The sequence below is a fragment of the Nicotiana sylvestris genome, chromosome 9, assembly GCF_000393655.2.
Source record: "Nicotiana sylvestris chromosome 9, ASM39365v2, whole genome shotgun sequence".
Lineage (NCBI taxonomy): Eukaryota > Viridiplantae > Streptophyta > Magnoliopsida > Solanales > Solanaceae > Nicotiana > Nicotiana sylvestris.
This window is the reverse complement of record NC_091065.1, coordinates 17,118,116-17,190,204: the sequence shown is the minus strand read 5'-3', so window position 1 is coordinate 17,190,204 and position 72,089 is coordinate 17,118,116. Positions and strand designations below refer to the sequence as shown.

Genomic DNA, 72,089 nt, shown 5'->3' with positions numbered 1-72,089 from the left:
ACTTGAGAAGAGCCTCTTGATAGACAGAATAACGCAGAACAAGAAACTTCTCCTTCATGTAGTGAAGAATTTTCATCATTGTTTGCGTTTCCCCAGCTTTGCAGCATTTTTCCACTAAAATGTTGCATGCAGCTTTATCTGGTTGAACCCCTGCATCTTGCATTTTACTGAAAATCTCGAGAACTCTATCAAATTTTCCTGAAAACCAGTTACGGTACATGTACAAATAAGATTCTTAATAGCTAAGCAGTCACAATGTAGCTATCAAAGCATGAATTCGAAGTGACAGTAATCTAATTCAAGATCATAATCACTTATTTTATATATAGCAAAGACAACTTGGAGTTCGAAATTATTATCTTTCTGTCACTCATTCTTTGGCGAATATTCTAATGAGTCAAAATTGTGGAAACTGCAGTTTTGGATATTGACATTATATGGTCTTTAAAATTAAATTCATGCATAGTGTCTCATAAAAGGATATGGTTTTCCAGACTATTTATCCAAATAAAATGGTGTGATATAAGGGAATCTTATGCGCAGACAACAATTTTATGTTAGGAAGTGAAACAATCACATCCACCACAACGATTGACATAGTAGGTAATGCTGAGTTGCACAATGACCGGATGAATGTGTTCACAATTTGAAATCAAAATTTGCAACTTGTTAGAATTATTATCAGCTTCTTTTTTTTCTTTTCTTTTTTTCTTTTTTTTGGTGAGTTGGAATTACAATCAGCTTCCTTTAGATAAGAGGAAAAGTAAAAAAAACACACGAAAAGAAATTTGTCACCATCAGTTAAAATCATCAAACACTTAGATTAGAAATATCAGTCGACCAACATCCCTGCCATGACAATATGTTATATCCTACTAGTTTGAAGCCAGTCAACTCCTTTACCATAGATAAATTAGTTGTTTGCATTACTTTCTAGGAACAGACGAAGGTCTTTTAGAAGCAAATGGGCATTTAGAAAGCCAAAAATGCTTGACAAGAAAATTTTAGCACTCCTTTATATGAAAAAACAGTCTAATTGCACATTCGAACAACGAAAAAGCAAACTCAGCAGTCTGGAAACATATTGTGTTGTCTTGCGATTTTCTCAACAGATGGTGCTTTAATGATGCAATCAGCTCGTTGTTCATTATCAGACATTCTTGAACTAATTGGAATATATATCTTTCATGTGTAAATGTTTATTGGATTTTTATATTATCTCCAAGTCTACTGTGTATTGACAGGGGTTTTAGCCTCTTCAGCTGCAACTAAGATTACACGGCCAACCTACATTCTGGTATCAGCGCTTCTCTTAGACGTCTAGCACTCAAAAACAATGATACCCTAAGCACGACTCTCCTAACAGAAGCTCCCATCCTCCGACCAAGTAGAAAAAAGATATTCAAGAAATACAACAACAACCCATGTACGTAGACCTTACCCCTACCCCGAAGGGATAGAGAGGCTGTTTCCGGGAGATCCTCGGCTCAGAGACATTCAAGAAATACACAGACCAAAAAAAAATTCTTCTTAGAGAAGCTGAGAAAAGAAAGTTTGTCACTGATTGCATACCAACACTGCTCAAACAGCAACATCTTGCAACACATTGCCCAACATATCTGTTCACACTTCACACCACGGGTCCAAACTGGGACCAGTTCCCCACCCCCTCTAACTCAAGGAAGATATCAGAGTAGTTATAGAATATGTTATGTGTGACGTACTCGGGTCAGACTTATCACTTATGTACCCATGGACAGTCCATGTGCATAGGCTATAGAGACTTCAGAACATAGAAAACCAACTATTCCACAACTAATAGAAAGGTTGGATAAACTTAATTCTACACAAGCTTGATAAAACCAAACATAAATGTTGTCTTCCCCAAAAGTGTCTTGCGTAACTTTGTTAACTATTTTTTCTAATCTTCATTTTGCATCTTAGTTTGATAGGGCACGAATTTTGAGAATACATAGAAGACTTTTGAATCTCGTGGTCTTAAACTTAAGGTGTGTATAACATATCAAAGATATCCTTTGAATCTTGTGGCCTAACATCAAGGGTAAAAAGGGAATGTTGGAATTAAAGCTTACTAAAATTTAAAAGTGAATCCTTTTTTAAACAGACAAAAAAGGAAAGTTGGAGACATAAATTGAATTGGAGGGAGTCTAAGCAGTCTGGGAAGCAAGAAAAGGTTTGAGCGGGCTCTTCCTTAAGTACACTACTTGAGCTAATTCAATGTCCCCAAAGATAACAAAAAAGAACAAGCAGATCAATCTAACACTGAAAAGATATTTTTCCTCTATCTTCTCTCTCAGCGCACGATAGAGTGCATGTGCTAATGTACGTTGGCCAGCAATGGGGACGGGCAGACTGAAGAGATATGCAACCACGATCCAGCTGGTCGATTACACGGGGACTAGCAGCAACACTCAAAGTTCGGGAATACAGAGTACTACAATCAAAGATGCAGGGAAAACACCAATGGAACAGTGGCCGACATTGTCAACCACGAAGGAAGGTATGAAAACTCCTCCTTCTAAGGTAATTAGTAGTGAGAAATTAGCTTCTGGAGCTCCGATGAAGAGTGTAAACCCTCTCTAGTAAAATTGAGGCAATGAAAGGAATCCTATAGAGATTACTGGAGAATTGGGTGCAACTGGGGATAAAGGGGCGGCGAGCAAACCTCAAGGGAAATTGCCAAGTGTTGATGTAGAGATAGGTCAAAAGCAATGGGCAAATCTATTTATAGGAAATCGACTTGCAGCAAAGGGAATGGATCTGATTTTTATCGCACCAACTCTCAAAAATGGTGAAGTAGTTGTTGAGCTCTGCAAGGAAGACGTCGAGGAGCAAACTCAAAAGTGGAAGCAAGCTCTAATCATCTATGTTGTTCGAGGAGCTCCAACTATAGGAGCCATGGAACGATTTATTGCTTCAGCTTGGAACTTCGCCACAAAACCAAAAGTGTACTTCCACAATGATGGATACTTTGTGGTAAGATTCAATTCCAATGATGACAGAGATGAAGTGATGTATTCAGGGCCTCACATGTTGAACAATAAGCCTATTATTATGAAAGTGTGGTCTGCTGATTTTGATTTAAACAAAGAAGTTCTACAGACCATCCCAGTGTGGGTCAAGTACCCTAACCTTCCTCTGAATTGTTGGGGAAATAAGTCATTGAGCAGGATCAGTAGTGGCTTGGGGATTCCTTTATATGCTAATACTTGTACTACTCAACTGGATCGGATCTCCTATGCTAGAGTGTTGGTTGAGATGGATGTAACAAAAGAACCGTCTAGATCTATCAAGGTGACTGACCCTAATGGGAGGGAGTTCATGTAGGAGGTAGTGTATGATTGGGTACCTGAATTCTGCCACAAATATTTGCAAGTAGGTCACAAGTGCAAGTCAGGTGACCAGCTAGGACAAAATCCTAAACCTAAGAATCAGACGCAGAAGTAGGAATGGCAGCCTAAACCTGTACTAAAAGTGCAGGAAGCTCAAGCCCCTACAGCTGACAATGGTCAACAGGAGATGGCAATTCCTAGTGCGGGAGAAAATGGCAGCACTAGTCTTGTGAATCCAATTTCAAGACCAACCAGAGGAGATGAGGACCAAGCATGGCAAAAAGTTATAGGGAAATCAGCAGCCAGGAGCAGAGAGAGACAAGGAATTGATACAATCAACATGATCAATGGCTTTAATATCCTAACAGAATCTAGACTGCAGCTTCCAGTACCAAGGCAAATGGAGGGAGGAACGAGTAGGCAGAGAAGTAATACAGGGCAGGATTCTTCACAATCCCTCTTTATACCTGTATGAAGCTGGTCACATGGAATATAAGGGGACTAAACAAGACCCCTAGACAAAAAGAGGTCAAGTTGTTCATTAGAAGTAATAAAGTTAATATGATTGCACTATTAGAGCATAAAATAAAAGAGCAAAAAGCCATTCAAGTAACCAGGTAAATCGCTCCTGGATGGACCAGGTTAGCTAACTATGAGTATAGTAGTAAAGGAAGAATCTGGCTACTGTGGGATACAAATGAGGTAGACTGTAAGGATTTGGGAAGATCATCCCAGTTCATACAAGCTTCAGTAAGTATTAAGAGACTGAATATGAGGTTTACCTTTACAGCTGTGTATGGGTTGCACACTTTAGATGACAGGAGAAGTTTATGGAGTGACCTGACAAGCCTACAGGTTGTACAACAAGGTCCATGGTTGATAATGGGTGACTATAATGCTATTCGATCAGGAGAGGATAGATCAATTAGTAACCTTGTGCAAGAAATGGAGATTAGAGACTTTAAGAATTTCATTGCAGATACTGGACTGGTAGAAATGAAGACCAGTGGGAGAAGCTTTACATGGACTAATGGGCACACCTACAGCAAGATTGATAGAGCTTTGGTTAATGCTGAGTGGATGCTGACTATGCCACACCTAAAAGTATGGGTAATGGATCCATCCTGCACTGATCATTCCCCACTGAGCACAACAAGAGTACAGTGGCTCTGAAGCTAGGAGATGCTGATATAGCACTTCTTAGCAAGTATGAAGAGCAGATACACCCAAAACAAGATTAGAAGATTAATTAGGGGCAATGGGGATCTGGTGCAAACAAAGCAAGGAATTGAAGAGGAAGTGATAGGGTTCTATAGGCAGTTGCTAGGCTCTTCAGCTATAGAACTGCATGCTATCAACCCAATAGTGATGAGGGGTGGCCCATTGGTGAATAGAGAACAACAATTACATCTGGTGGCAGATGTCTCTAAAGATGAAATCTACCATGCTTTGACAGGTATTAGTGACACCAAAGCTCCTGGTTGTGATGGCTTCAATGCATTATTTTTTAAGAGCTTGCCCTGTGAAAGGAGATACAGTTACAAATGCTGTGATGGAGTTCTTCTCTAAGTACAAATGTGTACCAGCCTATAAACTGCGCAACAATTACCCTTGTACCTAAGGTGCGCAACCCTTCCAGAGTCACTGAATATAGGCCAATATCATGTTGTATATTACTATACAAAATTATATCTAAAGTGCTAACAAATAAACTTCAAGGAGTGATGGATGGTCTGGTGGATAAGAATCAGTCAGCCTTTGTGCCTGGTAGATTGATACATGATAATATACTTCTCAGCCATGAGCTAGTGAAAGGTATGCTAGGAAAGGTGTATCCCCTAGATGCATGATGAAAGTGGACATGAAGAAGGCTTATGATTCTGTTGAATGGGGTTATCTGCAACAAGTGTTGACAAACCTGCAGCTCCCAGGGAAGTTTGTGCAATGGATTATGAGGTGTGTGACAACTATCTCATATTCCATCATCATTAATGGACAACCTACAACACCATTCAACGCTAAGAAAGGTTTGAGATAGGGAGACCCCTTGTCTCCTTATCTATTTGTGTTGGCTATGGAGTACTTGACTAGGCTTCTGAAGACACTCAGGAGGGATCCTAACTTCAACTATCATCCTAAGTGTGCCAAAATGAATATTGTCCAACTCAATTTTGCTGATGATTTACTGCTCTTCTGTAGGGGAGACATCATATCTGTGCAACTGTTGTATAAATGCTTTCAGGAATTCCCAAAGGCCTCAGGACTAGTTGCTAATACTGACAAAAGCTCTATTTTCTTTGGAGGAGTAAGTACTTATATTCAACAGGAGATATTGCAAGTCTTAGGCTTCTCAAAAGGGACCTTACAAGTTAGATATCTGGGAGTGCTCCTAAGTACCAAAAGACTATCATTAGTTCAGTGCCAGCCTCTCATTGAGAAGATGTTAGGGAAAATCCAGTCTTGGACTTCAAGGTTTCTATGTTATGCAGGGAGAATACAACTCATCAAAAGCGTCCTATTCTCTATTCAAGTATTCTGGTCCCAGGTATTTCTGTTGCCAAAGAAGCTGATTCAACTAATTGAGACTGTATCAAAGATTCCTATGGACTGGAGGGGTGGAGGTATCAAAGAAAGCGCTATTGGCTTGGGACAAACTGTGCCACCCTAGAGCAGCAGGTGGACTGAACTTACTTGATGTAGGAACATGGAATAGGGCAGCTGTTTGCAAACTCCTATGGAACCTATGCAAGAAAAAGGACAAGACGTGGGTTCAATGGATTCACATTTACTACAAGAAACATAACTCTTTGTGGGGTGCTGAGCCAAAGCAAGCCTCTTGGATTGTTCAAAAGATACTGAAAGCTAAGAACTACTTTGAGAAAGCTGGATATACAGAAGAGGATGTAGTAGGAATGGACAAGTTCTCCATAAAGGCCATGTATATGCAGCATCACAAGTGTGGACAACAATGTTGGAATGGCAAGGGATACACAGACAGGTGATGCCATGGGCAAACGAGGTAGCATGGGCTGAGAGACACTACAAGGGAAGGAGCTCAAAAGCTGAAGTATACAGGTTGACGCCTGCCGGCAGCTTGTACTATATTTGGAAAGAAAGAAATGGCAGAATATTCCAAACAAAGCAAAGGTCAGCAGCAATACTTAGTAGATTAATAACACAAGATGTACATGGTCGAGGGGCTTCCAAGCAGAGATTACAGAGAAGACTAATGGATCTTAACTACTATCCTACTGTTCAATTAGATGTTTAAATAGTAGGTATAGCAGTTAGTAGGAGGGAAGGAAAGACGGGTAGTTGAATCTGGGACTGTTGTCCAGATCAGGCTAGAAACAGAACAATGTGTAAATATTACTGGTAAATAAAAAAAAATTAATTACCCAACAAAAAAAAAAAGAACAAGCAAATCGCTCTCACCAGAACCAGCAAGATGCTCCATGAGGACAGTGTATGTGTGGCAGTTGGGAGAACAACCAGATTGAAGCATCTCCTTGTATATCTTGGCTCCTTCCTTAACTCGATTGTGATCAAATAAAACTTTCATGTATGCAGTGTAGGAAACAACATTAGGAAAACATCCTTTATCTTTCATCTCCTGCCACAATTTAATTGACCCATCAATGTCCCCATGGTTGGAAAGCCAGTGAAGAAGGGATGTATAGGTCACTGCATCTATCTTGATTCCTTTGTCTTGCATCTGCTTATATATATAGTTCATGGACGAAATCCTCCCAGCTTCCCCAAAAATATCCAACATAGTCGTGTAGGTAAAGTGATCATGCTTAAACCCTTTCAACTTAGAGGCCCAATTGAAAAACAACCAGGCCTTCTCCATAGGGGGATGAGTCTTGAGAACTTGATTAACTGTGTAGGAATCCCATTTTATGGAAAGCCCCATCAACTGCTCTTGAGCAGAATCCCAACTTGAAAATCTCAGTATATGTGATATTCTTGTAATTGTATCCCTCATGAAAACTTTAGGGAGATCTACGTCTTGTTTCTGAATTGATCTGGTAGACTTGCTCACAGGTCGATTACCTTGTCGGACAGATCTCCTCTGTTTGGATTGCGCGAAGGAATGTACATGGTTAATAATAATTCTGCTAAACCAAGAACAGCTACTGACAGAGGAGCACAGAAAAGGCTGGAGCTTGTTGAAGAACCGTCGGGTACCAAGAGTAGCAAACATTGTTTGGGTCCAGTTGTGACTTGATGGAGTGAGCTTTGACTCGTGTGACTCCAGACTACATAATACAAAAGCATTCTAACCTGCGACTTGAGGACTTGATTCGAAGGATTCCAACTGCCAAATGATAAAGATAAAACAAATTACTTACAAGAAAGAAAATATTTCTAGTTTCTCTTTTCTCCCACCAATTTGAAGCCTTAATTATAATCTAACAAATTCCTAGAAGAATTCAAATACATGGTGCATTCAATAAGTCTTTTACACGAACTGGTGCATTTGGAGGTTTAAAAAGATAGTCCATCTATACCTCAAGCAATCTCTCCCATTTTATCTTCAATGTCTGCTGGCTGCACCCTCTGTTGAATTTGTTCATTTATAATGTATCTTATATAATTGCACATCCATCTTGATATCCACATATCTATGATAATCATCCTGAATTATGTCGAACTTAGAGGCCCCAGCACTCACTCATGCAAAATATTGCTGGTCTCACAACCTTTTCTATAGACTTGCCTGTCACATTATTTTTAATGAAAAGAACTTGCCTTTCACACTGATAGGTCTCTTCTCCATTTCAACTACCACAAACACGACTATTACTACTACGCCTTAAACTCAAACAGGTAGGGGTCAATTATATGAATTCTTACTATCCATGTGACTCCATTTAAGCTCATCTCAGTCCAATGATCTTCTCCATTACAATTATCGTTTTTAATTCTGTGTTGGCTTCATCTATTATGTCGTTTTCTTGGAATGCCGAGCATGCATATCTAAAATTGCTAAGGCACCACAATTGACAATCCTTTCTAGCTCACTTCACCCTCATTCTTCTTAGTCCTTACAGGACTGAAGTTTGCACCATTTTAACTGGTACGACCTTTAATAATACGACCATAAAGTAGTTATTACAAACAAAGTAATACTCACTGCTCGTAAACAAAAGTAATCAAGCTACAGCATTTTAATTGAATAGTCAAATTCATAAGTTTTTCTTACTCTCGTGAGAAATCAAACTATAAATAAAGTGATGAGTTTAGATTTGTAACGAGACTTGGCTGTGATATCTGAATCAGTATCAAATAAAAATATGTAATTTGCAAATTGAATCGAAATTATTATTAATGTGAAATGTAACTCCTGATTTTTTATTTGATGCAATCATTAGTCATTCTTTTGAGTCGAGGGTCTTTCGGAAACAGCCTCTCTACCTTCATTAGGCAGGGGTAAGGTCTGCGTACACTTCACCTCCCCAGACCCCACTTATGGGATTTCACTGGGGTTGTTATTGCAGTCATTAGTCATTCTAAAACATAATAATTCTTTGAGTTTTCATGTTTTGAAAATCATCGATGTCCGCATTATTAGTTATGCTTTCAAACAGAATTTCTTTCTAGTCAATCCACAAATGTGTTCACAACTCCGAAATGAATTTCCTTCAATTTACAACTCATATAAATTTCTGAAATTCACAACTCAAAAATGAATTCACAACTCAGAAACAAATCTCATTCAACTAAAACTTACAAATTAAACCAACTTAATTTCAACAACTAACAAGTAGAAATAACACGTAAAGCTCAAAAATCACAATTCAAATTCATTCAATTTACTCTCGAGAGAGATATAAAGAACTCACCAACTCCCTAAATAGTTTACCTTGACTACCTTTGAATCGATACACTACCAGATTTAATTATTTCGAAATTCCAATTTTTTCAGCAATTAACAAGGTAACTTTAGAAAAACGAAAAGCAATCAAATCGAATTTATTTGTTTTACCTTTTCTCTTTCGGTCGCCGGCGACGGGACTGAGAAGGCAATGGCCGCGACTTGCTTTCAGCGGCGACGGCAAACCAAGCTCCAGTAGCGCTCAACGCTATCTGAAAGAACTTTCTATATAGCTCAACGGAATACTAACTTCAACACTTCTGCGTTCCAAACCTCAGTTCAACGGTCTCTGACAGAACCCCTGGTTTCCTTTTTATTAAGCAGAGATTCTTAGCTTTTTTTCAAGTAGTAATTATTTATACTTACTATACACAATTGAACGCAATAACTTTTAATATATCTTGATAATGTGAATAATCATTACATTATTAGTGTGCATAAAATGTACTAACTTATTATGTAAATTGAAAGTGTAAATTCGTTTTTAATTATTAGTCCAATTCTTGAATTATAAGAAATTAATTCCTTTTTTAGTCAATCAACTAGCAATAACAATTGAAGTTGCCCCCAATTATGGTTAAACTAGTGAATTTACAAATTTTAGTCAATTTATAAGAGATGTCAAACATATGTATTAAATAACAACAGTATTCCTTTTGAAGCATTCATAAAAGAGAGCATAAAAAATAAGTGTTCTTTTTCTCGTACAACTATTGTCTATAATGCCGATGTTATCCTTTGTTAGTTTTTAACTTTCTCCTCTTTCATTTCTCTTTCTATTTCTTCCATGTTTTCCCATTCCATACATGTATTATTGTCGTACCCCTTAATCTTTTATCGATTTCTAAAAGCAAAAAATTTCACAAATCTTTTATCGATTTCTAAAAGCAAAAATTTCACAAGCTAAGGACTATTTTTTGTATTTTCCTTTCTTTTTATTTTTGTAGTATGACTATTTATTGAGGTTAACATTCAGCCTTATTCGCAGTTGGCCACTGTATTTTTACATGGCCAAATGAGGTATTTTACATGACAAAACTATACAAAGTTATGCTTATACCATTTTTCTAACACAGGGTTTGAGTAGATTTTCCGAATGATAAACACTTAACGCCAAGAAAATTTATTAATAGGAGATGGATAAGAATAGAGGAAAGGCAATTTCTAAATCTTCAGGTCATTAGCTATATTATAAGAAAAATAATGCAAAGGCAAAAGTCGCGAATCAACAAAGATACAACGGAGAGCGAAAGGAGTTTGCATAAGCTAAATAATACTCAAAACAATCACGGACAAATTAAAGTACTAAATCCTTTCTTAGAGTTGTCGCATTCAACTCCATCGATCTTCCTCACACTTTGAACGGATAAGTATCACGAATGAGAGATCGATCCCGCTGTCCACCATCCTAAAAAGAGATTCAAAGACAACAGAAAAATACTAAAGTAATGAACCGACAAAATCACTAAAGAGAGAAGGGCGAAGAAATTGGAGGAGGAAAACCTTAGTAGTGGAAACTCAGGAATTAAAATATTAAAGAAGCTAATAATATATGCTATGAGAATTTTTTTTTTTTATTAAATATTTAAGTAACACAAATATAAGGAATAGAATCATGAGATTCTGAACATAAACATAAATTACAATGCAGGCATCAGAGAGGGAAAAAAACTTCTTACAAAAAGGACTTTAAATAGGAGGGAGGAGAAATAAAACAGTACTTAAAAAAGTAAACTTTTCACATGTGTACGTCTGGGAGTCTATTCTCTTATAAGGTAATTACACCTTATAATATTTTTCCAGTATAAAATATAAATTTTTTGAATAAAGATTATAAAATTTTAATCAACCAAAGGGAATAAATTTTACTTGATCAAATTAAAGCAAATTATAACTCTAAACAGAGGCGGATCTACCATGTGAAACATGGTTCACGTGAACCCGTGGTCCTCGGGTTAAAGTATGGATATGATGTACATAATTTGGAAAAAATAGATATATATACTTGATGGAACCCATGATCAAAAGAGACTAAGTGGTGCACTGGTTTTGGTCTCTTATTTCCAATAGCCTAAGGTTAGGGGATCAAATCCCTTACCAACTTTTTGGTTTAATTTTTTTAAAAAAAATTAATAGTGAACCTATCCTTCAAACATCCTTGATCCGCCTTTGACTCTAAAGACTGTAAGTAGAATTTATGAAATTATATGTCGTTCTGATGAAGCGAAGCAAATGCAATACCCCTAATTGCCAGAGAGTACATATATTTCTTCGCTCTACAAACAAAGCCTAAGCTGAAGATCAGAAAAGAAGAACGCTTGAAAGAAAAACATAAGTAATTTGATGAAGAGATCATCTATGATGAAGTAACTATGATTATACGCTCAAACTATGAAGAGAAACATAGTTAAAGATCATAAGTCATAAAATGAGAAAATGATACACATATAAACAACAAAATATAAAAAAAAATGAAAAAACTCATGGTCACCATAACTTTTTATGTATTTACAACAGTAAAATTTAGAAATTATATCTCCGTCGAAGAATATATGACTGTTTTATTGTGATTACTACTATTAACTGCACACTACTCAATTTTGAACTCAACAGAGGTGATAGGCATATTAATAGTATGTTAGAGGGCAAACAAAAGCAAATAAATATCATAATTAAGATATTTACCAACTACAATAAACACGGTGAGCAAGTGTAAGACCAGTATTTGTGTAGCTTGGGAGATTGAGCAACCAATAAGGACAATGTTCCAACCACCTGCATGAAAAAGAGAATCCAACTTTGATAAAAGATCATCCACACAAGGAACTCCTAGAGAAAAAGCAAAAGATGGACAAGGGAAAGGAAAATAAAATAAAATTAATGGCCAATGCATTCTGAGCAATATCTAGGAATCTGCTCATAAAAAATGAGAACTAAAAAGTTAGGTGTTAAGAAATATGCAATTCTTGTCATAAACACACTTCCAAAATAAATCAATATAGTTTAACTAAATAAGGAATTTTAAGAACAAAATAAAACAACACATGAAGTTAAAAAAGGTAAATATATTTTCCTTTAGGCAATTTAATATATTTTATATTGTAGCAATATCTATCGTGCTGTAAATTATCGATGAATATCAAAAATAAAAGACCATTTTTGACGTATATATAAATAACTTCTCAGCCACAACTCTAGTTAATTTTTCTTCTTCTTGGGATCTAGTAGCCAAAGCCCCATTCAATATCATGGTGTTCAATGCCACACCAAGAATTTGATTAAAAGAAAATTTACGTGTACGTTTTTTCCTTTTTCTTCACTCAACTAAATTTCTCACAGTATATGATTTTATATAAACTATACAGAGTCATTCTTTATATTACCACTATAACTATCCAAATCAGCTACGCACATAAAATGGTCTACATATATAAAATAATAGGTACATGCCTCGACACATAAATAAGACAGGAGAACAATGAAAGTAAATTTAAATGAGTTAAAGATATTATGTCGTCGGTATACTATCACATAATATTTTTACCTAATAAGTTACTGGTAACACGGTAATCCTCCATATTGTAATAACCCGGTAAAATCTTCGTATAACAAAACATATAATGTATGCTCAAAATACTTCTTTAATCCTAGTAAGATACAACTATATAAAGTATTTTCAAGAAAATAATAAAAAATATGAGATGTGCCATGGCATTATCCTAAAATATTCAACAATAAAGACAATAAAATTATATAATATAAATATTACTAATTAAAAAAGCCATAATAAAAAGAAACATAATCTAAAAGTACTAAGTCATGCTAAAATAATAGACTAATAAGGGAGTATTAATTACACGACTAAACGCTAAAGAAAAATAAAAATAGGTTATGCATTTTTATCTAAATTATTGCAAAATAAAAAATAAATATTTAATACATTCTCGTTCGTAATATTGAATTGAATGTCTTTTCTTAGTATTAGTATTGATTTGATTTTGGTTTGGGCTTTTGTTAGCATTATTTAACTTACTAATATTAATGACTATAAAACTTATTGGAGCATTCAAAAGTTCTAAGTCCAACCTTGAAATAAGACCTTAAAAAATAAAATTATGAAAGTTTTTAAGAAATATTTATAAATTGCATCACAATAAGTATATTTATATATTAAATAAATCTAAAATTTCTATATATGTAATGTCGGGTTGGTTTAGTTTCGGTTTGACTTTCTTTAGTTAAAACCAAACCAAACCAATTATGGTCGGGGTTTTTTTTCCAATACCAAACCAAATCAAACCAAACCATAGTCGGGTTTTTTTTTTCGGTTTGACTCGGATTATCGGGTTGGTGCGGTTTGTCGGTTTTCTTTGTACACCCCTATGATAGAGCATGCAAGTTGGACGGATACCATTGTTTTCATGCATAACCATTGTTATATTCATATATATGATGTATGAGGAAAGAAATAAATAGAAGATTCGATATTCTAACATATTTCTGAAGTAGAAGGAAGGTGTAATAGCAAGATTACCCTGCATTTGAGATGGAGTTGACATGATTTGTGTTTGCAAGAAGATGATTTTCTGTTGCCTCTCTACAGTTGAGGTGTTGTTGCAACAACAATGCTGCTTTCTAAGGCATTGTCATATGATAATAGATCCCACAATTTTTGATATTCTTATCATGAGCTTCTTTCACCATGTGAGGACTTCTTTTATCTGTCAAAAATCCATCTATATGGGTATTCATTTTTGGCAAGTGTCAATAGTATAGTCGTACTAAAAAGTTGCGACATTATGATTATTCTTTTTCGTCAAGCATTAAGGAACATTCACAACACCACAAAATATAACTGGCGTAATCAATTTCTCATATTATTAATTGTAAAACGAAAAACTAGATAGCACCTACATAGATAAATAGCAAACAATGATAAAGAATGTACTTTTAACACTTAATTTATAGGGAAGTTACTTCAACCATAGATGGAAAACAGGAAGATGCAATTGATAAAGAGTCTAAATTATTCTCGGCCCTCATCCCCAATTATTCATGATCTTTTGTTCCATAAGCATACCCATTTAAAATATATATATTCAGCAAAAACATTCACTTGTTAAATTGAAAGGGTGTAAATTTTACATGCCGCAAACATTCACTTGTTAACATGGTCTTTTAAGATTTGCTCATTTTTTTTTGTTTTGTTTTGGTTTCGTTAGTTTATCGTAATCTTTTTTTCTTTTTACTAAATCCTTTTTTATTAAATAAAATGAGGGTAATATAAGCAAAAAAGCATAGATGCTAAAGATTTCTTCTGAAAGAGTTACTGATCCACCACTGTTAATTAAATAACTGGGCACTTGTTAGCATCATTTACAGAAGCACTGGGCAATTTTTCTGTGTGGTCATTGTGTCGAACACATCATGGGCGCCAAAATAAGCATATCCTGTTCGTTTTCCCCCCAGAATTAAGTAATTAGAACACATGAAATGAAAATGTATATGAGGAAAGTATAGAGAGATTAAATAAATAGGCTAAATAGTGTATTTCTTCCCTCATTTTGCCTTTGCGATGTGAGTCTTAATGTTCATTCAAAGAATAGAGAGATTAGCAGAGAAAAGAGTAAACCAATAAGTTCAACAACGGTGAAGCAACATAATAAAAATAAAAAGTGAACAATATCAGATTTGAAGAAGAAATTTTGGATCAGAAGTTTCAAGAGAAATGCACCTTTTAGTTTTCGATCGAAGATTTTTTTTTGTTTTTTGGTAAAAAGAAGAAAGTTACCAACTTCAGTGTATGAAATGAATCCCAAATTCAGATTATCGGTGCTGCAATTTTGATAGTATCATAAATGGATTTTCGACAGTTGAATCAACTCTTGATGAATTATAAAGCAAATACACGGAAGGGCACAGTGCGAAGTTTATAAAAATTAGAAGTCAGGAATACATGAAAATTTCATGATAAAAGATGAGAAAATAACCTTTTCTCATGGAAGAGAGAAGAAAGAATCAACATGTGTATTTGATGTCTCTCCATGGTGGGCTTTTCCATTATCAATTTAGAGACTAAACAGCCGTAGAAAGAGACGGTGGTGTTTCTCAAGCGGTGTCAATATGTCATCACTTATTTTTTTCACGGTTGAAGTCAAAGAAAAAATGAGAAAAAATGTAGGAAAAGATAAATGCAAATCCTGCTCGCTAAGATTGCCACGTCACCGGGCTAATGGCCTTCAATTATATATATATATAGAGAGAGATTTCATATATATAGATAGATTATTTCCTTCGTACCAACATGTCATGATCCAAATCCCACTATAGAGGTTGTGATGGCACCTAGTCTCTAAGCCTATCACTAACGATATCAATCAAAATATAACAATTTCAGATTTAACAAAACTGGGAAATGTGACAATACAATCAAATGTGGATACAATAATCAACTTCCCAAAACCCGGTCATAATGAGTTATAAGATCTACATGAAATACATATCAAGTCTCGAAGAGTTCAATACTGTTTGGAATACATAAACAGTAAAAATAAAGTAAAGAGGGTGATTCCGAGGTCTGCGAATGGAACAACATGGATACCTTGAAGTCTCCAATAAGCTCAAGCATGTCTCTCTATCGATCAGCTCGGTCAGAAGTACTTGGATCTGCACAAAGAATGTGTAAAAGTATAGTATGAATACACCACAGTCGTTACCTAGTAAGTATCAAGACTAACCCCGGTAAAGTGGTGACGAGGTTCAAATCATGTGATACTCACTAGTCAAAAACTTGTGCAATATAATAATAACTGGTAACAGATATATATATATATATATATATATATATATATATATATATATATATATATATATATATATATATATATATCAACCATCTTGTAGAGCATATGAGAACAACTCAACGTAGAAAACTCTTCTTAGTCAACAAGTCGTCAAAAAAGTGGGGCATATAATATCATGTCAATTCAACTAACAATTCATTAAAATACAAGACGGAAGCGTTTAAGAAACAAGTAAGAAATCGAAATATCAACCCCCTTTCACACATAAACAAAATCAAGAAAGACACCCCCGAATCATCACATAACATCATCAACAATTTCATCCTTATTTTGCTGCATGCGCATCACAATGAAATGTCTCCCTTATGTTTCTTTATGTGCATAAGCTACCCTTATCTCGCCGCATATGCATCACAATGAAATGCCTTCTTTATGTCGCCGCATGCGCATCTCGCCACTCTTATACTCTACACAATATTAATCAATATGTACAACATGTCCATATATGCCACAATATTACAAAAAACAACAATACCCAAAGTTTCATCAAGATATAAGCTCATAGCTCAACAACAAAATGCACAAGGACATGACAATAACATAAAAATGCGGAGGAGTATTCAATAATAAAGCATGACTATAACTAAGCCAAATGTACGTAGCAATCATGATCATGTAGTCATAAAATAATTAAGCATATTTCATATAGAAAAAAACCCAATTTAAGGCATATTAATAGCCTAAAATCTAATCCAGTTATAATTCACAAATAGCACCCGCGTACATGCTCGTCACCTCATGTGCACGTCACTTTTTACATAACACAAATAGGCAATTAAGGTCAAATCCTAAGAGGTATTCCATCAAGCAAGGTTAGACAAGATACTTACCTCAAACAAGCCAAATCAATACTCTAGATAGCCCTTGCCACTCGAATCCACATCCGAACGGGTCAAATCTAGTCAAAAATAACTCAATAATATCAAACATGACTATAGAAATCGATTCTAATTAATAAATTCGATTTTTATCAAAAATCAAAAAGCCAACCCGGGCTCTCCTTCCGGAACCCGACAAAAGTCACAGATTCCAAACAATTATTTGAATACGAGTCCAACCATACAAGTTTCACCCAAATCCCACTCCAAATCGGGGTTCAAATTCTTATTTTTATTTTAGAAAAGTGTTGCCAAAATCTCAAATTTTCTCACTTAAATTCATCAATCAATGCTATAATTAAGGATGAAATCATAAATAATAATCAAATCTGAGTCAAGAACACTTACCCCAATCCAAATCATGAAAATTTCCTCAAAAATCGCTCAAATCCGAGTTTCCAATCTCAAAATATGATAAATAACTGTAACGCTCGAAATGGAATATTTAAGTCTGCCCAGGGGTCCCTTACACGATCGCGGGACCTACTTCTTAATTGCGAAGCTCAAGGTAAAATTGGACCCCAAGATATCCTTCGCGAACACGGTCTGGCACCCGCGAACACGATGCTTCAATACCACTGGTCTATGCGAACGCGGTTGACCACCCGCGAACGCGAAGGCCAAAAGCTTGACAACTATGCAGCCTTCCCTTTTACGGGAATACGATGCCTAGGTCGCAAACACGAAGGCCACTACCCACCATTCTCCGTGAACGTGTCACGCCTATCGTGAACGCGAAAAAGAAAGGACTGCTAGCCACCAAACATAATTTGCGATCGTGATACCACATCCGCGATCGCAATGAACACCAGTATACCAGATAATCAGCAACTCCAAACATGAGTGAAATGGTCTGAAACATATCTAAGATCCCCGGGACCCCGCCCTATCATACCAATAAATCCCAAAATATAATACTGACCTATTCGAGGCCTCAAATCACACAAATTAACATCAAAACCACGAATCATACCTCAATTCAAGCTTAATGAACTAATCCAAATTTTTGAATTCCGAACTTACACCGAATATACCTAAACAACTCGGAATGATCCCAAATTTTACACACAAGTCACAAATCACCATATAAACCTACTCCAAGGCTCGGAATCCCAAACGAACATCGATAATCACAAAGCCAACTATGCGTCAAACCTATGAACTTCTAAACCTCCAAATTGCCAACTTTCGCCAATTAAAATCAATCTAGGAACCTCCAAATCTAAATTCGGATGTACGCTTAAGTCCAACACCATCCGTACCTAACGGAACTATGAAAACTTCGATCTGAGGTCAAATTCACAAAAGTCAAACTTGATCAATACTTCCAACTTAAGCTTCCAAACTAGGAACTAAGTGTTTCTATTCAATTCAAAACTTCTCCGAAATAATACCAAATATTCCTACAAGTTACATAACAAAAAATACACATACGGGAGCATCAAATAGGAGATTGTGGCTCAAATACACAAAACGTTCGACTGGATTGTTACATTCTCTCCCTCTTAAATAAATGTTCGCTCTCGAACGAGTTTATAAACATATCTGAAGTGCCAAAAAGATGAGGATATTTGTTCCACATATCATGCTCAGTCTCCCAAGACGCTTCCTCGATCAGTTGACCTCTCCATTGGACCTTCATCGATGTAATACTCTTTGATCTCATCTTTCGTACCTGCCTATCCACAATGGCCACCGACTCTTCAACATAAGTCAAATCCTTGTTCAACTGCACCGAGCTGAAATCTAACACATGTGATGAATCCTTATTGTACTTCCGGATCATAAAAACATGGAATATCGGATGAACTCCTGATAAGTTGGGTGGCAAAGCAAGTCTGTAGGACACCCCACCACTCTCTCTAGAACATCAAAATAACAAATATATCGAGGACTCAACTTGCCCTACTTCCCGAACCTCATCATACCCTTCATGAGCGAAACTTTGAGTAGAACCCTCTCACCACCTTGAATGCCATATCATGAGCTTATCTATCAACATAACTCTTTTGTCTGGATTGCGTTGTATGAAGTCGCTCCTAAATCAATTTTACCTTCTCAATCCCAAAATCAGATCAAGACCAAAATAGTAATTTCTCGTTGCAAATTTATCTTTAGTGTTTCGTTGAAATGATTTCTTTTATTTTTATCTAAAATCAACTAATTGTATTTCTTAAAATCATGCTATTTTAACTACTGGTCAGAAGGAAAGGACTAGGGAGTCAAGGCAGGGCAAAGGGGCGCTTAAAAACTATTTGTTGGTTAATGTATGTTATTTATTTTTGGCTATAAGTTGTAATGAAAAAACTATGGGCCGGTGTCTAATATATTTTGGGTGAAATTTAAAAATAGCCAGATTTACAAGTGATAATTAAAAAATAGCCACAATTTCAAAAGTAACCGAAATTTAGCCACTTTCATGTAAAGATAAATCTGAACGAAAATATTGTTCAAAATCCGAAAAATACTCCAGCATAATATACTGGAGTTCCAGTATAATCTACTGGTCCAGCATAATATGTTGGAAGTTCATACACAGGTACTCCAATCTCCAGTATAGTATGCTGGAACTTTCCGTGTGTTGGAGTTCCAACATAATATGCTGGAAGTTCATACACATGTGCACCAATCTCCAGTATATTATGCTGGAACTTTCTGTGTTGCAGCAAAATAGTAACTATTTTTCAATGACTTTACAAATACTGGCTATTTTTCAATGACCAACCAAAAACTGGCTAGCCCGTGCTATTTTAAAATATATTTTTGACCGAACGGCCAACTATGTCAGAAGCCCATTTTTAAACTTTGCCCAGGAAAATGTTGTTATGGGCTTCGCAGTTAACGGTGAAGTTCTTAGATTATTCGGACTTGAGCCTGAAAATCCCAATGTATTGGACATCATTGTTTTAACTACCCAAAGTCCATGATCAAGAAAAACACAGATCAGAAAAGATCACTAACTGCCTCCAGTTTAGGATTGAGGGTATTTGCGGGTTCTCAGGAATCCAGTAGCTTTTAACGAGTCATTGTGTATTTTATATATATGATTGTAAAATCAATTATTAATTTAAAATCACGGTAGAAACCCTTAAATTTTAAATATTGATTCTGCCTCATATAGGTGGAAGTATAATAATTCTCAAAGACATTGCTAGAGAATAATTAACCTGTTGCACTAATCAACTATTTCATAATGGTGAAAAAAAAGAGAATGAAAAGAATATTAGTAAAACGTATTGCTTAAAACAAGACAATGACATGCACATGACTTGCAAATATTCTAGTACTTCGCCAAACACATTCATATATTTATTTCCTTATCTCATTATTTTATGAGATTTCTAAAATATCTTGTTCTAGTTGATTTCTTTGATAAATATGTAAGTAGACTTAAATAATATTACTTTTTTTCTTGAAAAACTTTCCCAATAAATAAACTTGTATTGTCGATATGATCACCAACACTATCCACCTCTGATTTGCAAATGAATTCATCAAAGATATTTCATCTAATATTTTCTTTGATGTTGTAAATTTAAAATTAATATTTCATCTTCTACATTTTGGCATTGTATAAGGTCGAAACCGAGCTCATCTACTGCATGACGGATCGAGGTTGAAATGTGATGGGTTAAAAATCGACTCCAGACTATATAGAACTAAGGTATGAAGTTAGAGCATGCGTCTTCAAGATCATCGAGCCCGTAGCTCTAGAACCGACCCCGACTCCGATCGAGCTCAAGAAAATATTATCGGACCAAATAATGAAAGGCTAAAATATCCGTCACCGGACGGATATCACGGCGGGAATCTCGGCACGTATCAATGAGAGACCGACTAATTAGCAAATCATGAGATTTCTTAGCTTTTGTAGAATTGTATCTAAAGTAGGACTCCCCTGCTATATAAAAGGGGTATGTTTATTTATAATGAATACATTGTAATACGCATCCAAAGGCAATACATTATTATTTCTCTTATTATTTTGCTACTCTGTTCTGACACCGATTAAGGCAATTTCTGGCTCGAGAGTGACCAACCTTCAAGGATAACACTGTTCAACTTGTGTGGTTACATTCATTTTTCTGTCATTGATTTCAATATTAATCTATTTTCTCAATTTGTATCAAATTATATCATGTATCCTTAAAACCGCATATAAGTTCAATTATTATCCGATTTTGAGGGTAAACAGTTTGGCGCCTACCGTGGGGCTAAGGATAATGTGGTTATTTGATACGAATTTTCATAACACACACTATTTTTCACTTGTTCTTTGAAGTGACTTTGATTTCAAACTTAAGCTCAAAATGTCAAACTCACAATTAGCACCTCTACCTATTGACGGTGAGTCTGGTCACCATGGTGAAAACAATAACATAGTGCCCAGTAATGAGGTACCGCCCGTTGATCCCGTCGGAATTCCAATTGCGGACCCGTTGGATGCTAATTCGTATGTGGTTATCGATACTAGCCTCTCTGCTGACCCCAAGAATAGCATTCGTGGTGAAGCCCGGTTAACGACACAGGATACTCAAAACAATGAAAGAGACGGGGTCAATCTACGGATGATCAATGTTGCAGGCTCAACAGGCGGCAATAGCTTAGTTACAAAACAAGAGCCGCGTACCGAGCAAGATTGAACCTGATCCGTCTCGTGAGATCACTCGCAGGGAGAAATCGGTCGCGAAAAGGTCGAATGGGAGCAAGTCGGGTAACAATGTCCCCAAAATCATAAAGATGCTCGAAGAGCTAACAAAACAAATAGAATCAGTGGAAAAGAAAATTGAAACAAACGACAAAAATGTGAAAACCTACAATTCTATGGTCGACCAGATCCCGGGAGCGCCTCCGATATTAAAAGGCTTGGATTCCAAGAAGTTTGTACAGAAACCTTTCCCTCTGAGTGTGGCTCCAAAGCCGATCCCTAAAGTTTTGCATACCCGAGATTCCTAAGTATAACGGAACGACAGACCCAAACGAGCATGTCACTTCATACACATGTGCCATCAAAGGAAACGACTTGGAGGATGATGAAATTGAGTCTGTCTTGCTGAAGAAATTTGGAGAAACCCTGTCAAAGGGAGCCATGATTTGGTATCACAACTTATCCCTAATTCTATTGACTCATTTGCTATGCTTGCAGATTCTTTTGTGAAAGCACACGTTAGAGCTATTAAGGTCGAAACCAGAAAATCGGACTTCTTCAAAGTAAGGCAAAAGGATAATGAGATGCTAAGAGAGTTCGTATCTCGATTTCAAATGGCACAGATGGACCTGCCACTTGTCGTTGATGACTAGGCCGTTCAAGCTTTTACCCAAGGACTCAATGTTTGAAGTTCGGTGGCTTCACAACAATTGAAGCAAAACGTGATAGAATATACGACTGTCGCTTGGGCTGATATGCATAACCAATATCAATCGAAGATCAGAATCAAAAATATCAAATAGGGGCTCCTTCCAGTTATGTTTATCCTATTAGAACCGTCGACAGAGTCAAGAGAGATATTGATCGTGAACCAACGTCGAACAGGAATCGATATCAACCGTACAATGAGGATCGAAGAAGCAATGGGTCTGGATGGAGTTCTATACGAAATGAGAGGAGAAACGACCGAGGTTAGAGCAATTGGGGACTTATGAGCAAGAATGATTTCGACAAGCCTATCAGACCCAAAGAAGCGCCGAGGTTTTCAGAATATAACTTTAACGTAGCTGCTGCTGCTATAGTATCAGTTATCGGACGCATCAAAGATACCAAATGGCCTTGACCTATACAATCCGACTCATCCCATAGGGACCCAAACCAAATGTGCAAATATCATGGCACTCACGGCCATAGAACAGAAAATTGCCGACAATTGAGAGAAGAGGTAGTCCGGTTATTCAACAACGGGCATCTTTGAGAATTCTTGAGTAACCGAGCCAAGAATTATTTCAAAAATAGGGACTCCAATAAAAAAACTGAGCAAGAAGAACCTCAACACGTCATCCACATGATCATCAGATAGGTCAATGTCCCTCAAGGTCATATGTTAAAACGCACCAAAGTATCCATCACGAGGGAGAAGCGGACTCGTGATTACATACCAGAAGGAACTTTGTCTATCAGCAACGATGATGCAGAAAGAATAATGCAGCCCCACAACGATGCACTAGTAATATCTGTATTCATGAATAAATCTAGAGTTAAATATGTGTTAATTTATCCAGGTAGCTCGGACAACATCATTCGATCGAGGGTCGTAGAACAACTCGGCCTACAGGACCAAAATCATGCCTGCAGCTCGGGTGCTAAACGGGTTCAATATGGATTGTGAAACTACTAAGGGAGAAATAACGCTACTAGTGAACGCCGCCGGGACCATCCAGGAAACCAAATTTTATTTGATCGAGGTGGACATGAGGTACAACGCCCTGTTCTGGAGACCATGGATTCATAATATGAGGGTAGTACCCTCGACCTTTCACCAATTGCTAAAATTCCCAATGCCGGGAGGGATTAAAACGATCTACGGGGAACAACCGTCGCCAAGAAAATGTTTGCAGTCGAAGAAGTGATTCCAGTATCAACACTGACAACATCGAAGGAACCGAGTTCGAACACAAATTGGGAAACCAAATAATAATAATCGACACCAGCCACGGCCCAATCGGATAAATAGGGGACGAAGAAGATGATGATTACGTGGTTACCAGATCTTTTATAGTAACCGATGATTCCGATGCTATGAAATCAACGGTAAGCGCTGGAGCAAGTCACTTTGATCAAGCATCTAACAGATCGGAAGGTATACCTGGGCACGAGGTTAACCTCCGAGCTTAGGAAAAAACTCATTCAATTTCTCATAGCTAACATAGATTGTTTTGCTTGGTCCCATCTTGACATGACAGGGATCCCATCGGAGATCACTGCTTACAAGCTGAGCCTGGATCCAAAATTCCATCCGATCAAGCAAAAAAAGAGACCCTAGTCCGAGATCAAACATGCATTCATTAAGGACGAGGTAACTAAACTCCTTAAAATAGAGTCCATTCGGGAAGTCAAATACCCAAAATAGTTAGCAAACATAGTAGTAGTCCCTAAAAAAGGGAACAAACTGAGAATGTGTGTAGATTATAAATATTTAAATAAAGCATGTCCCAAGGACTCTTTCCCTTTGCCTAACATCGATCGCATGATCGATGCTATAGCCGGCCACGAGATCCTTAGTTTTCTCGATGCCTACTCCGGGTACAACCAAATAAGAATGAACCCGGATGATAAGAAAAAGACCTCCTTCATCACTAAGTATGACACATACTGCTATAACGTAATGCCATTTGGATTTACCGGTGCCACTTACCAACGCCTAGTAAACCAGATATTCAAAGAACAAATAGGAAAATCCATAAAAGTTTACATTGACGATATGTTAGTTAAGTCCCTGCGAGCAGAGGACCATTTAAAGCATTTTCAAGAAACCTTCAGTATATTGAAGAAGTACAACATGAAGCTGAATCCGGAAAAATATGCGTTCGGAGTCGGATCAGGTAAATTTCTCGGGTTCATGGTATCCAACTGAGGAATCGAGATCAACCCCGACAAGATCAAAGCTATCGAGGATATCACGATAGTAGACAACGTGAAGGCCGTTCAAATGCTAACCGCGTGTATTGTCGCCCTGGGGAGATTCATCTCGAGGTCCTCCGAAAATAGTCGCCAATTTTTCTCGTTATTGAAGAAGAAATATAACTTCACGTGGACCCCGGAATGCCAACGGGCCTTGGAAGAACTTAAGTGATATCTATCAAGCCTGCCACTTCTTCACACACCGAGGGCATGCGAACAACTATAATTGTATTTGGTAGTATCGAAAATAGCGGTAAATGGAGTCCTAGTTTGTGAAGAACAAGGTACGCAATTTCCAATTCATTATGTTAGCAAAACCTTAGGTGAGGTCGGAACTAGATATCCTCACCTAGAAAAATTGGCGCTCGCTTTACTAAGTGTCTCTAGGAAACTGAAACCATATTTTCAGTGTCATCCTATATGTGTTGTGACAACTTACACATTACGAATTATAATGCATAAACCCGAACTCTCGGGATGATTGGCCAAATGGGCCATAGAAATCAGCGAGTACAATATCGAATATCGACCTAGGACATCCATTAAGTCTCAAATTTTTACAGACTTCGTGGCCGACTTTACACTGACCCTAATACCTGAAGTCGAAAGAGAGTTGTTAGTAGACGAGGACGTCTTTGGGAATCTGGACCCTCTTTACTGATAGTGCCTCGAACACAATGGGGTTCGGACTTGACATCGTACTGAAGCCACCCACTGTAATATAGTTAAACAATCCATTAGAACTGTAAAATTGACTAACAACGGGGCCGAATATAAAGCTACGATTGTAGGTCTTAAACTGGCCAAAAGCTTGGGGGTGGAGGTGATCGAAGCTAAGTGCGACTCCCTCCTTGTGGTGAACCAAGTTAATGGAACGTTCGAAGTTAGAGAAGACAAATGCAAAGGTACCTAGATAAGTTACTGGTAACATTAATCGGTTCAAAGAGTGGACTTTGCAGCACGTACCTCGAGATCAAAATAGTGAGGTCGATGCCCTTGCAAACTTAGGGTCATTGGTCGCAGACAATGAGCTCAAGTCGGGGCAGCCGTACAATTTATGAGATTGGAAGTGGAAGAAGGTCACGCCGAAATAAACTCCACAAGCTTAATTTACGATTGGAGAAATAACTACGTAGAGTATTTAAAGACCGGGAAACTTCCCTCAGATCCAAAATAATCGAGGTCCCTGCGCACAAAGGTAGCCCGATTCAGCTTGTCCGAGGACGGAACCAAATTCAGAAGAATGTTCGATAGCCCTCTAGCAATATGTATGGGATCGGGAGATACCGAGTATGTTCTAAGGGAAGTTCATGCGGGCACCTGCAAAAATCATTCGGGCCGAATCATTGGTTGGAAAGGTAATTAAAGCCGGCTATTACTGGATCGACATGGAAAAAGATGCGAAGTAGTTCGTACGAAAATGTGATGAATGTCAAAGACATGCTCCAATAATTCACCAACCGGGGAACTGCTGCATTCGCTCTTGTCACCATGGCCATTCATGAAGTGGGGAATGGACATTGTTAGCCCTCTTCCATGGGCACCGGGTAAGGCTCAATTTATCTTATTTATGACTGACTATTTTTCTAAGTGGGTTAAAGCGCAGGCGTACGAGAAGGTTAGGGAGAAGAAAGTCATCGACTTCATTTGGGACCACATCATATGTTGGTTCGGAATGCCATCCAAAATTGTATGTGACAATGGGAAATAATTTATCGACAGTAAAGTGACCAAGTTTCTCGACGATCATACGATCAAAAGAATCTTATCGACACCTTATCACCTTAGTGGGAACGGACAAGCCGAATCGACCAACAAGACCATACTCCAAAACCTTAAGAAAAGGTTAACTGACGCCAAAGGAAAATGGAAGGAAATCCTACCTGAAGTCCTATGGGCATATCGTACGACCTCGAAGTCCAGTACCGAGGCCACCCCGTTTTCGTTGGTTTACGGCATCGAAACTATAATACTGGTCAAAGTGAAAAATCTAAGTATTAGATTTTGATGTGCAACAAAGGAATCAAATGACGAGGCCATGAATAATAGCTTGGGACTGTTGGATGAAAGGTGCGAAGCCGCCCTTGTTTGGTTAGCTGCCCAAAAGCAATAGATCGAGAGATATTACCAGAAGGGCCAACCTTTGATACTTCAACATCAGGGACTTAGTACTAAGGAAGGTCACACTGAACACCCGGAATCCGAACGAAGGGAAGTTGGGTCTGAATTGGGAGGGGCCGTACCAAATTCTTGAGGTCACTGGGAAAGGATCCTATGAGCTCAGAACGATGAATGAAGAACAACTACCGAGTAATTGGAATGTAACTCACCTAAAATGATACTACTGCTAAGGTACGACCCCATTCGTATTTTTTATTTATATTTCGAACTAACACTTGCAGGTGACCGATAAGGAGCCATACAAAGTCTTATGTCTGAAAGCATGCGCTGCACTCCTTTTCCCTTGAACCGGATTTTCCGGCAAGGTTTTTAACGAGGTAATATTGGATCATGCTAACTTAGAATGGAAGACCGATCATGAATCGGTGTTAAGGATCGCATCAACAGTATCCGATGCTTCTCTCTATAATCAACCTCGAATATTGGGGGCAATTACCCTCGAATATTGACTTTAGCAAGAAAATTACTTTGTGATGGAAGGGTCTCGATAGGTAGGATTTATTGTAAGGGCCAAACGGTCAAACGAACCGCGTCCGCATAGATTACTCGAGCCTTAGCATAAAACATGTACGCACGTATAACTGTTATACACAAAAATAAAGAGAAGTATCTTCCTTGCAATCATCTTGTCTTTTAAAAATTTCTTATGTACATTTCTTAAGGAATTTCCTGCTTCCAATCCCCTAAAGATAACGAGCCCAAGGTTCAGCTTAACCTAAGATCGAACAATTACTCTCTTACTCGGGGACTGCTGTCCAAAAACAAACTCAAACGGTTCAAGATATTAGACATTGGGGGCATAAGACCTATTAGGCAACCCCCGAATTTTCAAGGCCACAACTATTTCCAATTGGGGATTGTTATCTTAGGCAAGTTCAGATAACTCGGGCAAGCAAGTCCACTGGGCAACTCCCGAACTAAAAAGCTATGGCCATATTAACACGCCTCGGAGACGTCCGAGACTCATAATAAAAACAAGGCCTTCAAAAAGAAAGTTTTCATAACCGGTTCTAAACACTACCCTCGGCGAACTACAACTACTTACTTTGGGAGGAAATTTCCGGTAATACCAAACCCCCAAAATGCCTTAAAACAGATTAAGGTAAAGGCGAGGTTTGTTTGAACCTTCGAACACAACCTAACTATTTTGTTTTAAGGCATTTTTTATCTTTGTGAATACAAAAGCAAAGGGAAAAATTCGAAAGCCGTAAAAGGGAAAGAAAGCCTTATATTCATAAAAATCTCTTTATACAAGGGCCAAACAGCCCGATGAAAATTTATACAAAGGTCGAACGACCTCAACAAGATGCAAAAAACAAAAAACAAAAACATCTAAAGGCCTAAGTGGCCTGATCCTCATCGGAGGCAGCATCTTCACCCTCGGGATCTTCCCCGCCTTCGGATCCGCTTAAGCCTTTGGAGTCATTATCATCCTCGGGATAAGCCAACCTTTTAGCCTCAACTTTGAGCTCCTTAGCATTCTCGATCTTAGCTGATAGGTTGAAACCTCGAGCATGTATTTCCTCAAGGGCCTCCCTTCGAGATTTCCATTTAGCATGCTCGGTGATGTCTTTTGCTCGAACCTGAGCCACCTCAGCATCGGCCGTATAAACGGCCACCACCTCATCAGTATTGGCCTTAACTACTTTTGCCTCCGATTTGGCTGCTTCAAGCTCTGTGGCCAAACTTTCTCGATCAGAGATAGCCCAATTCAGTTGGGACTAGAGCTTCTCGATCTTCTTAGCCTACGCCAAGGACTTCTCCTTTATACCTCGAAGATGGACTTCAGTCGATGCCAATTGGGCTCAAGCGGTCTCCTTTTCTGAGGCTAGGCGATCCATGTTCTTTTTCCAATCTTCGGCCTTATCCTTTACCGCATCTACCTCTTCCCGGAGCTGCCCGATCATATCGACCTTTTGTTGGACCTGCGAGTTTGGACCATTAGTCACCATGTCCAATTCGTTGTCACTAACTTCAAGAATTCTTTTTACCTGCTCAACCAGGTCGGCATGCTCTTTCCGAGCTACCTCCAACTCAGCCCGGAGGCCATTAGCCTCCCCTTCTCTTTGCTCATTGAGAAGTTTGTAAGCATATCTTTTCTCAGTGAGCCCTCGGATCTCGGCCTCGTATTGGTTCAGCTCCTCCTAGTAGCGGAGGAACGTTTCATGGTGGAGTATCAGAGCCTACAAACACAGGGAGAAGAGTTACAATCATCTACAAAATAATGTAAGTACAAACTAGAAATTATTAAAAGGTATCTGGGGTTACCCGATTTAATGCCTGTTGGTCTTCGTTGAACAAACAAGGCAATTCCACCTTGTTCATCTTGGCCTGATCCTTCTCGATCACTAAGTACCGAAGATAACTGGCCACTCCCACAAGGGCAGAAAGAACCCAGGCATCTTTCGGGATGGACATAACTGCTTTCGGTTAGGATTCAAACTCGAGGATGGGAACTGATTGACTAATTTCGGGCTCGAGGAAAGTCTACTCGATGGACTCTTCTTCGGCACCGGTATATCACCTAACCTGGTGACATCCTTCGTAGCGGTAGAGTTTACACCGTCAAAGAAGTTGTTAAAGGTGTTTACTGCCCTTTGAGGCTCTTCGGTGGATCGTTCTTTCAGCGCCTGAGCATCGGCAATCATAGACTCAGTAAATAATAGTGAATCGGAGAGGTCTATTACTCGGGGTATGCCCTTTGGAATGATATCTGCTGTCCGAGAAAAATTGGCCACACTCTCATTATCGACCTCTCCATCTTGAGGCGGAGTGGCCTCGCCTTCTTCTAGTTTGGGAGCTTCGGATAAGGCTCTCTCATTAACCTTTCTAAGTCAAGACGATTCAATTTTAGCACCCGTTGGTTCGGAGGCCTCTCGTATCACGACACCGGACCGCACGCGGGCCACCAACTTGGATTTATCTTCTTCTTCGTACTTGTCCCTTAGACAGTGGACTGAGTCCGAGGGTAGAGCCCTGGTGCTTCCCTTGGGTTTACGCGCCAGCTTCTTCTTTGGTTTTTTCTTTTCTAAATTCGGAGAACTCGGGGCCCTCTTCCTTTTCTTCTCATCACCCTGCCTTAGAGTAGGGGAATCGAGAGGCACATCCTCGTCAGCATATGGAGGCCTCATAGAAACATCCTTGGGGAGACCTACAAAAGAAAATGGAACCAATGAGAACTTAACGACACGAGAAAAAAATCAAATATTATTAAATCGAAAAAGAAAACTTACCATGGGAACGGGCCTCCCACCGACCCTTTGACAGTTCGCGCCACGTGCGTTTGGAATAGGGTTTCTACGACACGAGGTCCTCGACCCACTCCTTGAGTCGAGGAACGACATTCGGTATTCGGGCAATGGTTGCACCACAAAACATCGATAATAAGGAGGGAAAAAGGAAAAACGATAAACAAAATCTCTAAGGTAGAGTTATACATACGTTTCATGTTCCATTTATCGGGAAATGGCATGTTCTCGGCTGAGATTAAATCCGAGGTCTTCACTCGAATGAATAGACCCATCCAGCCTCGGTCCCGATCCTCGTCTATACTCGAGAATGGGGCCCTACTGGCCCAGCAGGCAAGTTTTATTAATACACCTCGATAGAGTCGGGGATTGTACAGGCGCATGAGATGATCGATGGTGAAGGGACACCCCTTAATTTTATTTACAAAAGCATAGGAGAACTACTATCCTCCAGAAAGAAGGATGAATTTGACTGAGGGTCACCTCGTACCTCTTGCAGAAGGCAATAATGACCGGGTCTAAGGGACCCAACGTGAAGGGATAAGTGTAAACACTTAAAAAACCTCTACGTAGGTAGTAATTGCCTCATCAGGCGAAGGCACCACCACATGTTTATCAGCCTAGTTGTAATCCTCTTTGATCTTAGAAAGGAGATCATCACTGATCAAGCATATATATCTCGAGACCGGCTCGCATCGACTGGGAACCGAAGTGGTTTTCTCGACCTTGAAATCAGCACCGGTCGAGTACCCACCAGGAATAAACTCTTCAGGGTGAGGTTCTGCCACTGATCCCTCGTTGGTAGGTCATGATGAAGAGATAGTCTCTTTTTGTGGAAGTGTTTTAGAAGTTTTTGCCATTTTCCTTTTGAATAAAGATAAAGAAAAGAAAGTTAAAAGGTCTCGCTTAGTGTTTTGGAATGAAGATAAGCGAAAATTCTTGCAAAAACCTCAATAAATCTGGTACAAGTATTGGATAATACAAAGGTTTTTTTGAGAACAAGAAAAGAAGAGGTTTAAACGTAAAGTTTGAATGAATTAAAGTTTGAGAATTTATAGTTTTCAAATGATGGTTCAGAACCTGTAATGGTCGACAAGTACTGACAAGTATTAAATGCCATTAAAGACGTGACTGACGAGATGTTTCGTTAGTTTTATTGTTTTTGGCGCGAAGAATCGAGACGAAGAACGAGGGCTCATATTATTTCTCATCGTGTACTCTCTGAAAAATGAGGGGACTAACTGTATACAGTCAAAATCGAGTCCATCTACTGCATGACGGATCGAGGCTGAAATGTGATGGGTTAAAGATCGACTCTGAATTATATCGAACTAAGGTATGAAGTTAGAGCATGCGTCTTCAAGATCATCGAGCCCGTAGCTCCGGGACCAACCCCGACTTTGATAGTCGATCATTTATTGTGGGTCGGGCCCAGCCCGGGACCGCGTGCCAAACGGGCCAAACAGGCCAGTCTCTAGTGGTGCAAAAGCCCATAGCAGGCCGGTCCTTACCAAAAAGCCCGTGAGCCCGGGATCGTTTAGCTCGGGACCGGCAGGCGGGCCTAGGCCGGTTCAAACGGGCCTGGGCCAGTTCAAATGGGCCAAACAGGCCCAATTTTTTTTAAAAAAGGGACAACAGTCAAATATTTAAAATGTAGCCGTTGGACTGCATTTTAGCCGTTTGGCAATTTCAAAAATAGCCATTTGGCTCCCAAACTTTGTTTTAACCCCAAACTTTTTATAATTATACTTTTTCCCTATTCTCAACTATAAATACCCCTCATTCTTTCATTTTTACTCACAAATTCATCAATCTCTCTCATTTTTCAAACTCAAATTGAAGTATTCAAGTCTTCAATTCTTCACTCATCTCTCATTTCTCAAACTCCAATTCTTAATTCAAGTTAAATCATGCCCGGTGATTTTAGATTGCACCCATTTGTCTTGGAACACTTTAATATGGTAGAAGAAAATGAAGAAGTTTACATAATAAAGTACAAGAACTGTGGTCGAGTCTACACTCGTCGTCGAAAGGAGGGCACAAACTCTTTGAGGAGGCATATAAAAAGTTGTCTTGCGCGTTCTCCAGACATTCGTATTTAATATTTTAAGTTGATTTGAGATAATTTGTGTTATTTTAAAATTATTAGACGTATTATGCTTAATGTTCTAGTTTGTTAGATTAATTTGAAGTATTATGTTGAAGATATTGAACTTTAATTTGAAGTATTAAATGTAAACTTTAATTTGCAGCTTTGATATCGAGTATTAAATGTAAACTTTAATTTGAACTATATCTATAGCTTATATATATTATATATACTATATCTACATATTGAACTATATATATATATCTAATACATATAAACTATATATATATTTGCACCAGGATTAGGGTAGGGGACGGTAGTCCGCACGACCATCCAGATCTAGCTGTTTCAGTACCTTTGAAGGTTGACGGTAGTCCGCACGACCAATAAAGATTCGAAATATATTGGAATTTATTATAGTTTTAATGACTGTATGGAAGGATCTATCCTTTTACCCAAGTAAGGGGCCTGTCTAGGTCCGATACATACTCTTATTGAGCCCATGTGTCTAGTAGTTCTAACTGTGAAAGGGATAGCCCTTTTGACAACTTCAGCGGGTTTTAATGTCACATCTGGCTAGACGTAGCCACTAAGGCAAAGCCAATAAGAGTAGTACCAGAGTCGACTGTACCACAATCTTGGAACCAAGCCAAGAAACTATATTAGAATTCCTTTATGTTTTGAAAGAGTCTGGATTCTTCATGGTTAATATGCAAGAGAAATTAGTTCTTCAACATAGATATGAATTCGCTTAGCCGGACATAGTCACGGCAGTGGAGAGAAATAAAGTAATTTAAATATTATACAATAAAATAAAATAAAATAAACAAATACCTTTAAGGTCGGGACGCAAGGCCCTAAAGATGATGAACTGAACTTAGAAACTTTTATTTACTTCAACTGATTTACAAAATGAAGAAGCTAAGAAGCTTAAAATACTTTACAAGAGAGAGAGAGATTCAAGAGAGAGAGAGGGAATTTTTCTGATGCCTCCCCGAATGAGAGAGGGCTCCTACTTATAGGAAGAAAAAAAACATAAGGAATCTATGTACAGTATAGTGGGTCCCTTATGCGGGTCCCTTATACAGTGTATTTACTGTGTATACAGTGTATCTACTGTATATACAATGTTTCTACTGTTGTAGTGGGGTCCTGTTGTGGAGTCCTTGGCGGCTTCACTATTTTTCACTATTTCTTTCTTCTACTTTGTCCATCGTTTGTAGGAAATCTTCCACTTCTTTGATTCTTTTATCAGACAATATTCTTTCTATCATCATAGATTGAGAATCTTCCTCTACATCATCGTTGCTTGTTTCACTTTGCATTGTTGTGTCTGATTTTTCACATTGGCTTAAAGTTTGAAGCAAATTTCTTTTCACTTCTTCCAGATATTAGTTTATTAAATCAGTTTTATCCATCTTGAATGGAGATTCTCCTAGCAATATGCTTAACTGAGCTATCATCAAATATTTTCTTCTGGGGAGTGGTCGCGTATAACTGGATCTGTACTTTAATGGAATCCAATAATTCTTTACCGTATAACAAATTTGTTTTGGGATCATTCTTCATCAACTTATCCCAAAAATATTGTAAAAGACCCTATATAAGCAAGGGATTTGTTCTTCAGTGAACCCCAATTCGGGGGTCCATTTATGAATCCACGGAATAGAGAATTCAATGAAGAATTATATCTGATCAATTTTTTTCTAAATAACAGATATGATCTGTATGATATAAATCAGTTAAAAATGGAGAAATTTTTGTCCATTCTTTGTATAACTTAAGAAATGACTCAGACAAGATCTTTGTTGTGGGGCCGTGATATGACCACCAGTTCAGAAACCAATTAGGGATAGGTCCTGCAAATATCTTTGCACATATTTTAATAAACTAAGTGTGTTTATGTCTATCATTGTTATAATATAATACTCTATCGAATGCCTGGATATAATCCCAGTAAGTAAAATTCATGGGTGATTTATTAAGGCTTATCTGCCTCTCTTTCATTGTGGATATCCCCCATTCTTCAACAGATATAATCTGCTTGATAATAATTTTTGAGAAGTTATAAACGTTCTCACTTGTGCTATAACCGGAAAAGTACTGGAATTCTACACTACCTGTGCTGATGAGGATGGTCTCATAATAAGTGCGGGTTTTATATGATTCACCTGGGTAGTATAACTCATTAATAAGGTATCTCTGGAATATCTTCCATGGTTCATCCTTTCGCTGAATCTCAGAGTTTTCTAGGAGAAATATTATTTCTTTCTTTGGTAGTTTTTCGTAGGACTTGATATCATCGTTGTCCTCTTCTCTAGCGATTGAAGCAAATGTATTACTTTGCTTTTTGGCGGCCAAATATGCCTGTAGATGACCGTATAATGGATTATCTTCTGGAATATCATCCAGATGTATAGACGGACCTAATGAGGAATCTCCTTTATGAAATATCTTAGAGTTTATTAAACTCTTTTTCCCTGCTTGTATCATCGGAGAACTTGATGAGGATCCGTATGACGATCATTGAGAATATGATTTACTAGGGGAAGATCTTCCCCTACCTCTGCCTCTGGTGGCCCATGAAGGGTCCATTCTGCACAAATAACAAGTCAATTTATTCTGAGAAGTAATAATCCAGCATATCATCCCTAACAATTTCAGGATAATCATGAATAAAAAATTCATTTTTAATCAGGTTATCAATGATTTCTTCAATTATCAATTCAATTATGAGACTTTGTAGGTCTCTATTTAATCTAACCACTTTAAGGATAGTAATTAATAATTCTTCATCGAGAAAAGTCGTATAGAAATTCATAATCAGTCTAAGTATTCCCGGGATAAAAAATTCGGAAGGGAATTATCAATTCCTTTTTTGTATTGAATTTCAAAATCAAAAGGCGCCAGTTGAGCTTGCCATCTAGCAAATATTAATTTAGACGCATCATGTTTGAAATCTTTGTCAAACATATATTTCACAGATTGAGCATCAGTTTTTATTAAAAACTTTTGATTATATAAATCGTCTTGAAATTTTAAAACACATTTAACAATAGTTAACATCTCATGAGCCACAGTAGCATATTTCTTCTGGACTTCGGTCCATTTACCAGAGTGAAATCTTATCAGGTATTCACTCTTATTGTTGGGATTCACTTGCTTTAAAATCCCACCGTAGCCAACGTTGGATGCATTTGTCTCAATAATTTTTTGCCATGTATGATTAGCAAGAGTTAAGCAAGGTAGAGACCTAACACGCTGTTTAATACTTTTGACTAACGTAGTATGCTGGTCAGTCCAAGGCTGCCTATGATCCTTTTTCAGCCTGTCGTACAGAGGGGCTAGATCACGAGATAAACTTTTGTAGAAATGAGATATATAATTCAAACTTCCCAAAAATCTTTGTAATTGAGTCATGTCAGTAATAACATCAGGAAATTTTGAAGCAAAATCAATCGATCTTTGTATCGGGGTAATTTTTCCTTGGCAAATATTAAGGCCTAAAAATCGAACATTGGTTTGGAATAGACTCATTTTTGGTTTAGAAATAACTAAGCCGTTTTGTATCACAATTTTCTTAAAAATATCAAGATGCTTAATATGCATTTCTAATGTTTTAGAAAATACTAATATGTCATCAATATAAACGATGATAAAATCTAGATAAGGGTTAAAAATATCATTCATAATTTTCTGAAATTCAGAAGGGGCATTTTTTAAACCAAAAGGCATGACATTCCATTCATATTAACCAAATAGAACATTAAAAACAGTTCTATAAGTATGCTCTTTAAAAATTTGAATTTGCCAATATCCAGATTTTAAATCGAATTTTGAAAATATATTGGTGTCATATAATCTAGATAGCAGATCTCTTTTATTGGGGATAGGATATCTAATCCATTTCAGATGTTTATTCAAAGGTTTATAATTTATAACTAATCTAGGAATACCACGTTCTTTTTTCGCCGCATTATTAACATAAAAGGCAGAACATGACCAAGGAGATTTTGAGGGTTTTATCAAACCTTTTTGTAACAAATTATCAATTTCATTTTTGCAGAATTCGACCTATTCAGCATTCATCTGGCAAGGTCGAGATTTAGTGGGGATATCATCCTCGGAGAAGTTTTCGTCGTAAGGAAGAGTTACAATATGCCTTTTTCGGTTCCAAAAGGCACTAGGGTGATCGGCGCAAACATCAACATCCATCTGTTCAGCAATCAATTTAATCTTTTGTTGAACCTTAGCAGATTGTAAAGTATCGAATATATTCATGCTCAATATTTTTAATTGTAATGAATCAACATGCCTTTGTTTCATATTAATCAAGGCGTTAATATCTCTAGTTACGGGATCTGTAACAAAAGAATAACTTATCTCTTTATCTTGATAAGTAGCAGAAAAACCCTGTGCATCTATGTTATTAAAAGGGTAAATAGCATTAATAAAAGGGGTTCCAAGTATAATCGGAGGGTATAACTGGTTTTTTACCAAAAAGAATAAAAGAGGAATACAAACTCTATTTTGGCAAATACGAGTATTTGGTAATTTATACTCTATATCTAAAGCATGACCAGAGCAGATTTTACCAAATGAGTGGTCTTTTGAAAATATTTAGTAGGAACAAGACCCTCTTGAATACAACTTACATCTGCTCCACTATCAATCAATGCTACATTAATTAGAGAGAAACTATTATCAATCAAGATAGTACATTTAATGTACCACTTATGAGCCGTAACAACCTGCATCATTCCTAAAAACATATCAGAATTTTCATTAATCGGATCATTCTTATCAGAAATTTCTTTTCCCTTTTCATTTGAAAATTCGGAAATTCCTTTAGCCAAAAAATCAGTTGGAAAATCAGTTAGAGAATTATTTTTCTCAATTTGAGTAATCCGATGATCACAAATCATTTGATTTTGTTTAAGAGACTTAATATCTCTTTTCAAATTTTCAATTTCGATTTTCAAATCATCAAACGAAGTATCTCTGCTTGGCGTATTTGTCTTATGAAGACGTTTATTAACTTCAGACAAAGAATATGGCGCAAAATATTCAAATTCATTTTTTGGTCTTTCAAAAGGCTTTGAACCACTAGAACTAGGACTTTCAGTCAAATTTATATTTTTTACGAAGTTTTTCATCAGTAATTTCCTTTAAAAGTTCTATTACATTGTCAGATGTAATAGTTTTTATATTCAAATCTTGAAATTGTGATTGCAATTTATAAAACTCATCATCATCGCAAGTGCAAACATCACCTTTACAAGCGATGCAAGTATTATCCAAATCTTTACTACTTTCAGATAAATCTATCTGATCAATCTCAACTTCAGACTCAGTCTCAGAACAAGTATAATCAGAATCTGATCCGAAAGTGTATAACAAGTTATAAACTTTGTCACGTAACCCATCGTCTAGTTCTAAGGTATTTAGCTTTTGAAGCTTGCAATTTGGAGCGATATGCTTAAATTTTCCACTCTTATAACACTTAATATCAGCGAGATCTCTCTTTGATCTATTCTTTGTAAATCGAGTAGATTTGCGATGCGCTTTTCTAGTATCATGCTCTTCCTTAGATCTATATCTAGACCTCTTTTTCTTATACGGGCTATCAGGGTTAGGATACCTATGATATATGTTTTTCTTCTTCTTCTTACTTTGAGTAGAGGTTCCGGGTAAACCGAACTGGATACAGAAGTCACCTAATTGGGATTTCTCTTTAAGCTTATCAATTTTAAGCTATCTAGAAAGCTTTTGCTCATTACACAAGTTTAATCCTTCTTGTGTACATACTCCTATAAGTTTACCATATGTATAATTTCTATACGGAATTTCACCGTAACTACCTCTTAACGCTTTTCTTACTCTTTCAGCGAATAAGGAGGGAAAGTCGTCTATAAACTTAGCTTTCCAATGTTCATACTTGTTTTCGGGTAGCTCCATAACCCTACTCATAAAAGTATCTTTGTACCATTTAAATTCACTAAGGGTCCTACATCTAAGCCCATTTAGTAAAGTACGGACGGTCTCATGCTGATTGGTAAATCTACCGTTAAAATATTCTAGAATTGTAAGGATAAGGGTATAAACAACATCTTCTCTACCTTTAACTAGAGCCATGCCTATATTATCAATCCCTTCGTCAACGGCGGTAGCATTAATAACTGTTGCCTTTTCTTCAACGGATTGATAGTTATCCCACCAGCCACAAAGTTGGCCAGTAAAGCCTGCAATAATCATTTTGCAAATAGTTTTATCTGTGTTCTTAACACTTTTACAGATAGTTGAGTACATAAGCATTCTATGTACAAGAATAGTTAACTGTCTATCAGTTAAACCATCAAGATTCCATTCATAAATTTCGGAACCGCTGTAAGACGTATTAGTTTGATTCCAATTGCATTCCTCTATTAACACTTCTTGAGGAGTAGGACGGGAATAATAGTAAGTTTGCATTCGGGGTTTGTCGGCATACTTAATATTGGGTTTAATTAAACCCTTGAGCTTATTAAGCTCTGACCATGTTTCAGTTTTATAATCGGAAACAGTCTCAATTTTATCAACAAAGTTTTTTGATAAATCAATTGGTCTAATATTTATACCAGAAAGTTTCTTATCAAGAAGGTCTGCTAAGTCATCAAGAGATTTGAATTTAAAATCTTGAACCTCAGGAGGCCTTTAAACATGAGTAAGAACTGCTTGATCAACCGGTTTGATTCCCGAAGTGGAGGCAATATCGGTTGGGCCTTTGTTAGTACTCATCTTCTTTATTAAAGCAGTCAAATCATCCAATTTTTTATCAAGAGAACCGATATGTTCTCCTAAATTTTTTACATATAAACCCAAATAATTGTTTTGAGAAATCAATTTATTAATTTCTGCGATACTAACAGCTGCAATATTATCGTCAACAAATTTTTGAAAAGCAATGAAGGTAATACCAGTATTATTAGGTAAAATAAAGGGGGCTTGAGGAGGGTAAATGGCTTTATTAATATTACCACTCCCATATTTATAAGATCTTTCTAACACCTTTATATAAAGAGGCAAATAAGTTGTTATAAACCAAGGAACAAAATACATAATTTGATTATGCAAAGCACAATTTTCGTAAAATTCTTGAGAAATACTGTTTAAATCTTCTTTGCTATAAGCATCAAAAAACCAAGTTTTAAACTGACACCATTTATCACTAAAAAATTCTTTTTGAATATATTTTCTTGCCCGTGAACTTGGGCTAAAATCAATTTGGTGTGGAATCATTAAGTATCATTGGGGTCGAAATCCATTTCGGATACAGAAGGAATATCCTTATCAGAAATATTGTCATTGTCTTGAACAATATTTGTTTGTGGGTTAATTTAACCCTTTCGGCAGACTTACTACTTACCTTTGTAGCGATAGTGTGTAACGATGCTGCACGATTTCGAGCTGGACCATAGACTAGCTCGACAGGAGAAATATGTTGAATAGCAGGTAAAAGTCTATGATTAGAAAACGAATGTCTATTATAAACAGTATACTTATCATCAAATTGAATATAAATACTACCATCCGGGTTTTGAGTAACATGCTAACAATCAGTATTTGACAAGTCATTAGTAATCTGACTTGAGGATGTACCCGAATTTAAAGTCCAAGTAGTTGGGAAATCAATTTCTTCCCACCTAATAGGTCTCCTAGTGGTGACCTTGGACCTTGCAAAATTGGTTTCTACTAATATGGTCTGATCCGATGTATCATATAACTTACATCGAGGATTTAAAGTAGACAATAATTTAAAATATATCCTATAAGATAAACATATAAGTTCAGAACCAGGCGCATAATTATAACCATGAGTTTTCACATTTAAAGTCAAGGCATCAAAAATATTAATATCAGAAAGAGACAATTGCAAATTGGGTTGAGTATTAAAATATATTGGGCCATAGACAATAGTAGATTCAATCGAACCCATCAGAGACTGTCTGAAGTTCAGATTTCTAGCATCTCTAAGAGCTTCTAAAAAGGTCTCTGGTAATCCTTTAAGAGTTAATGGTTTAAACGTAATTTGGACCATACCAATATGCAAGTAATGGTAATGATGTTTATGTAAATCTATATCGTGTTTGTTTAACAAACGAATAGTCTGTTCGGCAGAATCTAACGTCAAAGACCGTTCCGTCGTTTTTATCAATTATTTTGAAGAAAGTTTATCAAACCAACCATAATCATAAATGATTTTTATAGAAACTTTAGGAATCGTCCATTTATTTAACAAATCAAGGTTTTGAGGTATATCTACCTCTTCAAGTCTAGTACTTTTAGTACTTGTTTCTCCCAGATCCATTCCAAAAGCTTCATATCTATGTTGAATAGTTCAGATCTATTATATATATATATATATATATATCTCTAATACATTAAACTATATATATATATATAATATATATATATATATAAGCTATATATTATATAAGGCAATATATAATTATATATACATACTATATACTATATATATTTATATAGCTATATATAAGCAATTTATATTAGTATATACATATATAGTTTACAAGAAATTGCCTTAGATAAAAAAAAAATAGCCCAGAACGAAAAAGCCCGTTTAGGCCCGCGAGCCCGTCCCGTTTAGCCCGGGACCATGTGGGTTTAGGACCGCAGTGGGCCGGTTCCACTCATTTGGCCCGTTAGGCCCGGGACCGCCAAAGCCCAGGCCCGTTTGGCCCGGTCCATTTGGCCCGTTTAGGCCTGGACCACAATACAGGCTTACCGATCGAGCTCAAGGAAATATTGTCAGACCAAATTATGGAAGGCCGAAATATTCATAACCGGTTGAATATCGCGGCGGAAATCTCGGCACGTATCAACGAGAGACCGACTAATTAGTAAATCATGAAACTTCTTACCTTTTGTAGAGCTGTATCTAAAGTAGGACTTCCCTACTATATAAAGAGGATATGTTTATTTGTAATGAATACATTATAACATGCATCCAAAGGCAATACATTCTTATTTCTAGTTCTTATTATTTTGCTACTCTATTCTGACACCGATTGAGGTAATTTCTGGCTCTAGGGTGACCAACCTTCAAGGCTAACACTGTTCAACTTGTGTGGTTTGCATTTATTTTTCTGTCATTGATTTTAATATTAATCTGTTTTCTCAATTTGTGTCAAATTATATCACGTATCTTTAAAACAGCATATAAATTCAATTGTTATCCGATTTTGAGGGTAAACAGGCATATTAATTAAAATTTTAGATATAGAACCACATGCACATCGATCACCTCTGTTGTTTTGGATTTCGAGAGTAATTGGATTAATTTTTAGGGTTAGTAATTAACACTTTGAAGTGTATCTTGATTACTTGGTTAATGTCATCCAAAGTTGAATCTCATCTCAAAGAAATTTTAATAGAAAAACAATAATTCGAATTTTGTGGGAGTTATGACGACCTTGGATTTTACTGAAGACTTATTTTTGAAAGAATCGATCTTGGAACTAATTTAGATATCTTACTCGATAACATAAATGTCGAAATATAAATCTAGAGAGTTTGCAATTTTTTTTGTTTTGGCAATAATCTGTGAATATTACCATAACAACCAACAACAACAACCCAATATAATCCCATTTAGTAGAGTTTGGGGAGAGTAGTGTGTACGCAGATCTTACCCCTACCCTAGGGTAGAGAGGCTGTTTCCAAATAGAAACCCAGCATCCTTCCCTCCAAGAACTTTCTACCTTGCTCTTGGGGAGACTCGAACTCACAACCTCATGGTTGGAAGTAGAGGTTGCTTACCATCACAGCAACCTTGTTGTCTCTTACCATAACAACCAAAAGTTTGTATATACTAAAGGCATCTAATATACATCAATCAGTAATACTAGACACCAAAATAACAAAAATAGTCTACTATACACTTGCCCTAACTGCAAAATGATTAACTAACATTTGACAGTTTTTTCCCTTCCTTGAACATGCTCGTGTGCTGATCCTAGCCTGCAGTTCCTTCATAATCTGACTACCACAGAACTCCGTGGTTCCTCCAATTTGTCTAAAGATCCTCCAATTCCTGGCTTGCCAGGTGTAGCAGATCATACACCAAGAATAGTTCCTGCAACTTCTTTTCGAAACTGTCTCCAATGCCTTCCCCTTATCCATTGTAATGTTTCAGATACATTGTTTGTAGGGATATTGATACCAGACCAACTAGATCAACTCTTAAGTTGGTAATCCATTGGCACTCTGCAAATAGGTGCAGGTGTGTCTCCAGAACATCCTGCCCACATAAACAACATGTAGTATCTCTTGAGACAGGGATATGTAACTTCATCAATCTCTCCTTAGTCATAACATAACTCGCTGCCTTGGCAGCACAAGCCCACTCCAAATCAGCTCTGCCTCTCGCAACCTTGTACTCAATTCAGCCATAGCAATGTAGCTGCATGAAACAGAGTAAGCGCAACTACTAGTCAGTTTATAAACGTTGCCCGTGTACCAATGTGCCATTTTTCTCTTTAGCTCATTCATCTTCTTCCAATACCAGCTACAATCCATCGGTGGATTATGGGCCCATATGTCCCTACAAGTCTTTATATATATACCATGTACCCATTTAACCCAATAGCACATCCTTTTTTGTCACCAATTGCCATAATAGCTTACCTATAGAAGCCACATTCCATTGCTTGCAACCTTTGATATTAAGTCCACTAAATTTCTCCCCAAAAGTTATACACAGAAAAGAGCACAACATTGATGACCTGCAATCTGCCAGTATATGAAAGTTGCTTGGAGTATAAAGTGTTGATCCTCATTGTGATGTTCTCGACTATTGATGACACTCCACTTTGCTCCACTTCTTTGAAGATAGGGGAAGTCCAAGGTACATCATAGGTAATGAGCCAAGGGAAAACCAGTGGTATCCAAAATTTCCTTCTTCAAATCCCTTCTATCCCAGCTAAAAATATATGTGATTTATCCATATTGGCCAATAAACCTGAGACAACACTAAAATAATCGATAGCTTCCATCATTCTGTGTATAGACTTTATGTTACCTTTACAGAACAACATTAAGTCATCTGCAATTGTAAGATGAGTTAGCTTAGTGCTTTTACACATAGGATGATAGTGAAAGTCAGGCAGGTCACTCATTTTCCGCAGAACTCGTGACAGATATTCCATAACCAACATAAAGAATGATAGTAAAAGTCAGGCAGGTCACCCATTTTCCTCATAACTCGTGACAGATATTTCATAACCAACATAAAGAGAAGAGGAGACATAGGGTCTCCTTGTCTGAGGCCTCTCTTTCCTTCAAAATAACCATAGCCTTCTCCATTAACATTGACAGTGAAAGATGTTGATGTTATACATACCATAATGAGCTTTATAAATGGCATAGGAAATCAATATCCTCTGAGTATCTCTTCTAAAAAATCTCATCTAACCATATCATAAGTCGTTCTTAAGATATATTTTCATAAGACACCTAGGTGTAGTCTTCCTATTATAGTGTCTCAAAAGATCATGGCATATTAGTACATTGTGTATAAGAGATCTCTCTTCAATGAATGCAGCTTGATTGTCAGCAACCAATACAGAAAGTTCTTCCTTGAGTCTCTTACCGATTACTTTTGAGATGTATTTGTAGATAATATTACAACATGATATTGGTCTAAACTGACTGGCTAGCTGAGGATTTCCACCTTTAGAATCAGGGCAATATTTGTTGAGTTGATCTGTGTTAGGAGTTGGCCATTGTAAAAAAAATTCAGAATTGCAGTAGTCACCTCCTCTCCTATATTGGGCTATGATGCCTTGTAGAATCCACTACCATTTCCATCCGGTCCTGGACTCTTAGTTTCCTCAATGCTAAACATTGCTTATTTGACTTCAACAGCTGTGTATGGCCTAACCAGCTGCAACTATTGTGATGTAGCCAATGTATGTCCATTTTTTATAAAGCTCTGAAAAGCTGAGATTCTGTTACTCCCTTTTGTCCCTAGTAACTCCTACTAATACTCTACAAATACATTTGCGATCTCTTGTTGATCTGTCACCATTCTACCAAGCTTGTTTGTCAACTGAAGAACTGCTTGTTGCAATTTCCTGTGTTTGATTAGAGAGAAAAAATATTTGTTGTTATCATCACCCAATTTGAGCCATGTGACTTTACTTCTTTGTTGGAGGTAAACCTCAGCAAGATAGGAAGACCTCTTGAACCTTTGAAAGAGATCCTTCTCTGCATGTTGTATCCCTGTATCAAGAGGATTACTGTGCAGTTCTACCTGTATCTTTGCAAGAGCTAACCTGTCTTCATCTGTCTTTGCTACAATGTCACCGAAATACCTTCTGCTGAAAATTTTAAATTTAACCTTCAACAATTTCATCTTCTCCACAACTTGAAACATATTGTGCCTCCTGGATTGATTGCATCTAGCCTTCCTTCACTACCTCCAGGAAATCCGGATGTGAAGTCCACACATTACAAAACTTGAAAGCAGGCTTGTTCTTCCTTTGTGTATTGTATGGAATGAATTTTAAAGGGCAACGATCACTAATATATTCTGGTAGGAACTGTGCTTGAAAACTAGCCATGTTATTTAGCCATGCTGAATTGATGAAAGCCCAGTCAATTCTTGACATAATTCTGCTATCCCCATACCTATCATTCCAAGTGTATTGACTACCAGTTGTGGGGAATTCAAGTAGTCCACAATTTTTAAAGCATCTATGAAAATCAGAAATCTCAGCCATAGTAACATGTGTACCACCTATCCTATCCTCCAGGTTTAAAACGGAGTTAAAATCTCCCACCACAAACCAAGAATGTGTCAGTCCATTAGTTACTCCTTCCAGATAACTCCATAGACTCCTCCTCTCCTCTTTAGTATTATGTGCATATACAAATGTCGTTATGTAAGTAGTTTTAAACTCACATGGTTAATTTGACATGTGATTGCCTGCGCACATATGGTCAGTAAATCAACTTTGTAACACTCAGGTCTCCAAGCCACTCAAACTCTCACATTATAATGTTAAGTTAGTTTGTAATATACCCCCAACCACCAAAACGTTTGCTGGCTAGTTGATCCACCTTTTTTACCTTTATTTTAGTTTCCAACAATCCTATCAAACCAATATCCTCTTTATTACAAAGGAGTTTGATCTCCTTTTGTTTGCTAGGAGCATTCATGCACCTAACATTCCAGCACATGAGACTATCCATGCTCAATGGGAGAGTTAGGCTTCCCTCCCACATTTATACCATTACTATTTTTTTGCTGTACATTCATGCCCCTAACATCCTCTTGCACCAGTGTCTGGAAAGTATTCTGATCTTCTTTAGCTCTCCCTTTACTAGCATTTTGTGGTTGCATGTTTGTATGCTTAGCAGTGTGTTGAGGTGTGACCCATCCTTCCTTTTCATGTATCTTCTTTGTTTGATTTGTCCGTTGAGGTATTGGCATGGTCTTTTCCCTTGGCACCTTCCCCGTACAGACTTTATTTGAAGTAGCTTGTGTATTGTTATCTTGTGGTTGCACCTAAGGAGGAGGCTGCTGCACTTTCTTAGCTCTGCATCCTTGTTCATCGTGGCCATACTTCTTGCAAATTTTACATAGTATTGGCTTCCAATCATATTGCACCTTTTGTTCCATAAGTAGGCCTCTTTCATTTTTGAAATACACTTTGTCTGGCAGAGGTGTATCCATTTCAACCTCAATAAGTAGTCTAGTAAAGCTCAATCCTACTTTCTTCTCAGTGTGGCTATCAACCACCAATGGTTTGTCTATTAAGCTTTCAATTTTGCCCAAACCTTTTGAACTCCAATATTTGAACTCAAGCCCTGGTAATTTAACCCAAATGGGGACCGTATATTACTCTTCACATGTAAATTTCATATCCGGATTCTAAGCCTTCACAATGGAAGGTTTGTTATAGAAATGGTAGATTCCTCCCTATAATACCTCATTTTTTCCAACTACAGAGTCGAATCTTACTAGAATTATGCCATTTTTTAACATAGATACTTTATTAATTCCATGCTTCCCCCACAGGCGTCAAACATACCCATTCAAAATTGCAAAAAGAGGATGAGCCCCCAATACATAGCAAACTATAGCGGATTTCCAGTACTCCAGTTCAGAACTTATGTCCTCTATGTCAATTTCACAAACAGGTGCTGCCTCATGAATTTCAGGAGCTGCATATTCAAGTTTAAAACTAGCGTTCGTTACCTTAACAATGTCGAAGTTATCCCAAATGGATCCTTTTGAATTTAGCTCAGGTAAAGCCTTAACCTCATCTGTCCAATTGCTTTGGTTGGATCCCATCCACTTCTGTTGAGATTTCGAAGTTACTTTCCTAATTCCTAATATCGGCGACTTGGAGTGGGTACGGTTACATCAAATTCCTCAGTGATAATTGCTCCTGTTACTGTTTCATTAGTTGCACTAACTCCAAGGGAGGGTGTTAGATCCATTCTTCCCTTCATTCGATCATCCTTCTTCCGTTGTTGGTTTGCGATGGATTCCTGAGCCATAACTGCCTTCTGAGAGGGGTTCCTTGCTGTCTTCCCCATGGATGGTGCACATTTAGACTAACATGCGCTGAGAGAGAAAAAAAGCCCCTACGAAGCAGTCACTTTTTTTCCTTTTTTACTCCTTGCAAAAACATTTAAAATGCCTTTTTAAAATAAGAAATTGCCTGTTCTTACAGTTTCAGAAAAAATGAAATTGCCATCACCAAAGGTTATGGTAGTTTGGATATGATCATTTTACCTTAATATAAGAGATTTTAGGTTCAAAACTTTGGTAAGAGTGCTTTTCCCTTTGATTGTTCTTACGTGACTCGGGTGTCAATGCGAGTACGAAACACCTCCATTTATATAAAATATACATATTTTATCTACTAGTGAACTAATCATTCCAAGTAGCTCGTATTCTCTTCAAATCTATTCTTGAAGAAAATTTTGTGGATCTAAAATGGATTACTCGTTAAAGTAGGTACTGTGAGCACGTGATTTTTGCTTCACACAAATTACTCCAAAAGAATTCCTAAAATTAGGTCTTTTCTTTAATTATTTGTTATTTTAAGGAATTATTGCGTGATTTTTCTGATTGTTTGCATATATTTGTGGGCATGTTTAATTTTATTAATGCATTAAAAATACAAAAATATAGCATTGACATTTAAGATTTGATTTTACATTTTTTGGAATTAATTAATAATTAGAAGTTTTACAAAAATTAAAATTCAAAAAAAATAATAATAACATATTTTTGTAATTTTAGTCAAATTGTGTGATTTTCTTTTAATTTGGCATTTAATTATTTGTGATAATTATTAGTTAGAATTAATTAGTATTTTTAAGTTAATTTGGTATTTTATAATTAATTAGGATTTTAGTTTTAATTGTTGAAAAGAAAAAGGAAAAGAAAATTGAAAAGGAAAAGAGAATAAGAAGAGGAAAATCTGGTTGGGCCAATTTAGCCAGGCCCAAAACCAAAACTCAGCCAAACTCATTGAGAATAAGAAGAGGAAAATTTGGTTGGGCCAATTTAGCCAGACCCAAAACCAAAACTCAGCCAAACCCATTGAGAATAAGAAGAGGAAAATCTGGTTGGACCAATTTACTATTTGAGAAGCTCCTAATAGTAGTTGGCTAGTATTTGCATTATCAAATTAACTAAAAGCACTAATTGAGTGGACAATTAAGTGGATGATTAAAGAAATGAAAAGTTGAATTGGTAGTGGAAAATGCACTAATTGAATGCCCATTTAAGAGAGCTGAAACTCAGATTAGAGAAGAAAGAAAAAGAGGGGGCGGAGAGAGCGGTATACACTCGATATATACTCTGGATACACTAGATATACATGGGCAGAGAGCTAAGAAAACTTGGAAGAGATTCTGAGAGAGGGAGAACATTAAAAGAGGGTAGAAGGCTAGGAAATTCGGAGAGGAAAAAAAAGAGGGGGCGGAGAGAGCGGTATACACTCGATATACACTCTGGATACACTGGATATACAGGGGCAGAGAGCTAAGAAAACTTGGAAGAGATTCTGAGAGAGGGAGAACATTAAAAGAGGGTAGAAGGCTAGGAAATTCGGAGAGGAAAAAAAAGAGGGGGCGGAGAGAGTGGTATACACTCGATATACACTCTGGATACACTGAATATACAGAGGTAGAGAGCTAAGAAAACTTGGAAGAGATTCTGAGAGAGGGAGAACATTCAAAGAGGGTAGAAGGCTAGGAAATTCGGAGAGGAAAAAAAAGAAGGGGGCGGAGAGAGCGGTATACACTCGATATACACTGTGGATACACTGGATATACATGGGCAGAGAGTTAAGAAAACTTGGAAGGGATTCTAAGAGAGATATAAGAAGAGAGATACACAGAAATAAATACAGAAAAAAATGAAAAACGATTGCAGAATTTCAGAAAAATACACTGTTTCATTGAGTCATTTGGTATTTTCTAAAGTTTTCTCCTAGTGTGGAAGCAATTCCTGGTTAGCTGAAATTAGGTTTAAGTCGAGTCTGGTTTGGGGTCTGCTGATTTACTAAGGCTGAAATTAGGGTCTGACTATCGTATCACATCCCCTGGTTTCAAAATTAGTCTGCTGGTTCATTTTCTGGTGTTGGTTGCTGCTGATACCTCATTTTTCTGCTTCCTTCTTTCATTTCCAGGTGCACACTTGAACTCAAATTGATGTAGCTTTGAGACGAACATGAAATGAAAGTACTCAGACATTTGTTTACTGGATGATGCATGTTTGGACGACTATACATCTGTAGTTAAGTAGATATTAATGATATGTAACTGTGTAGTGTAGTCTAATTGGATTTATATTCACATGAAACTCGGACTGCGTAATTTGTACCTAATTGGACTGTTTGGGACTGTTAATTTGTGGTTATCCAGTTGTAGCCTTAGTATAACTTAGAACTTGCTTTAGTTTAACGGTTTTGTTTTTAAAAAAAAAAACAGAAATAGTTTGTGTGTTGCAATTGATTTTGAGATCAGCGTATGATATCCACATTAATTTTAATTTCAAGCTGAAGAGACATCTCAAACAACTTTGTATTGCAGTAGCTAAAATCAGTAGATTAGTTACTCATATCAACATCTGTGTTTCATTAAGTAGTTTAGTTTAGCTGTATGATGATTAGATGTGAATAAAGTGTGAAGTTAGGATATTAACCTGTTCGTGTTAGTGTAAGTAAAATCTCGTAATTAAGTTGCTTAGCCTGCTCATCTGAGGTTTATATTCATGACTATTTTTGTTAAAATTCAATTCACGTTTCCCAGTTTGTTTTGCCTTTAGTAATATCCAGAAGTTCACTAGTAGGTAAATAGATAAGAAAAATCTGAATTTTAGAATATAAATCCAATCCAGTCGGTTTAGACGTCTAGCTGTTTTGAATTTTATTGAGATGAGCATATGAGTATGTCAAATGTTGATTTGAATAAATGTGAAATAGCTCCATCATTTGCAAGTTAATAAGCCTGAATGTCAAGGTTGGGCCTGAATGAAGTCTGTCCGAAGCCCAACTTGAGTTTTGACTGTGTCTTATTCTTACTGGGCTCAGCTTGAAGCCCAAGGGAATTACTGAAATTTTGAATAAAAATCAAGGACGTAAGTATATTAGTTCTTGAACAATACTAATTAATTAGGGCTTTTTCTTTTACTATTAGAGACAAACTAAGTAGAAAATTGTAGTTTGCTTTAGGTTGGCCTTTAAATAATAAATGAGGCGAGCCCTGCTAAACAAAATGCATAAAATGCGGGGTCCTCTTAAATGTCTATAATAAAATACTTAGAATTCGAGATGGACCGTTTAGAAAATTTCACAGGCCTCCCCAAAGATAATAACGCATTAGTCACTTTAGGTGCGCTTTTAATAATTTACCTTCTTAAACTCAGGTGTGCATTTCATGTGACCCAAATCAAATCCCAAAAACGTTGAATAAAATGTGTTCAGGATTGCGGGTGCATTTCGTGTGACGCGATCCAAAGACACGTTTTAAACGACGTTCAACTTTCTCTAAAAATAATTGAATAAAAGCGTTTGAAAGCTAAAATTGGCACATAGGTTCAACATGTATTAAAATCAGATAAATAAGCTGAATATGACAGTTGAGCGACCGTGCTAGAACCACGGAATCCGGGAATGCCTAACACCTTTTCCCAGGTTAACAGAATTCCTTACTCGGATTTCTGGTTCGCAGACTGTTAAACAGAGTCATATTTTCCTCGATTCGGGATTCAATCGGTGACTTGGGACACCATAAATCTCCCAAGTTGTGACTCTAAATTTCTTTAAATAAATCCCGTTTCGATTGTCCTTTAATTAAAAAAAACTCCCTTTACATATACCCTTTTCCGGGATGTAAGTGAAAAAGGAGATGTGACAGCTCTGGCGACTCTGTTGGGGACAGAACCCAGAATCTCTGGTTCAGGGTTCAAAAATTTGAGCTTAGAATAATTGTTATAGTTGGCTTTATCCATTATCTGATTTTGTTACATGATTTGGGCCTAATGTGTTAATTGATTGCTTTTACTGCGTTGATATTCCGTGAACTGTATATAAACTGTTGCGAAATCCCTCTTCTCTCTGAGTCTTCTATATCATGAAGAAGTGTGCACTTCGTGTGACTTCTTTTCTGTTAGAGTCATATCCCAAATTTAGAACGAGGTTCGGACAAGTTGCAAAGCCGGTGAAGCTTCTGTATTCCCGGTAAGCTGCCCCCCTCGGCCCGAGCTTTCCGCTCGGGTAAGCCAGGTCTAGAACAAACACCCAGGTTCTGAACCTAGAATAACTCAACTTCATGCCGGATCCCTAGTAGGAACGCTTATTTTCATCATGTGCATTTGACTTAGGGGACTCAACACAGGGGTTGGGTCCGTCTAGGACAAGCAACCTGAAATGAAAAAGGCCATCCTGATGCATCCTACTTGTTTTATGTGCATTTATTTGTTCGGACTTGCATGCTGACCGGCTTCTGAATCTCGGGAATATCAGAAATTTGAGAAAAAGAAAAAGGAGAGAGAGGAAATAACAGTGTAGAGAGTTAATTACCTATTTTTAGAATAAAACCAATGCCCAAATACTGTCGAAACTCTGCCGAAATTTTGAGAAAATAAAAAAAAAATATTTTATGTTTTTAAAATTGTTTGTTTTACTCAAAAAGCAAAAATGCGTGAAAAAGAGTCTTTTATTTTAGTTTGTCTTGTTTTCAAAAACGGAGAAGAAAAATAGTTTGTTTGCTTGTTATAAAAGGAACAAAGGAAAAAGAATCGTGTTTTCAAAAATAGCTAGTTTCTCTGCCCGAACTACGCGAACCTGATTCTCGTCTCTCGGGGCGAGATACGTAGGCAACCCACATAGAGTCCGGTCTTACTAGTAAATATTATGTTCTTGGTTTTGCGGGGTCTTAGCTAAATTTTGCACTTTTAGCCACCTTTTGGCCAAATAAGCCATTTTGCAAAAATAGCCTCAATCATGTTTTGCATGTGTCCAGTAGGGAGTGTTATTGTCTCGCATAGTGTTGGTTTAAAATTTTCTCATAAAGGTGTGGATTTATTTACCGGAGTTTGAGCATGACAGACACCCCGTGACCATCCAGTCAGGATCGCTCAATCAGGAGTTGCTTAAGGAGATTTGTTTTATTTTATGTTTTGAGTCTGTTCTTCATTTTATGTCGTCTTTTACTTTCTAGTTCTGTACAGTAATGTCAAGTCTTTTGTTATTGTATTTTCTTCTTTATATTTGAGAAAATGTGTTGTAACTCAAAAATCTAAAAAAGAGATATTGCATTTTATATTTCCGTTATAAGTTTTTTTTTAGATTACTAATTCTAGAAATGAAAAAAAAAGAAAAATTTATGAGGTTGTTTTTCCTTTAGGCAATAAATATCTAGGACTTAAAATAAATTGTTTTTATGTTTTTTTAAGTATAGTAGGACCAAAATTCCAAAAAAAAAGAGAATTTTCTTTTAGTATTTCTTTAAAAGCTTTATTTAAGGTGTTAATTCAAAATCCAAAAAGATTTTCTTTTGAGAAGTTTCTTTGGGAAATTAGTAAAAAATGAAAAAAAAACTTTTCATTAGAACTTTAGGATATTGTACATAGAAGAAAAAAAAAGACAACATACTTTATCTTTGATTTATTTTCAGAATTTTTCTTTTAGGCAATCAAAATTGAAACCCAAAAATATTTTTTTTTCTTGTTTCAAAATCTTGCGTCAAGATATCAAAGGAAAATTCAAAATAATTTTCTGTGGTTTATTCTTTAGATTTTCTTCCTAAAAAAAGAATCAAAAAAAAATTCTCTTCTAGGATATTTCCTTAATAGAATATTTGTTTCAAAAGGATAAAAAAAAGGAGAATGTCAGTTTGTTTACTTTATTCCCGTTCTTCCAGAACTACGCAAAGATCTGATTCATGCGGCGTCATGATACGTAGGCAACCTACATAGGGTTCGATCGAATCATTTTATTTTTTTTAAAAAGAAAAAAAAGAAGGAAAAAGGGGGAAAAAGAAAGAAAAAAAGGTGAAATTATGGGACATGAGAAATGAGAGGAAAGAAAAGAGTGATAATTAGAAAAAAAGAGGAAGGAAAATGATCAAGCAAGTGATAGAAAAGCAAAGAAAAGGGAGGTTGAAATGAACAAATTGGGATGATGCTAAGTGACCTTATGACCCTCGAAGTCATTCTAGAACCGTTAATTGTGTCTAGGTGCATTGCACGCAATGTGATATTTTTGTTGTTAAATGCCCTAACACTAAAGTGATGGCCTCATTTTGTTATATTCATAGCAGAAGGGTGGTTGGTTTGTGGTTTTTAAAGTGGTAACTCTTCTCTACAACACAAAGTCAAAAGACAATGGCAGACAACAACAGAACTGAGTTGGTTGATGCTGGTGCCCAAAACCAGTTGGTTGAACAGGACAATGGGTTGGTTGAAGAGGTAGAGATGTTAAGACAACACATGGCGGACATGTATCAGGCTTGGATGACTGGGAAGGCACCACCACCTAGCTTCCTAGATGCTGCCCTTACCCAAACTCCGGACACAATGCCAGATGATCCTCTATACTCTCCAGATCTACCCGCTTATCACAACTTTCCCAACCACCCTAGTAGCTCTATCACTCGTCCTCCAACTATCTTTTCCCAAAAGTGCCCTCCTGTCATATCCACTATTCCCAACAATGAATATCCACTCAAAGCTCATGACCAAAACCACCCCATAGAGGTTGCCTACAAGGTTCCTGACTCATACAAGAAGAGCCCTCGGGATAAGCTTCATGTTGAAAATAAAAGGTTCACAGGAAGAGAAGGGAAAGAAGGGATACCCAGGAGGCTGAAAGGCATAGAAAAATCCTTGAAGAACAAACAAGGAAGAGAAGACCAGGGTAGCATGGCTTACAAAGAACTGTCTGTGTCCCCTGACGTTCGCCTGCCCGCGGGGTTCAAAGTGCTAAAATTTAACTTGTACGATGGGTGTGGAGATCCGGTAGCCCACCTGAGGGTCTATTGAAGTGAAATGAGAAACGTTGGAGAGAAAGATGTCCTGTTGAGGGCATATTTCAGTAAGAGCCTAACTGGGGCAGCTTTGGACTGGCATATTCGTCAAGATGTTGGTCAGTGGCCTACATTGGGAGACATGGCTCAAGATTTTGTTCGATACTTTCAGTACAGATCAGGTGTTACCCCAGATCGCTCCTCCCTATCTAAAATGGAAAAGAAGTCGGAGGAATTTTTTAGAGAGTTTGGGCTCAGATGGAGGGAACATGCTTCTCGAGTCAATACCCCGATTGGTGAAGAAGAAATGGTTGAGCTTTTCCTACGAGCCCAAGGGCCCACCTACTTTAGTCATTTGATCCCGGCCTTGGGAAAGCCTTTCAAAGATGTGTTAAAAATGGGGGAGCTAGTAGAAGAGGGAATCAAGTCAGGCAAAATCATGAGTTGTTCGAAAGACATTCAGAACATCCCAGTAAGCTTGGGTGGAAGAAAGAGAAACAGAAAAGATGATCCGATGGGCTTTCCCGATCAACACTTCCAGCCTCGACATCGTCCCCATGGATATCCTGATGCACCTAGTGATCATCCCCAATGCCACTTCTCTCCACGGAACTCCCAAAATCGTACATCACTCTCTCAGTACCCAGCTCCACAAAATGCCTATCTACCCCCATGAGCCTATCGAAAACCCCCTGGATCAGGTTTCCGCCCCAATCAAGCATTTAAGAATGAGAGGTTGCTGAAAAAAGAAAAGGCTTTCACCCCATTGGGAGTGTCATACGCCAGTTTGTTCCAAAAGTTGAAGTAATTGGACATGTTGAAGCTGATCCAGATAAAAATGCCAAACCCTCTTCCAAAGATGTTTTATTTTTCTCAAAGGTGCGCATATTGCTTAGATGCCCCGGGGCATGACATAGAGAAGTGTTGGAATCTGAAGAAAGTAATTCAGAAGCTTATTGATGCAGGCGACATTGTTGTGCAAAATCCAGATGCAGCAGACACTAGCCAAAGTCCATCGCCTATGCATAATGAGATGCATATGATGGGTATGATTTATTTTGAAAAGGAATATGAGAATTCTTCTGAGAACCTCGAAGGTCCACATGCTACAAAGCTTTCAGCTCTATTAGAGGTTGATCCTAAGAAAGAGCAGGCAAAGGGAACCCAAAAGAAATTTGCTAAAAACAATGTGATGGAGACTTGTGAAGGTCCTAGTATTGTTGATGCAGAAGTCAGTGGCTAAGATGTTGAGTTTGGTGATTGGAAAGACGCTCTTTTCTTGGTTAGCCAGGGAGGAGTTTGGTGGTTTATTTTGTTGTCATTTCTGTTGTCCGGATTATTCCAAGGGTTGTAATGCGGATATGGTCTTGTGACTCAAACCCTTATATCCTTTTATTTTTGTCTGGTTTGTTTAGTCGTAGTAACTCCTTTAGTGCTGTCTAGGTTGTTCCAGGTTTGTAACCCCAGTTTAGTGCTTGTTTTGTTGTTCAAAAGCCTTTACCATCTATCTAATTCAAGTTTCCATTTTCTATTATTTATGGTCATTTTGTTTAGTTCTCTTTTCTTTTTACAGTTCTTTCCCTGTTGACTCTAGTGACATGACATGCATGCGTAATTCTTAGCCTGGTCTTAAAAAAAGAGTCAGTTTAGTCATGAAGCAATGAAACAATTTTATAGATGATAGGGACATTTGAGAGAAATAAGTAAAGGCATTTTGAGATCATTTCAAGCCCGAATTGCGTGAAACTGGGGCAGATAGAACATAGAGAAACCCTATTGAAATGCATCCTGCCGCATCAGGTTGAAGCCAACGGCAAGTTTGCCCCAAATTGACAGGGGTCGTTCATGGTAATAAGAGTGAAGGTGTTGTCCAATGGTGCTTTGTAGTTAGCAGATGTAGAAAGCAAATGCGTGGATATGGTTGTCAAGTCTAGTACAATCAAAAGATGATACAAATGTTTTCCTTGATTTGTTTAATTGTGTAGTTTACACTTGACATATTTTGGAGATTGGAATGACGAAGGCATTTTGTTCTGCTATCTAAATATTTTATCCTCCGTTACCCCTTTGAGCCTTATTTATTTTCTTTCATACCCCTCTTTCGGAATCAGTAGCAAAGATCAGAAACGCAAGCATGAAAGATAAGTGAAAGAAAAAGAGAAAAGAAAAAGAATGAAAAAAAGAGAAGAAAAAGAAGAAGAAAAGGAAAAAGAAGAAGAAAAAAAAACAATAAAACAACAAAAAGAGAAAAGGAAGAAAGAAAAGAAAAGAAGAGGAAGAGGAAGAAAAAGAAAAGAAAAATCACAACAACAAAGTAATTTCTATGTTATGAACTACGTTCGACCTGATTCCTTTTAAGGATACGTAGGCAGCCTCACGGTTCGGTCTCATCAAAATAAAAATCCAAAAGTCCCCAAGCAAGAAACTAGGGCAAAAATGTGGTTGTTGTAAGGAATCTGGTTCCGAAAGTTGTAATTTGAAACCCATGATGAGTTTTTTTGAGCCTTTTGATACCCTTTCTTTCTAATCCCATCCAAAAGCCCACGTTACGGTACAAAGAAAAACCTTCTGATCAGTCTTCAAGGAATGCCAAGTCAAGCAAGGAGAGGTAATTCATATTAGGGGCAACACTCTGGTCCAAGCAGAAAAACAATGAAAATAAGAGAGTCTTATTGGTGAAAACCCTCGCGGGCATCGTAAGGCGACGGTAAGTGGAGAGAAAGAATCAAAAATGAGAGAGGCTTGATGGTGAAAACCCTTCGGGCACCACAGGTCGAATAAGGATTGTGAATCAAATTGGATAATCGAAGCATTGAAGCCCAGTTTTACGGTTTAGGGGTGTAACAGGAGTTGAACATCAGACTTGCTCAACAGAATAGGCCACAGGTGCATGTCATGGTCATTAGAGTTGATATCCACATCTGATAGGTTTCTACTTTGCAGTTTTCTTGTTAGGAATCATTTCTTTCCTTTGTCCTTTACTCTGTTCCTTTTGTCTTGTTTACTTCCTCTTTCTGAGTCGGTTTGGTCAGAACAAGTGAGAAATGACTTCAAAATTTGCTGCCAGCTTGCCAATTGCACAAAACGGGATCTGGCCAGCACATCAAGGTGGCATAAGTTAGGAAAGAACAACAAGCGCACTGAGTTGGTAGCAATCAACATGCTTTGGGGTCCATGAGAAATACAAAGGTTTGGTATATTTCAACTCGTGAACAGTACAACAGATAGAGGATGTTGGGTGAACGGGTCAAAGGTATTCTCTGTGATAAGATCAACAAAGAAAGTGTTTAACGAGTGACAAACGAGGTCTTCTAAGCAGAAATCAAAGTTGTCATGGCAAGTGAAGGAGCAATAGACCTCAAGACGAATGCCAGTGGGTTAAGTTAGGAAAGAGCAACATGCACATTGAGTGGACGGTAATTGACGTGCTTTGGGATTCATGTGAAATACAAAGGTTTGGTACATATCAATCCAAGAACAATGCAACAAGATGGAGGGTGTTAAGTGAACGAATCAAAGGTATTTTCGGTGAAACACAAAGGTTGGTAAATGTTAGTTCATAAGCAATGCAATAGATAAAAGGAATTGGGTATGAACGGAGAAGGGATATTTTCTGTGATAAGGATGACTGAGAAAGTGGTTTGTCCATAAGCAAGCAAGGTCCTCGAGTGGAAATCAGTTATCATGGGAAGTGAAGGAGCAATCGCCCTCAAAATCAAGGCCACAAACCAACCACCACATTTTAAACTGACAAAATTTTTCTTTGATTAAAACAGGGGCAGGAAATTTCGGTTGTTTCGGAGAAACCCTCCGTGGAGAAAGGCAGTCACTAAACATGTTTGATTTTTGATTTTCAGGACCCTCCTGTAAAATGGGACCTAGTTTAAAAAAAATCAAAACAATCATAAGTAGAATGAATATACCCCAGGGAATATAAGTTGGTTTCAAAGTTTTCATGTCTAAGATAGGATGTAATTAGGAGTTTTCAGGACCCTCCTGGATAATAGGATAGCTTTAAGACCCTCTTAGATAACAAGATTTAGCGGAAGTCACACCTTTAGAAGATATAACTTAGATTTAAAATTGTCGTTTAGGTAAGAATTGTCAGGACCCCCTGGATAATGGGACCTAGCTTTCGAATTCTTAGTAATATTTGGTGATATGATTCAGTTTAACACTCACATATGTGCCCAACCTCCAAACGAGGGCAGAAAGTTTTCTTTATTTTATTTGTTTCATTGAAGTCAGGAGCCCGCCTGGAGAGCAGGGAATACTTTCAAGCGCAGCAATCAGGAGCCCACCTGGAGAGCAGGTAATACATTCAAGTTCAGCAGTCAGGAGCCCGCCTGAAGAGCAGGGAATATATTTCAAGTTAGCAGTCAGGAGCCCGCCTGGAGAGCAGGGAATACATTCAAGTTCAGCAGTCAGGAGACCGCCTGGAGAACAAGGGAGTACAATTCAAGTTTTATTTTTCAAGTTCTTATTGATATTTGGTAATGTGATTCATTTTACACTTACATATGTTCCCAGATACCCAAACTGGGGCAGAAAAATTTCCTTTGTTTTCGTCTATTTTGGTTGAATTCAGGAGCCCGCCTGAAGAGCAGGGAATACATTTCAAGTTAGCAGTCAGGAGCCCGCCTGGAGAGCAAGGAATACATTTCAAGTCTATCAATCAGGTACCCGCTTGGAGAACAGGGAGAAGCAGTTCAAGTTTAGCAGTCAGGAGCCCGCCTGGAGAGCAGGGAATACATTTTAGTCTTTACATTTTTCAAGTTTTGAAGTTGGGAGCCCGCCCATATAACAGAGAAATACATTGAAGTTTGAAGTAAGTAAAGCGGAGGGTTACAACAAAAATCCCCAGCAGAAATCAGAAAGAAGACCACAAGTCGAGCCAGAAGTGAAGAAACAGCGGAGGAAGCACAAATCGACAAGGCAACATCAGTCACAAGATCAAGTTTGGAAATAAATCTTTGTAAAGCATAGATTATAGCTTAGTCTAGCTTCTTCATTTTTTTCATGGTGTAATAAGGAGGTCAGTAGGCAGTATCATCATCATCATCAGCAGTAACAGCAAAACCGCAGCTTTATGGTAGTCCCAGCTACCAAACTTTCCGAACTACATTGACCTGATTCCTTTATAGCCAAGGATATGTAGGAAGTCTTTGAAGCAGAGGTTCGGTCAAATCTTTCAAAAAATGCTTCCCACGGAGTGTTCAAACAGACAAAAATCGCTCGTGTCTGCTTACTTTATCTTTGCACGAAAACTCTTCGTGTTTCCGGACAAAGAGGGGCAGCTGTGAGCACGTGATTTTTGCCTCACACAAATTACTCCAAAAGAATTCCAAAATTAGGTCTTTTCTTTAATTATTTGTTATTTTAAGGAATTATTGCGTGATTTTTCTGATTGTTTGCATATATTTGTGGGCATGTTTAATTTTATTAATGCATTAAAAATACAAAAATATAGCATTGGCATTTAAGATTTGATTTTACATTTTTTGGAATTAATTAATAATTAGGATATCACAAAAATGAAAATTCAAAAAAAAAATAATAACATATTTTTGTAATTTTTGTCAAATTGTGTGAATTTCTTTTAATTTGGCATTTAATTATTTGTGATAATTATTAGTTAGAATTAATTAGTATTTTTAAGTTAATTTGGTGTTTTATAATTAATTAGAATTTTAGTTTTAATTGTTGAAAAGAAAAAGGAAAAGAAAATTGAAAAGGAAAAGAGAATAAGAAGAGGAAAATCTGGTTGGGCCAATTTAGCCAGGCCCAAAACCAAAACTCAGCCAAACCCATTGAGAATAAGAAGAGGAAAATCTGGTTGGGCCAATTTAGCCAGACCCAAAACCAAAACTCAGCCAAACCCATTGAGAATAAGAAGAGGAAAATCTGGTTGGGCCAATTTACTAATTGAGAAGCTCCTAATAGTGGTAGGGTAGTATTTGCATTATCAAATTAACTAAAAGCACTAATTGAGTGGACAATTAAGTGGATGATTAAAGAAATGAAAAGTTCAATTGGTAGTGAAAAATGCACTAATTGAATGCCCATTTAAGGGAGCTGAAAATCAGATTAGAGAAGAAAGAAAAAGAGGGGGGGGGGGCGGAGAGAGCGGTATACACTTGATATACACTCTGGATACACTAGATATACAGGGGCAGAGAGCTAAGAAAACTTGGAAGAGATTCTGAGAGAGGGAGAACATTAAAAGAGGGTAGAAGGCTAGGAAATTCGGAGAGGAAAAAAAAAGGGGGACGGAGAGAGCGGTATACACTCGATATACACTCTACATACACTGGATATATAGGGGTAGAGAGCTAAGAAAACTTGGAAGAGATTCTGAGAGAGGGAGAACATTTAAAGAGGGTAGAAGGCTAGGAAAAAAAAAGAAGGGGGCGGAGAGAGCGGTATACACTCGATATACACTCTGGATACACTGGATATACAGGGGCAGAGAGCTAAGAAAACTTGGAAGGGATTCTAAGAGAGATATAGGAAGAGAGATACAGAAAAAAAATCAAAAAAAGGTTGCAGAATTTCAGAAAAATACACTGTTTCATTGAGTCATTTGGTATTTTCTGAAGTTTTCTTCTAGTATAGAAGCAATTCCTGGTTAGCTAATAATAAAAAGGGTTTAAGTCGAGTCTGGTTTGGGGTCAGCTGATTCACTAAGACTGAAATTAGGGTCTGACTATCGTATCACATCCTTTGGTTTCAAAATTAGTCTGCTGGTTCATTTTCTGGTGTTGAATACTACTTCTATTGTTGGTTACTGCTGATACCTCATTTTTCTGCTTCATTCTTTCATTTCCAGGTGCACACTTGAACTCAAATTGATGTAGCTTTGAGATGAACATGAAATGAAAGTACTCAGACATTTGTTTACTGGATGATGCATGTTTGGACGACTATACATCTGTAGTTAAGTAGATATTAATGATATGTAACTGTGTAGTGTAGTCTAATTGGATTTATATTCACATGAAACTCGGACTGCGTAATTTGTACCTAATTGGACTGTTTGGGACTGTTAATTTGTGGTTATCCAGTTGTAGCCTTAGTATAACTTAGAACTTGCTTTAGTTTAACGGTTTTGTTTAAAAAAACAGAAATAGTTTGGGTGTTGCAATTGATTTTGAGATCAGCGTATGATATCCACATTAATTTTAATTACAAGCTGAAGAGACGTCTCAAACAACTTTGTATTGCAGTAGCTACGATCAGTAGATTAGTTACTCATATCAACATCTGCGTTTCATTAAGTAGTTTAGTTTAGCTGTATGATGATTAGATGTGAATAAAGTGTGAAGTTAGGCTATTAACCTGTTCGTGTTAGTGTAAGTAAAATCTCGTAATTAAGTTGCTTAGCCTGCTCATCTGAGGTTTATATTCATGACTATTTTTGTTAAAATTCAATTCACGTTTCCCAGTTTGTTTTGCCTTTAGTAATATCCAGAAGTTCACTAGTAGGTAAATAGATAAGAAAAATCTGAATTTTAGAATATAAATCCAATCCAGTCGGTTTAGACGTCTAGCTGTTTTGAATTTTATTGAGATGAGCATATGAGTATGTCAAGTGTTGATTTGAATAAATGTGAAATAGCTCCATCATTTGCAAGTTAATAAGCCTGAATGTCAAGGTTGGGCCTGAATGAAGTATGTCCGAAGCCCAACTTGAGTTTTGACTGTGTCTTATTCTTACTGGGCTGAGCTTGAAGCCCAAGGGAATTACTGAAATTTTGAATAAAAGTCAATGACGTAAGTATATTAGTTCTTGAACAATACTAATTAATTAGGGCTTTTTCTTTTATTATTAGAGACAAACTAAGTAGAAAATTGTAGTTTGCTTTAGGTTGGCCTTTAAATAATAAATGAGGCGGGCCCTGCTAAACAAAATGCATAAATTACGGGGTCCTCTTAAATGTCTATAATAAAATACTTAGAATTCGAGATGAGTCGTTTAACGAATTTCACAGCCCTCCCCAAAGATAATAACGCATTAGTCACTTTAGGTGCGCTTTTAATAATTTACCTTCTTAAACTCGGGTGTGCATTTCATGTGACCCAAATCAAATCCCAAAAACATTGAATAAAATGTGTTCAGGATTGCGGGTGCATTTCATGTGACGCGATCCAAAGACACGTTTTAAACGACGTTCAACTTTCTCTAAAAATAATTGAATAAAAGCGGTTGAAAGCTAAAATTGGCACATAGGTTCAACATGTATTAAAATCAGATAAATAAGCTGAATATGACAGTTGAGCGACCGTGCTAGAACCACGGAATCCGGGAATGCCTAACACCTTCTCCTAGGTTAACAGAATTCCTTACTCGGATTTCTGGTTCGCGGACTGTTAAATAGAGTCATATTTTCCTCGATTCGGGATTCAATCGGTGACTTGGAATACCATAAATCTCCCAAGTGGCGACTCTGAATTTCTTAAAATAAATTCCGTTTCGATTTCCTTTAATTAGAAAAACTCCCTTTACATATACCCTTTTCCGGAGTGTAGGTGAAAAAGGAGGTGTGATAGGTGCCAGCAAATACTTTAAAAATTTCTCGTATTTAAAAAGATCTGAAGACCAGAAAGGGTGTAATATATTGCAAATGGAAAATAATCTCTTATGACGATCTAATAAAAATGATTTAACAAAGATTTTTTATATTTTATTTATCGATCTCCTGCATTAAACCTCTAACACTACCCTCATTTTAAAATTTATCATGTTAAGGGATCTTAGCATGTGAACTGTTTATAATATCTTGCCTCAAGTTTTACATCAATTCTAACATTATAATAATTAAGAATCTTTTTTTTTAATTTCAAACCACCCAACCAGGTTGTGTTCCTAATTCGATGGGGGGTTTGGCAGGACCCCTACCTTGTTTATTGATAAGGAGGGGGACATATTGTAAGCACGTGATTTTTGCCCAATATGAGAATTACTCCCAAAAAATCCAAAAATAAAATGATTTTCCTTGGTGTGAAATTTTGTGAGATTTTGTGATATTTTGGATAATTATTTGTATTTGTCTGTGTTTGTTTATTTGTTAAATTAATAAAAAATACAAAAATATGTCGCATTTGCATGTAGGATTTAATTCTATAATTGTTACTAATTAAATTTGTTTACAAAAATTGAAAATTACAAAAATAGGCATCGTTTGCATTTTTAGCATTTAATGTCCAAATATACAATTTTATGCTTAATTAATACTTAATTGTGCGTTAATTGTTATTGGGAGTTAATTTGCGCTTTTATAACTTAATTTAGTTCTTAATAATAGTTTAAGTATTTTTATAATTTAGTTTTAGAAAAAATAAAAGAAGAAAAGAGAGCGAAAATATAAAGAAAGTCGGAATTAGGCCTCTTCTTCAATTTCAAGCCACAGGCCCAAAAATGGCCCAATCTTCCCTACGACCCAGTCCATTTCGAACTGGGTCGACCCAGTCCATAACCCAAAAGACCCAATACCCCTATCTTGCATTTCAAAGACACAAAACAAAACAAAACAAAAAACCCTAAAAATGACCTAAGCCATCCGCCCCCCTCCCCTTGTCTTCTTCTTCTCCATCTCCAAAATAGTGAGCTGCCATGGCTACCCAGCAGCCACCCCCCTTCGTCGAACACCACCCAAGCACCGTCCAAACACCACCAAACGACACAACCTCTTTCGCGACCCCAACCCTATCCGCCATTGATGAAGCTCGTCGAGCTCAAGCTCGTTGAGCTCGACGTCTATGTCGTTGTTGCTTCTGTCTCAACCAAACAACCAGACGAACATAGCCTCGATGAGTCAGTTGTTGTTCGAAGCTCCCATCGCCGCTGCTCGTCACGACCAAGCTCGCACGCTGCCATCGGGAGCAGTCCATTCCGCCATGGACGTCGTCGACAGGTGCTGCTGCTCGCTGCTTTGGACTGTGGCTGCTTCTTGACTTCGTGTTGCTGCTCGCCGCATTGTACTGTTGTTGACGTCGCAAGGCAGTCCGGTTAAAGTCCGGCAAAGGTCGAGGGTTTTTCGTCAAGTGAAGATCCTATACGTCGTGAGTTCATCGTCAAGTTCATTGTTTGTTTGGTCATTGTTCGTCTTTTGATCCGGTTAGTAGTTTTTGAGTTTTATTTTGTCCGTATTTTGTTTTGATATTTTCGAATCTAAAATCAACAAATGTTTGTTTTGTTTATCGTTTGAATTAATTTTTAGTTCATGTTCATGTGTTATTTGTTAAATTAATTTTCAGATTTTAAAATGGAAGTTTAATTAGTTGTTTTCATGTTTATTTCATGTTTGTATTATTGTTTAAGTAAGTATTTGTTAGTTTGATGTTTGTTAGATTCAAATTGAAATTTAATCAACTATTTCTTCAATTTGTTTCATGTGTTTATGTATTGTTAGAAATTGTTAATATTGTTAAGTTCAAGTTTAAGTTCATAATTGTTTCTTCGTCGATCTTGTTATTTGTTTAAAGAATTTAGTTGTATTAAAGGAATATATTGTTTTAATCGTTTAATCCGTCATGTTTGTTGTCTTAAAATAGATTCATTCATGTTCATACTTTGTTTGGATGATCTTGAATCCGAATTTTGTATAGTTTGATTTCTTGTTTACCATTTATGATTATTGCTTGAATTGTTCTCATAATCTTGTTTTAAGTTTAATATAAGAATTGTTTGTTGTAATGTTGTTAGAGTTGATTTTAAGTTCAATATGATTGAATTTAGAAATCTTCATACTTTGTTTGTTGTTGTTGTTGAATCCGAAAATAGGATTGTTTGTTGCTAAAATATTGTTCAATCAAATTTTAGTTGTTCTTTGTTGTTCAATTCGTGTTCATGTGATTTGTTGTTGAAATGTTGTTAAAATCGTGTTCATGTGATATTGTTGTTATGATGTTCATCCATGTTCATATTGTTGTTTGAACATTGTTAGAAATTGATCATATTGTCTATATTTTGGTTAAGTTTGATTAATTGATGTGTTATAGCTGATGGGTAGTTTGGTAAATTTGTAGTACGTTCAGGGGTAGTTTGGTAATTTCAGTAAGGTCGGAGGGGGTAGTTTAGGAATTGTACATTTTGAAATTGTTTATTTGAAGCATGGGGGACAAAATGAAATGGGGTGGGTTGTGATATGATTATTTAATATAAAGGGGGGACAAGATTTAAATTAAAGGGGAATCTTGCATTATTTTAAATAAAGCATGGGGGACAAAATATAATGGGGTGGTGTGATATGTTTATTTAATGTAATGGGGATGAGTGGAAAGATAATGGGTTGGGTAGAGAAAAAGTATTGATTTAATTGATTAAAAGATTTATGGGATGAGATTATATATATGTGAAGTCTTGAACACAAGACATAAGATATAGAGAGAGATATACAGAGAGAAATAGGGAGAGAGATACGGAAAAAAAAATACACACACAGATAGAGAGAAAAATTCCGAAAAATATTTAAGCTTTCAAAATAAAAATAAAAATAAAAAAATCTACTGCTTTCTTTCTTTGTTTGAAATTAGTATTAATGGTTGTTGTTTCATTTAAAGCTTAAAGCTTTTGTTTTTGGGATTACTACTCCACCGGTCTGTTACTGGGTTGTTACTGTTGCTGGGCAGTTGTTGCTATTGTACTGTTATTATTGCTGCTGATTCTCATCATCATTTTCTTTTGCTTCCAATATCAGGTACATATCTGAAAATTCATGTCATGAAAAGCTTCAACATGGCAAGTAAATGAAGTTTGATTATAAGGATGTCTTCTACTCATTTAAATTTTATTAGTTTAAGTTTCAGTTTTGTTTTAGTTGGTTAATATAGTATTAAATCAATTGGTAGATTAGTTCTCTTTCTTAATAACAAATGGCTTAGTTATTTTAGGAACGCGATCAACTCATTTCTTTTAATATATGAAATAATGTCAATGATTTTTTACAAAATATAGAGTTAGTGTTTGCAAATATTCGCATAGGCAGAATATAAGAATTGGTTTATTTATCTCAAACCCAATCTTCGTAAGCAAAATTAACCAAACAATTATAACCTCGGACTAAAAACAAGTGGTGTAAAAGAAGGATGAGATTTATAGATTGTAACATTTTAAGTCAAAAAATGTGTAAATAGCGTTTGCTCCAAATATAACAATGAAAATTCTTCAAAAAATATTACTTCATTTATTAAATCAATTGTTTTCCTAAGTTTTATACGCAATTCGCTTTTTGGGTAGATAAATATTGTATTTACCATAAAAATGGTAGTATTAATCACACGTTGTTTATTTTTATTTTATTTTTATTTTACTCTTTAAACTCATGGTTTTTGAGGAATATAATTCACACGTAAAAATATAATTTGCGGTCAACACTTAATGAATTGTGAATTCTTTTCAAGAAATTTGGTGGCATCCCAATCGGTAATTCTCCATGATTCTTACATTTAAAAATAGATGGATGCAATAAACATTTATGGAAAATCTATACTACTATTAAGAATCTTTTGCGTGATTAGGGATGCGTTCGCGTAACCTGATTATATTTCTAAAAGCAATTCGAATTATGCGTTCGCGCAACTTCGAACGAACATTTAATAAAAAGGGGGCTCTTCGGAGAATATCAATATTAATTTCATATAACTCGAGATGTGCGGTTCAATATTTAATTATACAAGAGCGACGAACGTTCTTAATTTTATTTTTAGCACAATTTCGAACTTAAGTCTTTTTTTTTATATAATAAAAAATTTCGAAAAAAAAATAATTATTATATTATCATTGTGTATACGTACGCGTGACACGATTTTCACGTTAAAAAATATTAATATATAAAACGAATACACGTACGCGTGATTCGATTCGAAGAAGGGTCTTTAATTATAAACAATCTAAATAGAAGCGGTAACAATAAAATCATGCAATAAAAATGTATTTAACAAATCAAAATAATCAAGCCGAATATAACAGTTGAGCGACCGTGCTAGAACCACGGAACTCGGGAATGCCTAACACCTTCTCCCGGGTTAACAGAATTCCTTATCCGGATTTCTGGTGCGCAGACTGTTAAATAGACAGAGTCATATTCTCCTCGATTCAGGGATTAAAACCGGTGACTTGGGACGCCTTAAAATTCCCAGGTGGCGACTCTGAAACAAACAAACAAATCCCGTTTCGACTGTCCTTTAATTGGAGAAAACTCCCTACGCACCCTCGCGGGGGCGGAAAAAGGAGGTGCGACAGCTCTGGCGACTCTGCTGGGGATAAATTTCTCAGAACCACTGGTTCAGGGTTCAAGAATTCGAGCTTAAAATAATTGTTATAGTTGGCTTTATTTATTATCTGATTTTTTTACATGATATATGCCCAATGTGCTAAATGACACTTTTACCGCTTTAATATTATTTGAATTATGAATATATACAACTGCTACGAAACCCCCTTCTTTCTGAGTCTTCTAAATTTATGGTGCACACGTGCGCGTGACCCACCTTTCTGTTAAAGTCATACCAAATAAGACGAAGTTGGGACAAGTAACTAGGCCGGGTAGACTTTCGTGCTCCCGGTACGTTGCCCCCGCTTCGGCTCAAACTGTCCGTTTGGGTAAGCCAGGGCTAGATCAATATGCCTCAGGTTTTTTCACTTAGAATAACTCAGCTTCATGCCGGATCCCTAGTAGGAGCGATTGTTTGCATCACGTGCATTTGACTTTGGAGACTCAACACAGGGGTTGGGTCTGTCTAGGACAGGTGTACCAAAAAAAATGACCATCCTGATGCATCTTACTTGCTGCTACTTGCGCATTTATTTGATCCGGATTTGTGTGTTGACTGACTTTTGAATATCATGAATAATATTTTAAAATTGAAAAAAAGAAATAGCGGTTAGGGAATTGACTGTTTATTTTTGAAAAAAAAAACAATGCCCAAATACTGTCAAAACTCTGCCGAAAATTTGAGAAAATGAAAAAAAAATGTCTTATTAGTTTGTTTTATTAAAACCAAAGAAAAAATAGAAAGAAAAAAAAAATCGTTGTTCTGTCTTATTTTTCAAAAAAAATAAAATAAAAATAAAAATAAAAAATAAAATATATATATATATATATATATATATATATAAAGGAAAATAGTTTGTCTTCCCCTGAAAATGACAATGAAAAAGAGTCTTACTTTTAAAATAGTTTTTTTTTATTTCTGAAAAATTCAAAATAGTAAAATAAAAAGAGTCGCGTTGAAAGTGGTTTTATTATTTGTTGCAAATATATATATATATAAATCCAAAAAGTTTTTCTTTATTTCCAAAAATGTATATATATCTTTATTTGTTGCAAAAATATTTGTCCTGCCAAAAAGTCTAGAAAAGTTTTTTTTAGACTCCCAATTTTCAAAATAAAAAATCCAAAAATATTTTTCATTATTGACTTCTTTAAGAAAGTCTTTTTTTAATTATTAAATATATATATATATATATATATATATATATATATATATAATAAAATAAAACAAATTCGAAAATATTTTCCTTCTTCTTTAAAAATTGAAAAGAAATTTCAAAATTCAAAAAAAAATATTTTTTTTTTAGAAAGCATTTCATTTATTAAAGGTAAAATTCCAAAAAAATATTTTCTTTCTTCTTAGAATAAGAAAAAAAAATCTTCCTTTTACTTTTGAAATTCTCAAAGTTCAAATCAAAAGAAAAGGAATTCTTAGAAGTCTTTCTTTCAAAAAGAAAATCAATCAAAAATTCAAAAATAATATATATACTTCATTTCTTTTTTCAAAGCAGTTCTTTTACAAATTCAAAATAATAATAATAATTTAAAATTAGTTTACTTACTTTATTCATGACCTGCCCGAACTACGCGAGTTTGATTCTCACCGGATGTGAGATACGTAAGCAACCCTCATCGGGTCCAACCCCCCTTTTTGTTAAAATAAGCCAAAAACCAATAAATAAATAAAAAACGTGTCAAAATTTTAATTTTTTCATAAATAAGTTGGGCAGTGTCTAGCCTCCACTTTTTGCTAAAACAAAATAGCGAAAAAAATATATATATGTCAAATTTTAGTTTTGTCATAAAGAAGTCGGGTGACGCTGTTTTATCAAGACATAGCCGAATGTTCCCGAAAGGGACGCCGGAAGGCTGACTTTGCATAAACAGCCACCTTTGGGTCATTTTTAAAAAAATTGGTTCAGTTGACCTACACAGCCACCGAGGCGCTGAAGGGCTGTGTTGCAACACCTGGTTTTTATTGTAATTTGAAAAAAAAAACAAAGAGTCAACGGTCAGGTGAATTTTTTTTAGTCAAAAATAAGCCGAGCTAGCTTCGACAGTGTCTTAAACCGTTCTTGCCGAAATAGCCTTAGAGTATCTTTCAGTTGTCAAAAGGTTATTTTCGTAAAAGAATGGACAAGTTTTTAAAGTGTCATAAAATAATCCTCTCCGGCCTCAAAATTTGGAAAGGGCCACATTTGAAAAAATAGCCGTTTGGTTGCATTTGTCAAACGGGGAAAGGAAGCTGACCGTTTGTTTTTGAGTTTGTAAATCTTTTGATTAAAATATGTGGGTTGTTTGATTTTCGAGTTTGTAGGTCATCTTCAAACCATTGAAACCCAGTTTATTTTAATATGAAAATTGAAAAAAAATGATTAGTATTGTTCATCTTTTATTGGTCCGAACTACGCAAGGTCTGATTCATGCGGGGTCATGATACGTAGGCAATCTCCATAAGATTCGACCACAAAAAAAAACACGAAAAAAAAATGATGAAAAAAAATCGAAAAAAAAAGAAAAAAGAAAAAAAAGATGTTGTTAATAATGAGGACCGACTGAGTCCATTCTAACCTGTTTTGAATCGCAAAGAAAGAAGGTGGTTGGTTTGTGGTAAGCCGGAAATACAAGACCCAGAAGCACACTTTGCGGGGATCAGGCCTGATAGCAGAAGCACTCGAATCCTATTGGGACTTGTTGACTAAGGTTGATGATATCGAAGTTGGAAATGGTCTAGACAATACTGATGCAAAGCTCAGTGGCTAAAGATGCCAATTTTGATAAAATGGGAGGACGCTCCGTTCCTTGGTTAGCAAGAGAGAAGCTTGTGGTGGCTTATTTTGTTGTCATTTCTGTTGTCCGGATTATTCTTAGGGTTGTAATCCGAATATTGTCTTGTGTCAAACCTTCTTATCTTTCCAGTTTGTCATATCAATTTGTTTAAGTTTTGTCAAGGTTGTGTTAAGATTTTATTCTGGTTGTTTTGTTTGTTTTATTATTCAAACCATTTCACCGGTAGTCTAATACAAAAGCCGGTCTTTTATTGTTTCCAGTCATCTTTTGTTTAGTCCTTTTGTCATTTTCGTTCAATGCCGATTCTAGGGACATGACATGCGCACACAGTTTGGGCCTAGTCTATAAAGTTAATCATAAAACCCTGGGAAGGTGATCAAAGCATTTAAAGGAAATAAGAACGGTTTGAGATTATTTGAAGCCCGAGTCATGTGGAACTGGGGCAAGTAAAACATAAAGAAAACCGTTAAATGCAAGATTCGCCAAATTGGCATGAGGGTCGTGCATGAGAGTGAGAGTGTCGCCCAGCAGTGCTTTAGAAATGACAAATGAAAAAGCAAGTGTTTAACATAATTGTCAAGTCCAGCACCATCGGAAGAGACTATAAATCTATGTTCAATTGTGTTGTTTGCACTTGGCATGTTTTGAAGACTGGAATGACGAAGGCATTTTATTCTGCTACCTAAACACTTTATCCTTCGTTACCCCTTTTGAGCCTTATTTATTTTCTTTCATACCCCTCGTTCGGAATCAATAGCAACGACTAGGAAATACGAGCCTGGAAGGTAAAGAAAAATCAAAAAAAAAAAAAAAAACGAAAAAGAAAAAGAAAAATGAAAAAAACAAAAGAAAGTCAAAAGAAAAAAGAGGAATTGGGAACTACGTTTGACCTGATTCCTCAAAGAGGATACGTAGGCGCTTCACGGCTCGGTCATAGGGTGCATAGTGTGCATAATGTGCATGGTATACATGGTGTAATAAAAATAAAAAATAAAAATAAATTTAATAAATAATCCCCAAGCAAGAAACTGGGGCAAGGGTTGCGCTTGTTATAAACAAATATGATTTCGAAGGTTGTAATTTTGAACCCCAAATTGATTTGTTTTTTAGCCTTTAATACCCTTTCTTTCTAAGCCTATCCAAAAAACCCACATTACGGTCCAAAGAAAGACCTTCTGATCAGTCTGCAAAAGATGCCAAGTCAGACAAATGAGAGTCTTACCGGTGAACATAACACTCTGTTCCACAACAGAAAGGACTCTAATCTCCAGCAGAGAGAGTCATACCGGCAACACTCCAAATCCCCAGCTGGAAAGTGATACAAATGAGAGAGTCTTATCGGTGAAAATCTTCACGGACACCATAAGGCGATGAAAGCTGAGAGAAAAACCAAAATGAGAGAGGCTTGATAGTGAAAACCCTTCGGGCACTACAAGTCGAATAAGATTGGGAATCAGATGGGGAATCGCCAATTGAAGGTCTTGAAAGACGATTGACGGCAGAAGATGGGCCACATGTGCATGTCATGACCATTAGAGTCGGTATTTGTGTTTGATAGGTTTTTATTTATAGTTTCTTTTGTTAAAGAGTCATCTTTTTCCGTTGTCTTTTATTCTGTTCCCTTCTATCTTTTCCTTTCATAGAAATTTCCCCAGTAGAGTCTGTTTGGTCGGAACCAGTAGGAAATGACTTCAAAATAGGCCATCAGCTTTCCAAGATAAGATCTGACTAATACATCCAAGTGATATAGTCAGGAAGGAACAAGCGCGAGGCCAATGTCAAGAAAGATATCTCCAGTAAAAGGAGATTGACAAAAGGATCAACGAGTGTCAAGAGGGATATCCTTGCCAAAATCAGAGGTTATTAAAACCTCAAGGCCAAGGCCCGTGGACAAAACAAGGAGAGCAATAAGCATGACTTGGAAAATTCATGCGAGACTAAAAGGTCGGGAAAATGCAAGTCTCCGAGCCATGCCACGAAAGAAGAGGGATATCCCTAGCAGAAAAGGATTATCCCCAGCAAATAATATCGTCCCTGGTGGAATGCAGAGCAAGGAAGGAGAAAGGGAAAAGCCATCCCAGTGGAGTATCACAACCAACTACCACGCTTTAAGCTAACAAATTTTGTTTGAGTTAAAACAGGTAAAGGAAATGGCATTGATGTCGGAAATGCATGCCGCAAGAAAGATTGTCAAACTGGGGCAGAAAATTTTCTTTTCAGTTAGAAAATTTTCTGGAAAATCAGGTACCCATTCGGGGAAGAATAAAGATAGCACCAAGGAAGTGGTCTTTGAACCAGAGTTGCCCCCAACATAATCAGTTTCCAATGGAGGAAGTTGATCCCCAGCAGACAGAACAAAGAGATG

At 36.8% G+C, this 72,089-nt stretch overlaps 2 protein-coding genes across 5 annotated transcripts in view; both read right to left on the bottom strand.

Annotated features, from left to right (window-relative positions):
* Positions 1-9,577, bottom strand: part of LOC104244127 (pentatricopeptide repeat-containing protein At2g01390) — an 11,798-nt gene extending 2,221 nt beyond the window's left edge. For all 4 annotated transcript variants that reach the window (XM_070156311.1, XM_070156312.1, XM_009799453.2 and 1 more), the window contains exons 1-3: positions 9,346-9,577; positions 6,789-7,674; positions 1-198 (exon numbers count right to left, since the gene is read on the bottom strand). The exon at positions 1-198 is cut by the window's left edge. In XM_070156311.1, coding sequence (XP_070012412.1) covers positions 1-198; positions 6,789-7,560 — 970 coding nt within the window. In that variant the 5' untranslated portion in view covers positions 7,561-7,674; positions 9,346-9,577. The remainder of the gene's footprint in view (positions 199-6,788; positions 7,675-9,345) is intronic.
* A 34,989-nt stretch (positions 9,578-44,566) lies between these two features.
* Positions 44,567-44,887, bottom strand: LOC138877276 (uncharacterized). The gene has a single exon (XM_070156872.1). It carries the CDS (start codon positions 44,885-44,887, stop codon positions 44,567-44,569), a length of 321 nt encoding a protein of 106 aa, XP_070012973.1.
* Positions 44,888-72,089: the final 27,202 nt, after the last annotated feature.

Bases quoted from the DNA above. Each gene is read 5' to 3' on its own strand.
- LOC138877276 (XM_070156872.1), bottom strand. From the start codon at position 44,887: ATGGCTGAGATTTCTGATTTTCATAGATGCTTTAAAAATTGTGGACTA.